Source organism: Amblyomma maculatum, chromosome 2 (genome assembly GCF_055883805.1).
Source record: "Amblyomma maculatum isolate TAMU_Amacu chromosome 2, ASM5588380v1, whole genome shotgun sequence".
Taxonomy (NCBI): Eukaryota; Metazoa; Arthropoda; class Arachnida; order Ixodida; family Ixodidae; genus Amblyomma; species Amblyomma maculatum.
The window spans coordinates 125,701,288-125,773,376 of NC_139345.1; the positions used below are offsets into that span (position 1 = coordinate 125,701,288).

The 72,089-nt window shown below is 43.4% G+C and overlaps 1 protein-coding gene across 1 annotated transcript; it reads left to right on the plus strand.

The window, feature by feature from the left end:
• The first annotated feature begins 6,570 nt into the window (after nucleotides 1-6,570).
• Nucleotides 6,571-23,209, plus strand: LOC146199787 (uncharacterized). The gene is made up of 2 exons (XM_084592198.1): nucleotides 6,571-7,160; nucleotides 23,065-23,209. Exons 1-2 carry the CDS (start codon nucleotides 6,571-6,573, stop codon nucleotides 23,207-23,209), a joined length of 735 nt encoding a protein of 244 aa, XP_084448324.1.
• Nucleotides 23,210-72,089: the final 48,880 nt, after the last annotated feature.

The following is a 72,089-nucleotide window of genomic DNA, read 5'->3' on the forward strand; positions in this document are numbered from 1 at the left end:
GCCTGAGTAAACTAGGCGATCACAGAGCGCAAGGTAATCAATTGATTTGTATTCCTAAGATAGCATAAAGTTCAGGTCAATCTTCATCTATTTTGCTCTTATAGATGGAAGGAAGCCACTAGTCAATCGCCCCTACAGAAACGTAGGTTACAGTGCGACACAGCGTAGTCATTAAACAGAAAATATGCGCAAATTTTGTCTTTGCTATCTTGAGCAGTACTAATCTCGCAGTATGTCGCTAAAGTAGTATCTGCTTCATTTACATTCTTTGCAGGGCAGCGACTTCCCTGAGTCATCTTAAACACTGCCGAAACCAAGAGTACAAGCTAGGTTAGCCGCCTTGGTTTTATACTCAGCCCTCTGGTATTATGACTCCAAACCTTGGCAGATTGTAGGCACCATAAAAGGATAGTTGCAAACGTGACCCAACAGGAGAGAAATGAAGACTAATGTCCCCACCGACAAGTTGCGGAGGCGTGAGAGCATTGGGTTTATTATTGCAGTGCTATGTAACTTCAGCTATTCGCAATCATTGGCATCCTTATGCAACATTGAGTAAAACATATAGAAAAACGTAACAGTGCAGAGAACCTTGGCATGGCAGGCAAATGCTATACAGCTAATTAGATCCTTCGGACGCGAAAAAATAGAAGCAAATACCTAAAACTAAAGTCAGCACTCATTTATAGTGCGAACTTCGGGAGAAGCATGTTTTCTAAACATAGAGTTTTGTCTCCCTTAAAGGATTCAGCTGATGCACAGATCATGCCGGCTGAAGAGCGTCAGCCGTCCTAAAACTTTCCCTCTGCCTGGATGGCACCTCTCGCCAGAACGTACTGCAAAAATCGCTACCCCGACAACACCACCAGAGGACCACGTGCACACAATCCCCTGCCTTATGTAGATTGAACGATGTATCACGTTTCGGAGACGGCCGCTAAAGGCGCCTATAAGCGATGTCTTGTCCAGGTACCGAGGGCAGTGTTCCTGTTTGCAAAAGCGAAGGAGCCTAAAGCGTGCAGCTTTCACCTACCCTGCCACCGCCACAACGATGCGAGTTCAAAGACTCATGTTATCCGGGTACGTCCTTGTGCTTGTAGAGCAAACACTGACTAATGCACTTACATGCTTTGTTTACGCGCCCGCAACAGAATTTGCGCGATGTATTCCAACAACTGCCGTGATGTATCCCAAGTAAATCGCTTTGAAATTTCAGTATTTCTATGCACTTACAAACAGGAAATAAACTTCTGCCCTTCCAGTGTCGCTCCAAGGAGAGTGCAACAGCAGCATGACACTCTTGCGTTCGAATTCGCGACGGAAGCACCCTGTAGAAAGAGCATAAAAGAAGGCGAGAAAAATCTTCTCTTCGGCACTTGTTTTCATGTAGCTACCAAGATCGAAACAAAAATGCTATCATTGCTGCAGGGTGAATGTAGGGTTCGTATTCAGCTGGACGTTTGTTTTAGCGAAAACATAGGTGAGCAATTTTGAAGCTAATGCTAAGTATTAACTTGAATAAAAAAAAGCGAGTGAGTCACAGCGATAATGGTACATAACTTTCCATTTGACACTTCGTTCAACATGAACTATTATATGCTCTTGCAGGTTATCAGAGCATACTGCAACTAAACATTTCAGCGTGGTGAGCAGAAAATGCTGAAACAGTTACTGCCCTGAGGGGCGGTGGTAGCTACGGCGTGAGCATGCAGCGGCCCTCACCTTTCCAACGCCAACCGCACTGTTGCAACTTAATGAAGTTATGCAGAGGCCTTGTGAAGAGGGCGACATGTATGCATTAAAATCAGCTCTGTTTATGAGCCCTTGAGGCCAACGTATCCATGCAGCTCACATGCAAACAGGAACTCATGCAAACTAAATATTAGAGTGCAAAATAAGCTTTCAGACCCGGTTGTGCCCCATGTTCAGACACAAAAATTCCCTCGGCTATGTTTGTAAGCATAATGGTAGATGCAATGGAATGGCGTTTGACTGACGCATGAGTCCAGATATCTAATTAAATCTCATTTGATTATATACACGTAGAATTACTCCAAGAAGATGCAACATTCAGCCACCCTTGGACCTGAAATTCTGACTGATCAATATTTGTGCCCCAGCAGGCACGCAAGCTCGAAATGCCTGCTGTCACGAGATTTTAAGTCATCCTCGGAAGGGCTAATTGGGCATGCCTTTTGTGTCATAGCAATAGCATATGTGGCGCAGCACGCTGCAAAAAATGGTTTCGGAAGAGAACAAAACAATCTATAAAAAGAAATATCACGAACATGCATAGCTAAAAGTCGTGACATTGGAGGCCTTACAAGACGTATTGAAAATATTTCACCACGTTACTGCACAGAGAGCATACAACGTTTCCATACCCTCCAGGGTGAATAACCGCAGTAATGGGCATTGTTGTTATTATGTCAGAGGGACCGCTAGTTAATATTTACATAATTGAAATAAAAAAATAACGCACGATCACTCTGTACATTCTTCGGCTTGAGCTTTGTTTCCATAATTGCTACGGAGCTACGGACAGAAATATTTGGAGGTCGCAGCAGTGTGGTTACTTTGTTCACGCATTGCAAATATATCCCATATCATTGTTCAAGTCTCACGGAATATGGGATGCTAATATTTGTGCGAATGGAACCAAACACACATAATAATCTTTCACTGACACGTGTCGACGAGTGGTAGGATGCAAATATTATTTCGGGGAGGAAATCACACTCTTTCAGAAACTGAAGGCATAGAAAGGACGAATGCAGAAGAGGCCCAGGAAAATTTGAACATCCAGTGCGCTGGAAAACCAGTCGAATATAGATTCGTTCAAGGAAACTGGTAAATGATGCGCCTACTTTTTTTTTGTATGGCGGGGGAGGGGTGGGAGGGGGCGGAAAAAAGCAGTTGGTCTAGCAATAGCGCTTTCCACAAAGATATCTACTTGGATTCATCCCTACTTACGATAGTGAATGCACGAGAATATGCCGCTCTTTGTTCCTTCCAGGCAACACACTTCAGAAGCGCTACCACAAGTGTAGCACTCGGGCAGCTATACAGTGGGCGCGGTCTGCAGAGCGTCTCCGAAGTGCGAAAGGGTACGCTTAAAGCACGAGTAACACCGTCAACTACTTGAGCACCTCTTTGTGTTTGTTTCTTTGTATGTCTAACTATCGGTTCCTTATGGACTTTGGCCTCCCCGAGTTCTCATAATTGCCGAAGTTGAGCCCTCGCGATTCCCTCGCCACTAGGTTCATTCTCTCCGCTTACAGAGGAAAGATTAAGACAACCGTAGAAAAATCTCCCGCTCTTTCCGAAACGTCATGTGCATAAATTTTATAGAAAAAGGCCAACTCCTGATATACTCCTGAAAAGTGTTTAAGACTCCTCCCTTAATGAAAAAAAAAAAGTTCCTTAAAGTTCAGACATAATTTCTGTACGTGTTGCGTCCTGAAACAAGGTGTAAATCTATTTTGGCGTTCCGAATTACGGCACAGGACCAGAAAACCACTCTCAGACAAAACATGTCAGCAAGCGCTAGGCTTCTCTGAGTGAAAGAGAGAAATTAAACGTTATTACTCTTCTCTAGAGACACGTATTTCAAGTTGGAGGGCTCGGTGAATCTCGAACTTTTGTGTGATGAAAAATTAGCATTCGTAATATGTCTAACAGGCACTAAAGAATTGCCACAACTTTTGCCTCCCACCAAATGTTTTTTCCAATAGAATGCAACGCAGCATTCTGAGTCTGTTACCTAGGAAACGATGTAGCGCGGACAGAATTTATTATATTGTTCCAGGCGATATACAAGCTAATTTTTCTAATCATTCACAAAACTGTACATTCACTACGAGAATAAATACTCTTTGAGCTCTTTGCAGGATGATTTAGCATATCGCCGGATATCATGTACATTACAGAGCATGGTTTTTACAGTGTAAACTAAAATTACCAATCGGTTTGGAGTTGTACCTTTTAAGGTTCAATATTACATTGCGAAATAAAGGCCGTGGACATGGAAGGCGGAAACCGTTTTAAGACGTTTTAACTTTCAGTGCAATTCGAAATATCGAATGTCGAAGATACGTATTTTAGCGGTCGTTGAGATTGATTTTCGCCATTTAACTTTCAGAAAATGTCGTCTACTGCCCCTTCCGCATTTATTACAGACTCAGGTTGTGCAGATTTGTGTGTAGAAAAAGCTGACACTGTTTTGGAGATGTTACTGAGGTTAATAAGGTCAATATATAATTATCAAACGTGCAAAAGCCAACTCAATATTCTTTCATTTGAGCATTTTTCACGCAACCTAATTCACACTGCAGTGTCAATTAGGAAAACCTGGAAATAGGGCCTTGCTGTGAAGCAGATGTCCTTCAATATCGTGGTACATTTGTGCGCCTCAAAATCATTTAATGAGGTATTGATTACTTTATATTGTTAAATGAATCGTCTGCTCATCGAGCGTCGTGGCGTATATAATGTCCGCCTTGAAATAACACCTACTTACTCTGCGCGCACAAACAACTTGTAGACTCTAAAATTATGGTTAAAATGACGAGTTTCTGCTCAGAAGAGGAATCATCTCTCGGACTGCAGGCCTTGAAGGTAAGTGCCTTATGAAATACGTTTAATGCGAACCGTAGCTCAAATTCTCAACGTTCAGGATGCAGAAGTACTTTCCAGGGGAGCTATTCTCAGATTTTCAAGGGAACTCTGTTAATCTTTCTCGACAAAATTCTGAAAGTACATTTTGTTCTTTAAAGCTGTCGAGAACAAGCTTTTTAATTAATATCTGCAGTGAGCAAAGAATAACAGTTTAATTTTAGTGGCTTGCTTACCACAAAGAATAAAGAATGCACACTGGCACTTTACTATAAGAAAATACATTGGCCTTCTCTCCCTGCCCGGCCGCAGAGCAACACGCAAACATCCGAGCCACTTTTGAGCGTGCTGCTATGCAAGTCATCCCTGAGAGCAGCTCCTAATGCAAGTGTTAAACATCGGACTTACAGTAATCGCCCCCCTTTCTCCTTTCCCCTCGTTCCACCGAGGCCGGTATCAAAGGTGCTGCATTGTCTGGCGTCGTTAATCAGAGAAGAATCACATTTCGGTGCATCAGCTCATTACGGTGCACAATCCCATGGCGCAATCCCACGGTGCGGCGTGTCCGTTATAAGCAGCGCACCCAAAAGTAAACAAGACGATTAGAGCAAAGCTAGAGCGAAGTGTAGGGAGTCTGAGAAGAGCTTAGCGATGGGAGGAAATGTATTAGTCAAGCGTGGCTTCTCGTCCGGGTTGTTGAGTTGGGAGAGCGTTGATGGTCAATAGGCCAGCTATAGGCATGTCTCCAGTACACGTGGAAGGGAAAAAAAATGAGTTGCGAGAGAAGAAAAAAAAATCAAAGAAGGAAGAAGCTCCCTCGTTCGTTGCTGCTGAAACGCAATGACACGTTGGATGCTTGGATATAGAGGAAGGGTCTATCGACATTCGCTTGCCTGGCATTACTGACACGCCCGGGCAGGGAGCCTGAATATTCGTGTTTTCGTATGGTGGAGCGCGAGCGCCTTGCGTTGATATTCTTTCTTCAGCGTCAGTCAGACATGGACGCTATGCATGGGTGGTATCCAAGAGCTGGCTGCTGTAAGCGGAAGGCCTAAAAAAGCGGAATGCATTTCAAGAGATTTTAACCGAACACCTGCGTTCACATTGTGTGTAAAACAAAACGAAGCTGTTTCAATAAAGAAAAGATGCGCACTCGACCCGGAGGTGCGAAGTTTTGTGCGAGGTGCTCTGGGCGGCATGGATAGATTAATGTACTTTCCGGACCTAAAAGGGTACGTAGCTGTTCCGCCTTCATAAAACTGACCCTCTGGTGTCGCGCCTGAAAGAGGCGTCATGTTCAGCGATGCAGCAGCAGTGGCGGTGGCGCAGTTCCACGTTTTCTGCCTAAACCTGTCATCGAATTCTTGCAGAAATTTTCGCACGGTGCCGTCTACAACCTGGTTCATCATATCAGCGCACTGCTGATATCAACTCTGGCCGTCACGTGGGGACCCAAGCGCCGGGACCTTCCTATAAAAGCGGCGACAAGCGACCCCCGTCTTCATTCAGCGATGCAGCAGCAGTGGCGGTGGCGCAGTTCCACGTTCTCTGCCTAAACCTGTCATCGCATTCTTGCAGGTTGGTAATAGACAATTTATTAAGCACATCCTTTTTTCGCGACCGCCCCTGCTGCTGATATAGCTGTTTTGCATTTTTCTGTTATTGCCTATTGAATGCTGGTTTCTGCTCTTGTTTACCATGAAGGACGCATGCTCCTCTTGCAAGGCAAATTTTGCCGATGGTGACACGTTCATGACGTGCGTCGACTGCACTTGTAATTTCCACATTGGAAAATGCAGCGGCGTGACCGAACGATCGTTTAGGATGATGAAAGAAACCACTAGGAAAGCGCTGAAATGCCCAGCTTGCAAGCAAGCAGCTGGACAGACCGATTCAGATAATGTCTTGGAAAATTTTCAAGCAGAACTAGCGGAAATAAACAGAAAATTGTCTGGCATGCTCGTACTGGAGACCAAATTAGACAAGCTAATGAACATGCAGGAAACTGTGTTGAACATCGAGAGGTCAGTACAGCTTCTGTCTGACACTTATGATGACATAAAAGTGAACCTACAACGACAGGACAAAGAAATAGGCGACTTGCGGCGTCGAGTGGAGGCTGTTGAGAGTGGAAGCGGTGAAAGTACTGTCCAAACACTAAAACAAGAATTAAATGAACTCGAACAGTATAGCCGCCACCAGAACATTGAAATCCATGGGCTTGAGCTGAGTGAAAATGAAGACCTCATGGCTGAAATTAACAAGATTGCCCGAAAATTGGAGCTCCCTGATTTATCCGATAGCAACGTTGAACATGTGCATCGTTTGCCCCCCAAAAAGGACAGAAGGCCTGTGGTGATTGTAAGGTTTTCCAACCGAGCCCTCAGGCGCAAATGGTTTGAAGCACGCAAGTGCGCGCAAGAAAAGTTGACCAACATCAGCTTCTATGAAAACTTGACAGCAATGAACAGGCGATTGCTGTGGCTGGCGAAGATAAGGGCAAAGGAATATGACTACAAATTCGTGTGGACTTCTGAGGGTAAAGTGTTTGTAAGAAAACAAGCAAAAGCAAGTGCTATCAGGATTGCAACCGAAAATGACCTGAGCAAAATTCTTTAGGTTAGTGACGACGGCTATTTCGATTTCAAGAAATCAAGATGGCGTACCACACGACTACTTCGTTCAATGATCTGGTGAAAAGTAACAAGTGTTTTCGTGAAAAGGGGCTTTCTTTTTTTCATTTAAATACACAGAGTCTGAGGAACAAACAAGATGACGTTAGTACATACCTCTCACAACTACAGTGTTCCTTTGATTTCTTGGCTTTTTCAGAAACATGGTTCTCAAGTGTCACTGATGTTACGAATTTTTCCGGGTACAGTCACGTTTCTGTTTATCGTGTGCAAAAACGGGGTGGAAGTGTGTCCCTATTTATCCGCGACTGTTTTCACTATGATACCATAGACGACTTTACCTGCATGTGTGACGACCTTGAAACTGTTGCCATCATGTGCAAAAACATTGCCATCGTATGCGTCTACCGACCGCCCCAGGGCACGCTGTCAATTTTTTTAAACTACATTGAATCACTCATGGATTTTGTCAATTCCTGGAAGAGGCATGTAGTGATCATAGGGGACTTTAATATCGATCTTAACTCTAATAACCCTGCTAAAGTTCAACTTCTTGAAATTATGCTTCAAAATGGTTGTGAGAACGTCATTGAACAGCCTACGAGAGTCACATCGAATACAAGTACTCTGATCGACTTATGTTTCACAGATTTTTCTAAATCTGCTAGTTGCTCCGGTGTACTTTGTTCAGGACTGAGCGATCATCTACCAATTTTTGTAGCATTACCGATCGCCACACGTACACAATGCACAAATAATACTATCCGTATCATCAATGACGGCGGAAAAAAGACCTTTCATTCACTTGTTGATAACTTGAACTGGGCGAACGTATATAAGGAACCCAATCCATCTGTATCCTACGATATTTTTATGTCCGAATTACAAATTTGTTACGATGCTGCATTCCCCCTCACAACAATTGTTCGGCACAAGAAAGCAAGGAAAGAATGCATTACGAATGACCTTTTTAAGCGCATAAAACACAAGGATAAGCTGTTCGAACAGTTTCTGCGGACGCGTGATATTGCAAAGCTGCAAGAATTCAAGCGGTTCAGAAACAAACTTAGCTCTGACTTAAAGAAAGCCAAGTGTAGATTCTATCAACATAAGTTCGAAAAGTGCGCAGATAACCCCCGAAAAACATGGAAACAATTCAATGAACTAAACGCCACGCATGTTTCTGGTATACCATTTGAATTAGTTATAAATGGAGCCACTTATTCGGAGCAAAACTTAGTTAACCTTATCAATGATCATCTAGCTAACGCAGGTGCTGGAAACTTTTCATCTCTTTCATTGCCTCACAGCAGTCTGGAGAGATATATAGGACAGGCGCTGCTTGAAAGTGCATTTTTAACGCCCACTTCTGAGGATGAGATAAACCTTATAATAAACTCGTTCGATAACCGATCGGCAGCTGGCCACGACGACATTAAAGCCGCACCTATAAAAGAAACTGCCCACTTAATCTCAAAACCACTCGCTTACATCTGCAACCGCATACTCGCTTCGGGAATCTTTCCTGAGAAAATGAAGATAGCTCGTGTCGTCGTCATTCACAAGGGAGGAAAATACAGTGACCTGAACAACTATAGGCCGATATCAGTTTTGCCTCTTTTTTCGAAAGTGATTGAACGTGTCATACACAAACGCCTCAACAACTTTTTTGTTGCAAAAAACATCATATCAACAAAGCAGTACGGGTTCCAGAAAGGAAGATCAACTGAAATGGCTCTCGTACAAATAAAAAATAAAATAATTAAAAATATTGAGGATAAGCTGTACACCGTTGGAATATTTCTAGATTTTCGCAAAGCCTTCGATTCCATCAAACATCATATTTTGCTAAGAAAACTGGAAATATGTGGAATTAGGGGCATAGCACTTCAACTCATGCGCAGTTACCTTGAGTCGCGTTTTCAGTTCATATGCCTACATGGCTACAAATCAAACCCAAGGACTGTAAAATATGGTGTACCGCAAGGATCTATATTAGGCCCTTTGCTCTTCTTGATCTATATAAACGATATAGTTAACATTCCTCAAACTGATGACATAGTATTATATGCAGACGATACGAATGTATTCTTCTCTGGAACAAATCTTAATGAACTTGAAAACACTGCTAACACGTGGCTATTAAATCTTAGTGTATGGCTAAACTTAAATAGTCTTGAACTCAACGAGAAAAAAACTAAATTTATGCTTTTCTGTGCAAAAAACAAACCAATAGATTACGATTTTAAGCTTCGCTACGGCTCTTGCTACCTTGAACGTGTCAGCTCCCATTCCTTTCTAGGAGTTAAATTCCATCACAACCTAGGCTGGAGCGACCACATAGACCACACCCGTGTCAAGATAGCGAGAGCTATTGGTATGCTTTCCCGGCTTCGAGATCTTATACCTTGCTCGCTGAAAAGACAGCTGTATTTCTCTCTTATCCATTCTCGCATCAGTTATTGTCTTCTTATCTGGGGTACTTGTAACAAAACTGACTTAGAAAAAATATCAGCCCTCCAGTCGCGTGCAGCTCGGTTACTTTTACCTGCAGGAAACAACACAAATAGTTGCTCGGCAAACACACAGTCTCGAATGATCCCTGTGAAAATCATGTATGAACTCAAAATATGTGTGTTTATTTATAACGAAATAAAAACAAATTACATTGATTTTTTTAACACGTACCTAAACAGATCTACTGGTTACAGCTTGCGTCAAACTTCTGTTGTGGTAAATAGACCTCGTACTAACTACGGAACACAATCAATTGAGCATCAGATCATGTTGATGTGTAATTCTCATCCGTTTGTAATAGATGCAGCTAAAAATAGTTCCACGCACAGGGGTTTTAAACGCATCTGTTCGTCTTTCTTTTTGTCTAACGTTGTGTCCTAACAAAATGCTTACTTCTGGTTCCGTTTTATGTAACCCTGCTGGGGGGGGGGGGGGGGGGGGGGTCCTGTGGTGCGGTGGCCTCATAGATTGTTCATAGTAGGATGTCGTGCGGTCTGTGTGGCATATCGTGCGGTCTGTATGATATGCCATACAATTCGTATGATATGCCGTGCGGATGGGGTGGTGTGTCGTGCAGATTGTGCGGTGTTCTGTGGTGGATGGTCTGTGGGGTTGTTGCGTCGTAGGAAAGCTGTATCGGTTCGAACAACCCTAATGTATTGCATTACTGTACCATTTTTGTATATGATTTAGTGTGTATTATTATTTTATTATCTGTATATATTTACAAGAACTGTTTATGATGCGTCTGTTTTGTAAGCGATGGCAAAGACAGCCTTTTGTTGTTGTACAATGCAATACCGCTCCTGCTGCTGTACCCAGGCGAGGACAAGACCCAGTCAGGAGGTTTAGCACCTCCTTTTGTCTTGCCTCGTGGGCAATACCTGTATGTTGCCCGAAGGAGAAATAAACAAAAAAAAAATGTCTTTACCGGTCAGACATTTTGTTGCTCAGAAAGCAATTTATGCATAAACCACACCGCGGTGACTCTCCATGCTATTTTTCAAACATTTACTTTAGCAAAGAAACATTCTGCAACAATGACTCAGCGTGGAGGACTCTCCTTCCTCTCTTCATCTTTTAAACGTTCATTTGTTTTGTATATTGTGACTAAGGAAGAATGCGGGAGGCATTCATACAAAACTTTACTTACCTGTCTCGTGGAAGGTGAAAGTGCACGGTTCATGACGGTCATCATTATAGAGATAGAGCTGAAGTCGCCAACTCCTTTGTTTCAACTGTGCTCAATATGGGTATTGAAAGAAAATCTCACATCACTTTACACGTTCTTTAGTCGATTGTGCGCGTTTATTGTGGGTAGAGCAAAACATATGCACTTGCGGGAGAAGCGAAGTTTTTGTCTACGAAATGCTTGGTGTCCCTTTTTTGTTTTCCCATTGAACAAATACGGTTCCTCATGTCAGCAGCATTACTCTGACTGCAACGACAAAAATAATTGTGCCAGTCACACTGAAGGTACTTTGCAGTATTGTTTTCACAGAAACAGTTTTCTTTAATTTTGTATCTGTCCTATACTGGCTGTAAAATCCATATTCTCCGAGTTCGATTTGCCTAATGTCACCTTGATATACCTTAATCAATGTTTAATGCCTCGCGCGCTGAAGGATTAAGCCCTATCTGCTAAGGATCGTTGTCACTTCATCTATCAAGAGGGGGGGGGGGGGGCTATCATCCCCCAGGCGGAAGCAGCCGTTCCGGTAGATTGGAACCCGCTTAATGATGCCTCAGCTGTAAAACCTTCTCAGCATTAGGATGCTTAGACTTCCGAAGGCAAAACGTCAATAGGCTGCACCTCGGATTCACTTACCGGAAACTAAGTTTCATATTCTTTGCTCTCCATAACTGCAGAGGCTGGAGGTCAAACCGACAAGTCTCTTTGTTTGAGAGATACCATCCATTCATACACCTATTCGACTCCCCAGCGTTGCGTTCAAAAATAAGAATTCAATAAAATCGAATACCCAAATAAATATCTCATGTTTCAATACTGGCCGCAAACTACAAATCCATCTACATTTGTCTATAATAATGTAACCTACCAGCGGAGACATACCTAAATCCCTTATAAATAGGCTTAGTTTTGCTCCGTTATTGTCATGAAAACTCATGGCTGGTGCAATGGTCCTAAATGAAGCGCCAAAATCAGTATCTGCATTGAATATTATAAATAGCCCATTGACATCTCGTGCTGCGTACACTGCATTCATATTAAGACCGCTATTCTTGAACTGAATATTATCAAACCACGACATCTGGATCAGCCATATTATATTCAGATTTAGAAGTCAATCACTCTGTTGCACGGCGTAGTTAGTTTTCTTATGTAATCATATACCATACGAGTTCATTACCTTGGAATGTGAAGATAGGTTGCCCTTCGAAATAAAGACTTTTTGTGATCAACAAGCTAGCTCCGCTATCAAAAACATCAGTAACGAACCATGGGCCTAAAGAGTTATTTAAAGATTAAAAAGCAAAATGGACAATGGCTGGGGTGAAGGCTCGGTGCGCTAATAAATGTTTAGACTAAAGGTCTTGTCGAATTATCTTCTCGTGCACTGAGGTTTCACCGTTAGACCTTGTTCCTTCATTTTTACTTACAGGTATTCTGTGTTCCTGCTTTCTCGTTATGAATCACACTTCATTAAATGTATTTTTACATAAATATGCACACGCTGTTACATTTGTGGACACATTCTCGGAAAAGTAGCTTCAACGCTTATTTGAAGTGCAACACTGATGTCCAATCGCAGTACTTCGAACCAAGCATTAGAGGAGACTTGAAGCCGTCTTGAAAGCATACACTTACTTCTAAGCAACATATAAGCATCGTACTGTGAGTTTCTTAGGTTCTTACACGAAGGTTTTGAGCGGTGTGAAAAGTGCTGCCTCCACTAGTCGCTTGGCAGAACTGCGAAAAAAAAAAAACGAAACATTTCCGTTAGTGCGAATTGCCGAATATTATGGTCTGTATAATTATTGTATAATTAACTTTATCCTCCGTCGCCTCTCTGTTTGAGCAGTGCTGGCTACTATAGAGAAGCGCCACACGTGGCAGAAATCTCTCGCTGCTTATATAAAAACCCACATTCTGGTCACGTCAGTAGCGGATTCGCTCTGTTTTGAAGGGCACGCAATCTTGTTGTGAGCCAAGCATGCAGAATTATTTCAAAAAATATTGCCTATATCAATGTAATCCCCTTTATTAGGATTATACCGCACAGAAACTACCCAACATGTTCAAATCCGCGATGATAGCTTATAGAGTATGAAGCTCACTGAATATAGATCGAACGTTTGCCTACAGTAGCGTCTATTTGGCTGCAGTGAAAAATCTTTACTCAATTTTACACCTAGATAAAAACACTATCGACATCCCCTCAGAATCCGCGCAGAGGCTAGTATTAACTAAAACGGTTTTAATTATTTGAGCTGTTTCCTAGTTTCTCGATTTCAGCCATGACCTATTTACATTTTCAATTCTGCACGTAGCTTTGGAACTCTACTTTACTCTGGCGAACAGGGCCAGTTTTAGGGATTGTTTGCCGACATGTCTTGGCCCCAGCAGTTGCTTGCCAGAGTAGCCAATGACTTTACTGTCGCGCCACAGCAGGTATTCAATAGGCGTTCATTCTGAGGCTAGGTGTTCTGATGTAAAACTCTTGCGTTGTGTTCTTTTTCTTTTGTCCTGGTGTAACTGAGGAGAGGAGCTGCTTTTCCCAGGAAATTACGTGTGCCCAATACAAGACACAGTCCTTACACTGTCAATGTAACAGCAAGCTTATGCCATTGCATTATGCCAATAGTAAAGTGAATGTCTCAATGCTCACTCTAAGCGTTAAAAGAGTGCAATACGTATTTCTTGTAGTTTTCAAAAACTACGATTCACTCATTTTACCATATGTATGTCGTGCTGAAAGTTTCATAACTTATAACGCATGGAGTGCCTATGAGAGCAAATCAACGAAAAAACAATTTCGGATGTTTACCCCTTCTTGACCCGCCCAGTCCAAAAAACTTCAGAATCTTGTCAAAATACGAAAAAAAAAAAACAATTGTGTAGTTTGGTCATAAATGTCAGATATTTTGGTAGTTCTCTATTTTTGGCTCTGGTAGTTTTTTGATGCCTTTAGTAGATCTGTAGTAATTTTTGTTGTAAGTACTGGAAATTGTGATGTTACTACAGAAAGCGCGGTTGTCACAACACTTTTCCTGTCAGAAACAGCACAGAAATTCTGTCGCAAAGAGAACATTTTCTGTAGTTTTTTTCCGACTAGGTAGTGATAACGAGCTACAGTACCCTCTAGTTTAGCGCAATGATTACCACGATTCGCTACTGAACCCGAGTACCCGGGTTAGAACCCGAACGATCAAAATTTCCTCGGTACTTTTTCAGTGTAAAAACCCCGCACGAGGACTTGCTACTTGTCTGACAAAAAAAAAAAAAAAAGCTAAGTCCTAATTTGACTATGCAATCCCTTGAAAGTCATCCTATCCCCAATAAGACGACATAGGAGAACAGTACAAGATGCAGTATCGCGAAGAAAATGTCCCCAAGTATGAGAAAACGATGTTCCTTCAAGGTCATTCGCCGACACTCAGAATCACAGCACTGACAGCCAGCTTCCACTCTCATCTATCTGGGCTGAAATATATGAAAATTCTTGCGCTTTGAATTGGAGTGTATTCATGCCCCTCCATGGGTTTTCACTGAAGGGTTTTCACTATGGGATTTAACTATAAGCCTTCTCCAAAATACAAGACATTGTGCCCATTCGAGGACTGCCATGTTGAAACTCCAAGCATAGTTCCGCATCCATTATAAACAGGGGTAAGAGAAGCCACTACACACTCACCAAACGCATGTATGGTAACGTTGTTACGAACATCTTTACTTGCCTTGCAAGCAGCTAGAATTCCTTTGATACAGATGCTTGCGAACCACCGCTTCATATTGACATAGGTTGGCTGAATGCTGGAAGTGTGGGTTCTGGAAGTGTGTGTTGTACGTGGATTGATAACAGTTACCATGAGCCCAAGCGCTTCATTGCCACAACTCAGGACGGCTAGTTTCTCTTATTCTTTCGTTATGCTGTTCGTCTAGGAGAGCCTTTACAGTAGCTCGACGTATTGGTCCCATAATCCATTCCACGGCGCTTGTGTGGCTGATATACGATACCCATGATGTACATATGCAGTGTTATTATGAATAGCCGAGAGAAGTGCCCATCTTCCAATTTGTTAAAAATGCGAACAAACTTCAACATATTATTTAATGAACGCTATAGTATTCATTACCTTTCATGTATTTACTGCTTTATTTTTTATTTATGGGCATGCGCTGGTCGGCTGAGGAAGATGTCTGCAACAAAATAAAATCGGTAATTAAAATAGTTAGTTATGAGCCTTTGTAAAGGTAAAATCAGCGAAACATGCAAATCGAGCCGACAAAAAGGACAATGATGATTCCCAGCTCGTTTGTTAAATATTACTCTTATATAACATATCAAACGAGAGACTGTTAGATTAAAGGTTTTTAAGAAAGCATTTTCGCACAACCTCAACCTGGCAAAAGGTCTTCAGCCTCTATGTTTCCGTGTTGAATTGTGTGCATTTAGGGCAAATTTCAAACCCCACATCAATACCCATTTTCACCAAAGAGAGTATAGACTGTTCAAGAAAAACCCGTTTGTTCAAGCACAGGTTTGAAATTCGAGGCGAATTCGAGTAGCGTGAGCTCGAGTCTACGCATATTTCCTAGCTTACCTTGCAGCGCAATCTGCTGCGCAGCCTCCATTTTATTCGCATTAATACAAAGCTGATCTTTCCTACTGTGCGGTAAATGGAGTCTTAAAAGTGAGGCAAGCAGACAACATTAGAGTTCTAGGTGTGATTGGCCCATAGATTAATGCACCCGCAGTATTTCATTGGTATATAGTATAATATATATTCCCTATATCGCAGCAAATCAAGCCTTTTGCAAATACACATATTTGAGAAAATTTTTGGAACCCTTTAGAAGACGTGTATTCTTTTTGCCTTTTTTCCGTGACGTAGTGACCCCAACCAACATACGTATAAAAATATTCCTGTAGAAGCAATGACATTCACGTAATTGCAATCTGAAAGTAAGAGGAAAGCATGATTTTTTTTTTTTACATATGAATGAAAAACTGCGGTCCTTTGGCAACACGTACACTAAAGCCTGCTTTATCCTATTCTTTTTTTTTTTGTCGAATAATAAATGGAATGTGGCAGTGTTTCAGGTTATGCTCAAAATTAGGTTTTAGCGCCAAGCAAATAATCATTGCGTTTCCTAACTTCTGATTGAGTTGAGATAATTATAGATTTGTTTCTTTTAAAGCATCAGGCATATGATGTGTGTAAGATCTGCTTGAAATTTAGCACGAATCAATAAAAACATTATAACGCGACGATTTTCTTTCATACTGCCTCTCCGGAGAACACAGCACAAGAAACGCTGATTGAAAACGCTACACTATTAAAACGCTATTTAGACATGCACGCTAAAGCTTTTTGTGAATTCACGGCCGATACTAAAGTTAGAGGTGTCACCCTGCACTATATTCTTAATGCACAAAGGAAATATATATTTAGTTAGTTATATTGGGTTTTTAAGCTACTGTGCGGTAGTTGGATAGTTATGGTTGCCGGTGGATTGCGCGGCCCTCTTTGTAGCTTCCTGTGTCCACAAAGGAAATAGTTAAAGCTGTAATATCTGCGTCCTTTTAAAACTTGCTTAAAGAGGCGCAGTCGCCTGGTGCTGATAGCTTTCTTAAGTAACGACTTAGCAAATACTCAATGTTCAACTGCTCTTAGTTCTTACAAAGACTTCAAATTTTGTTTCATTGTGTCGTTTTCTCATCCTTCCGTGTTTAACCACTGTAACGTTGATTAAAGTGCACAGAAAACACCCTCCTTGTCTTTTATGGTCGAAAAAAAAAACCTCAATAAAAGAGCAGCGAAGGCTGGTAAAAGGAAGCCCTTCAGCAAGCGGCATCGACCAATCATTATGCCTTGTGCATAGTCTCCTTGAAACCATCAGCGCCACAGCGCAGTAATGCTAGAAAAAAAGGGCTCACAACAAGCAGGAGGTTAACTGCGGCGTCATGAAAATTCGTTGATGCCCTTGGCTGAAGCACTTATTAGAACGTTTTGTAGATTCTTTTTTGTTTTTGTTACATGGCAATAACACTCCCGTTGCGCATTCTTACACTATCGCCACCGCCTGTTTCCCGCGCAAGACGGCTACCGTGGTAAACACACTCCGTTTGTCGGTGGCATAGCCAGAAATAGGTCTCGGGAGATTTATACGCCAACGCTAAAAAACAAAGCAGACTGGTGGAGGCGCTGATGCACCGATCTGAAAATTTCAGGGAGTTTTCGAACCTCGAACCCCTCCCCTCCCCCCCTCCCTTACCTGGGTACGCCTCACCGCTTACTCATTTCTGCACTCTTGCCGTAGCCTTTTTCTCCCACCTCGTCATCCTACGGCCAGCGATTTCGTTGCTTTCGCCGTACCACCCTACTTCGACTGTTGCTACCACATGGTTCATATTCCTACTCCGTAATTTAACCTTCCTGCTCCAGTGGCAGTCATACGCCGAGTGGTAACCATGACAAGCACCCACCAATTAATTCGACTACTGCTGCACTGGCGCGCATTCCTAGGAAGGGTTCTTAATCGTGCACTGTATTTTTCGCTACATTTCGTGTTACTTTCTCTGTTATTCACAAAGACTATCGAAACTGACAAATTCGTGATGGACATTGGTTCCCTACAAGCAGATTTATTGTACAAGCACTAAGAGCATCTCGTGTGAGCTGGCTCTCTGAAGCCCGCTTGACTCGCCCTAATAAAGTTAAATAAAACACTTTCTAGGAAAGTGTTTGTTATACACCATGCTTTGCCAAGAGAGGAGCCTCTCTGTCCACCTAATTAAAGAATTACATCTTCGCCTCTTGCGTATATTCCCCTTGCTAAACTGTCAATCACTCTGGCTGTGATTTGTACACCATCGTCCTCATCAGCTCGCATCTTTGTGGTTTATTTTGCAAGCTAAAACTGAAACCGATGAGAAAACCGAAGAGCTTGTGCACTTTACTAGTATTTTCCGAACGGTGCAAATTGTCCGCCATGTTTTGAATGAACCAGATTTGCGTTTTTTTTTTTCAGGAAGTTTTGCAGCAGAAGATTGTACTTATAACGTGGGGAGAATTGCGACGTCAGTGTCAAGCTTTACAGAATTGTGCCCTATTTTTGCGCCATTGCGACCAAATCCGTTTCTCAGAATTATTCTCCATAATTGCAGTTTGGTACCTATTGCCCTATTGCAGCAATTATTGCAACTGCGTGGGGCGAAAATTCGGTTTTATATTTCTGTGACTTCTCAAATAACTGCGATAAATCGCATCGTTGCGCAATCCGTCCAGTAACGCATTCCAATCTTTATTAGACAACGATCTGTCAAAGCAAAACGCCTACCGGCTCCCTCTATCTCTTAGAATCGAACTTAGTAAACCTGTTAAATGCCTCCTGCAAAAATTAGGTTGCAGATAGTGTCTATATGACAATCTGAAGGTTCAAACATAAGCCCGAATGGAAGACAAACCATTGTGAAGAGAGAAAATTAAACGTTCGGCTAATAATTAGTGTATTCAATTTTTGCAAGAATGACAAAGGAGCCTTTAAACTTGTTCTTCTCCTTGTATCTTTTCTGTTGTTTGTTTTTAAATTTATCTCGCCAGTAATATTTCAAAAAGAAACAATACTTGCTACATACCTTGACATAATCAAACATTAACTAAGGTGACTTGACTCGAAACAGCTAAGGACTGGCCCGTAAGGTTTCTGGAGATATAAGGAAATGCCATTACTTCTTCTTGTATTCATGTATTGGAGCGGCATTGTTTTCATGTGGCCCGCTCGAGAGGCAGTGTGCTTACACAACTGTTTTAAAGAGAAATGGCCAAAACGTTTTCTTTCCATCACGATCAGTTTGATACGCCTCATTAACATTTTAACTGTGTTGCAAAACCCGGATAACACCCGTGTTTTTATAAACTTCTTACGCGCAAAGAACTGTTGCAATATTCCGTTGTCGCGAAAGCATCAAACCCAGTGTTATAATAATGAAGGAGTCTCTCGTTGAGTAAATATTACAGTACGAAGGGCGAGGTAAATACTGGGGAGGGTTGATGATAAACTTGTCCGAGACATGGATTGCAAAGAAGTCATCAGTCTGTTTGCTGCTTCAATAGCAGCGCCTGACACTGTGCAAGGGAGGGTTAAATGAAGAAAACCCACTCGAAATCTTTTCGATGGCGTTGAGCGTGTTCGCTTTTTTCCTATCATTGTTGACGAGATAAATCTTCCCATAATTGATTTTCTTCTTATCAGCTTTATTCCTCTAAGAAGTCATTTAATGCCACTTTCTATCTTCCAACGAAAAATAGACATCTCTCATTAAAGACTGTGCTTTTTATGTATCTCCCTAGCCCATTTCACCCAGAAATTATGTCAGCGGAGGAGACTGTGGCCCCATCTGTCTTTTGCTCAATCGCCGTGTCAATCTGCAGCCAATAACAAAAAAAAAAGCAGGAACGACGTCATCTAGGACGCACATTAGGGGTCAAAGCGGTGACGGCCTGACTGCCCAACGTGGAAGACAAGATAAAAAGTTCCGGAAGAGGCACTTAAGAGAAGATGAACTAGCTCAGCGGTAATGACGCCTTGAAGGAAGGGATATTGAACTATTGTGGCATGCTGGTGAAGCAAGTAAAGAAGGAGGCTGAAAGCAAACGCAAAATCTGTTTCCTCCGCACTTTTCAATTTGGGAAACTGGCGTTCACAGTGAGCCACATGTAAAAAAAAAAAGCGTGTGCTTTGTTCTGGAAATTAGAATTCTTTTTAGCCTTCATCGATAGCGCCTATTTTGGCATGTTTTTAAGACCGACGGAAATTACACTAACTGTGCAGTTAAACTGAAGTATTGACAGAAGCGGATGACGTGCGCGTTTCTTGTATGAAATATATTGTAGTACTAAAATTCGTGCGTATGCTTAAGTGTTGAATAGGCAGCGTTAGACCTGCCTAGTGAAGATAATTTCTTCTTTAGGACAACAGAGAGTAGCTTTTGTGGAAATGCATGTGTGCTAATAATTATCTACAGCCATTACTTGCAGAAGATCTGAGATGTTAGGTGAGCATTCGTTTTAAGTAAAAAGGTCTTTTTGCACGTTCTATTGTTCAACCACAATTTGAAATCCAAATATTTGTCCGCTAGTCAAGTTCCAAGATTTCCGTCGCTAGAATTTACAGTGTATATATAATAAAAATAAAAAGAACGTAGGTTGGTATGAAAAAAATAACGACGATGTGAGAAAAAAATGAGGGTTCTTTGTTACTCTGAATACGTTTTTACTAAGTTAATAAGTGGTTTAGCGGGTAGATAACTAATTTAGAGAATGCAGTTCCCAGACAAAATAACTACAGAATCATAAAACATTTACGTGTATTCTCCTATTATTATGTTTCGCAAACGTCAAAATTTTTTCTAATCTGTAGTACTTTCCGCTTGTACTACGAACTTTTTCTATAGCACTTTTTTGTAAATCGTAGTGTCTCTGTTACGTTTCTGGTCTAAAAAAAAAACAGATTTTGAGGTCGTTAACAAAATTCTTGCTTCCTCAACCAGTGAACTCTCAAAAGCCTCACAGAAATTTTGTTGGGACAAAATGAAGTGTGCAGTAATATTTCCGACTGCGAGGGTAAACGAGCCTCAAAATATTAGTTATCATTTCGCTCTTCACTCATGTTGAAGCAAATATATAGACCAGCTAAACTCCATTTTCTGATGCATAACAAAATCTAACCTTTAAGAGCGCATCTAGTCATATGAGCTCGATTTGACCGCAAGGCTTTAAGCACTCGCAGCTTCGAATGGATGGCGATATAACTTCTGCCTAGGAATACGTAACCATGTCAAAGTAAACCTTGGTGATGGACAAAGGTATCTATATTCCGTAAATTTCTCCAAACAGCATACCTCGGTCTTTTACTTCCTACATGCATCCTTGTTAACTTTAATCTTTATTTATTTGATTGATTCTTAAAGTTTTCCGGAATGAGAAGCTTCAGTCTATTTTCTGGCATTTTTGGTCGGCATTATTTAAATAGCCCACTATACATGGGACACAATGTTCCAAGGTAGATTTAGCTGGCCTTCTGCCGAATAACCCATCTTCATACATTGCATGGACTCAAGGGCCTTATCATCGCTCTCCCTTGAACTTTATTCGAACAGCTAACCTTTTTTCTTTCATTTAATACCCCCTTTAGTTTTTAGATATCCCATTATGCCCTGAGGCAAAAAACAACGTTATAAAAAAAAAACAATGATAATATTACTTCTTGCTCCGAAGCAGTGCACGTGTTGTGTCTATCTTTTTTATGGCTGTAAAAGGCAAGAGAAATGCAATGACAGCAATATAGCGCGAAGACGATGTGAAGAAAAGTGTACAGAGAGTAGAGCAGTAGAAGTGTCACGAAGCTTTCTGCTGTCCTTAAAGGATACTTTCTGTAAAGGTCACAGTCGGTGAACTTGTGGAGCGCTACTTCCGCTACAGTTCCACACCGTCTAAAAAATATACACTGATTTATTATGTACACCTTTAGGACAGACACACGGCTTCGCACTAAGCTAATCAGTCAACCACGCCAAATTGCAAAAAGTCTCGCGATTTTAGGCTAAGAACACGGTAATATTATGCGTCTTGTTTAGCTTCAAAACAAAAATATATATGTTCCAGGACAAGGTTCCTTTTGGCATGAAGTTTTCGTGGAAAGGCAGTTATGCAGAGCCCAGCTCTGCATAACTCCATAACTCCAGCTCTCCCAATGCAACTGTCATTACAATATTTATGCATATGTTTATGCATTGGGTCTTTAGATGTTGCGCCTGTCACTATCTGAAACAGCCAGGAGAGCTCATTATATACATTTAGTTCATTCTACGGCTTCCTCTTCCCCCGAATTAGCTTCGATATTTTTCTTCTTGTACTCCCTTGAGGACCTTCGACACTGCGGGGAGTAAACAAATAACAACACTAAAAATTTCATATAATGATTTCACTTCACATACAATGTAGTTTTTTAAAAACAGTTTGTTTTCACATTAGAATGGCTAAATTTGATTTTTTTTTTGTTGGTACTTTACTTATACTTTTCCTACTTTACCAATTGTAATACTTCTGTCTAAAATGTATTTTCCTCTTGCATTCCCTCAAAATAAATCCTCAAGAACACTTTAGGTATCGGAATAAAGAAATAATAAATAAAACAACAAGGAAAGCACGAAAGAAGGAAAGAGAGAAACAAAGAAAAGAAAGAATGGACGGACGAAGGATTGAAGGAAGGAAAAAAAAGAAAGGTAATTGCACTTACCCGGCAACCCGGCGTCTGCGGCTCGGGCTCAGTTCATTGTCATGCATATTTCGTTTTTTTTTTTCATGCCTGCTAGTTCTAGATATTCATTTTTAAAGACTATAACAAAAAACGGTAATCGTCGCTTTAGCTGCCGCCACAGGAGCAATAAAACCTTAGAATAAATGAAAATGTGCCCAAATTTTTTTAATGTATGTGCTGCCTTCGTACTATCCGGAAATGCGTAGCAGAGCTGCACTACTGTACATACGCCGGCAAAAAGTGAAATGCTTCCAATCGTAAGCTCTGTTGGCCGATTTCAAGCTTGCGCATAGTTCATGAAGGAGCTCATGCCGACGTTCGCCCGAAAATTAAAGCAAGGCGGAGCCGTGCACATATTGTGCCGAGGAAAAGAGGAGAAAAGTTTGTTTGCCGAAACATGTATTCATCTCACTGTGTCAGCGGATTTTCTTGCTTATTTTAGTGCAATGTATAAATTAGAAAATATTACCAGTACCAAAGGAAAAAAAGTACATATTTCAAACCAATGTCTCAGTAATTTTTTGGAGGTGAATACGGGATGAGAAACCACCTTATCAAAATCAATCAAGCTGCAAGCAACATTATCGAATGCTGCTGGTGAATAACGCCATGTACGTTTCACTAAAGCATGCCAACAAAGCTTCTCTTCATGAATTGGCACTTTAGAAAAAGAAATACGAATTGCGAAAGGAATCGAATCACCACCTTTCTGTTTCCCAGCCGAGAGCGCAAGCCTGTGCTCTAAACCGCGCTACATGCTTGCTTGCTTGGGAAACGTTTTATTTCTTGCAGTCAGAGGACGCGACCCGGCGAAGATGGTGATCGCCGGATTCAGTTGGTCAGCAGCCTCAGTCCGAGCCATCGCAACTCTCAGCCGCCTCCCGAGCACGGCGGCAAGGGAATTTTGGGCCCCGACCGACAACCTAGCAAGGACTAAGGCCCCCAAGCCTTTTCCGAGCGTGTCTATAGTTCTTCGGGCCTAGTGCAAGGGCAAGGAAGGGCATTAAGAGATATATAAATCAAGCATAAAGAAAAGGATAAAATAATTTAGGTAAAAGTTTAAAAAGTTTATTAATTAATGTAAAACACAGAATAAAATATGAAAAAAGAGGAGAAATCAAGACGCGTCTAGTGGCTCAACGTCAGTAGCAAAGCTCGCTCTTTTGCATTTCTCCACTGCAGGTTCTATAGGACTCCCAATTTCTTATCCTTTTGTATGCTGTCGTGGACAAAGTGTGCCCCGCTTTTGCGGCGGCTGTCGCGTGGGGTTCGTTGGCGTGCCTTCAAGTGTGGGATTGCAGATGGCAGGAACGCTAGACAAGATGAGACTTCTGGAAGGAAGGCGCAGTATCTTTCACACTTTCCCCGACAAGTGTGCGTTTGGATGGTACGCCATCGCTCCTGTCGCGTGGCGTTCCTTGGCGCGCGTTCAAGTGTGGGATTGTAGATGGCAGGAACGCTAGAAAAAAATGAGACTTCTCACGCTTTCGCATTTAACTACTTTAGTCGCTAAAGTCCCTCGTAATTTTTTCACTGCCGGTTATCTTCATTATGAGCGGTATATACTTTTATTAAGTGCTCAGCTTGCTGCTAGTGGTGCTTAGGTGAATGGTCGAAAATCACCTCAATCTTGCTGGCGATGCGTCCGCAGAAGTTTTAATAAACAGCTTAGTATGGCATCATCAGTTTAGGAGGATATTTGAACAGGGAGCGAATAGTTACAACGGAAGCGCGCAGCCTCAAACTTAGGGTTTACAGGGTTTAGCTTACAGCAGCACATTAGGCTATGCGGCTATGAGTGGACGGTTAAAGAACATTTAGTCCTCCCAAGAATCCTCCCATATGCTGACATCGGAATATATTCGGGTGAATTGTTTGCCTATATGTCACCATCAACTGCCGCAATTTGACGAACCGGGAAGAGAATTTCTAATGATAAAAAAGAAAGTCTAACATAGACTAAATGTATTTTCTACTGTTCCCAATGCTAATGCATCGTGCCCCATGATTCCTTCAAAAACGTGCCGTCTTATGGTCGTGTAAGAAACACTTTAGAAACGTTTTACCATAGCGAGGCTCCTTCTTGATGCAGTACTGCTACTTTTCCGCCTAAATATTGTAGGAGAAACTAATTTTAGAAAACGGTCCTAGCATCCGAGTTCATACGCAAGACCTCGTCGCTTTTCAAAATTATAATCTTCTCCTCATCCACTGAAAAAAAAAAAAAAACGACCAATGTGAGAAGCCCTAGATATCAACAACCAGTTGACGTAAAACTGTGGGCAGAGAACACGGTAACAACCACCTGCTGGTGTAGACCGAACTTTACAGTGGTGCGCTTGTGGCTGATAATTTTTGGCAGCGTTAAATAATGTTAGTTTAGTGTGATACTAATTCCGCTAATATGCATTTAGAAAACAGGTCTTGTGTTTTCTATTACCTGCGAGACACCCAGGGAAACATACTTTCGTCCCCTTTTTTCTCGCAAGCAAAAACCTTCAAAATTTGTCAGTTTTCTAACATGGGAAGAGAATCATGAAACATCATATAGCACATACCATCCTACAATTTTGGGACAGTTGAATATGCATATGTACTGTCAAGGGTCATCGCTTAGTAGCCTCTTTTTTGAGCCAGAGTTTAATATCACGCAGTCTAAAGCTACGCCGAGCTCCTGTTCTCTTGTTTTCAGAAATGCAAAGATGGCTTTAAGAAATTGTGAAGGGAGAACAAAGCCAAAATCATCATCGCTTTGAGTCGATCGTGTACCAAGACAGACTCGCGGAACAGCAGAACAAGTCACGGTAATTCCAAACGTATTCATGGCCCAACTGGCACATTACGCCAGCGCGTCCAGTCCCTTTATTCGCTGCAGCTAAAAACATTTAGACCACAGAAGACTGATACTTCATTTATTCATTTCTATGCCTGCCGTGCTAACGTGTTGTCGAGTTCCAGTAATATAATTTTCCTTTTGTTTCTTCCTGGATTCCCTCGAGCGGCGGCGGAAACACCTCATTATTTTAATGAAATATAGTCTGCCATCCAATTACGCGTTTCAGGGCAAGAATAAAGGGAGCGTGGTCTATATGAATATTCAGATGTAGTTGGTGAAACAAAAGTGAAATATCGCGGTGATTCGTACTTTCTTACTCGAGACAATTTGACAGCTGAGCCTTTTTAGTTTTGTAGATTTAGACTGAATGGGAGGAAAGGTAAATACTAGGTTTCTTGTGCTCTTTTCTTGTTAAATTTATTCAACCCATCATGCAAGTATTCGAGCCAAGAACTCATTATCATATTTTCCTTCTATTTTGGTATTTTTGATTCTTGTATGTCGTCTATTTACGTAGAGACTTCATGTGAATAATTCAGAGATAAAATATTGAGTTTTGTGTTGGCATTGTGCTTTCAGAAATTTTAATTAGAGCATGCTTAAATTCGCAGGATAGCATGTGGCTCTTAGATCCGCGCCGCTGTTATAAAAAAAAGATCAGTAGCATGCATTTTTGCACGCAGACGCCTTTAAATGTATTGAAAGGGTGTATCTAGGGTACGATATCGGATTTGAGGCTTACGGTCGAGAACGTTGGCCTCCATAAAGCCACTAAAATGTTTAATGGTGGCAGCTTCCTCCTCTCTCTGCAGGAGGTCGTAAATTCCCCACTACTCGGCTAAAAGGAAGACCCTCCATACTGAGCCTGCACGAGTGCATGTACAGTCATGAGCAATATGAGCTAGATGAAAGTTTGAGCATTCATTAATTGCTTACTCTATAATTTTCTTCGCAATAACCGATTATTTAGTTTTTTACAGAGGTTATCTTTGGCTGCATAATATCCGTAGGTCGCCACGTTATTTATTAGATGAATACCGAGAATGTTCGCAATTTTCTGCAAAATGTTTGTTCTTTCTTATATTGCTCATGACTGTACATCCGATGTCGAAATGTTCGCGCACAGAGGATGTGCTTCTGATCTACACAGTGGGGTTTCCTCATGATCCTTGGAAATCCTAACTGTGCAAAGGAGCAGACCAATAATATTTTCTCTATTATTTTTATTGTGCTTGGCGCATTATAGCCGCCGTTGTTTCTGCGTCATAAAATCTCATATATCTAACTATTATTTTCAACTTTGTGAATACAATTGCAGCCTCACGATGTGGGACAATATTAAACTATTTGAGCTGCGAAATTTTAGCAAGTGGTGTGCATATGTGCTATTACCTTCGGATGAACGTATTTCTGCAACGTTTTTGCAAATACAATTCTTCAGAAAACACCTTCATCAAGAGTAGCTGGTTGGAATGTTCTTCGGGAATTTTGATGGCCACTTAGGACTGCTAATTTGTATGAAGGCAAATAGCAAGACAGTCTTTTAATTGAATTTCGTTTTTTTTTTTTATTTACCAGTTTTATATACATGATTTTGTCGTTTTCTTGTTTTTATTTTCCAGTAGTATTGTAAGGCATTTGCAACATTGATTCACTTTGTTCACACGGCGTACAAACGTGCGTTGAGTACGAAGTCGACAGCGTAAGTGTCTGCCTTGTAATGTAGAGGTCATAGTTACGAATGCCTTCTCTAATCCAAAATCTTTCTTTCAGTGTGACCAATTACCCAAAAAGGTAAATTACGTATGACCAGCAACAGCCTCTAAAGCACATCACATATTATGCCTTATTTATTTGTAAAGAAAGAGTTACGTTTTGATTACTTTTTTGGAGAGGTGGCTGAGAGAGAGCAACACGAAGTGTTTTTGCGGACTTGCAGTCTACGAGGTAAATAACCACCACTCCGGTGCTGACCGCTGCCAGTGTCTTAACTCATGTCTAACACTTCGTGGAGGTCGCAGGTTTTATATTCCATTTTCTCACCTTGGAACTCCGCAGTCATCGGATTCCCACCACAATGATTGACTCCAGCACAAGCACCTCCAGGCCTGAGTGCTCGGCCTCTTCGGTTCGAAGCTGTTGGTTCTTCTCTAGCGGAACCCGCTCGTCTTCAGCGGTACTGACGATAAGCACTTGTCACACTTTCATCATACGAACGCATTAGCACCCACAATAAGGACGATGATATCGAGAACCTAATAAGATAAACTTCTATCCTACGCAAGTAGCCAAGTTATGTTATGCCAATCACGCAACTCACATCCTAACTTGGGTCTCCTTCAAAGGCCGCTTAGTGGATGTCTTCGGCCACGCTTTGCGGAGAACACTGTTCGCGCTAAAGGGCGCAGAAGCTAGGAGAAACTTTTGCAGCTACATCGGATACGTTTTAGACTTACGCCATCGTGTCATCGCGTCGATGGCTGAAAGAAACAAGTACATCCACGAAGGTGCATTCGAAGTTCTTCTGATTAAAGATCCCCAAACTGTTGCTGATTTTGTAACTATGTGTCAAAATAACGAAAACTTTCTTCGTCAACGCGTCGTCACTCGTCAACCCTAAAACATGATCGCAACTTTGTCTGATGTCACCATCAGTTCACTTCTATTCAACACATCAAAAACTTCGTGCAGAAGAAGTTGGTCGGCAATTGTCACACCTTATAAACATCCTGCAGTTCACCTCAAGCCTGGCTCTGACGATACGTCCGGTTATTCACAAACAAGTTGCCGAAGCACTTCCACCCGCTCAACCACCAACTCTTTATGCTGCTCCGCTCACATCTCCGTTCCGGAGAAATTGTGTTTTTTATCTTCTGATTTTATTGCAAACTGTTCTCCGATTGCAATAACAACCATTCTGAAGTCGCTTTCAAAATTGCAGACCTCAAATTGTTTTGTGATTTTACACGTGAATTTGAAGCAGATGTCGATAGTGATTAGACGAGGCCACAAACGTATCCCAAAAATATGTATGTCAAATGAAATTGGTTGTTTCACAACACACTGTTCTTCTAACGTAAGAATTCATTTTAAGCACTCACCCTATAATCTGTTTATCGACGTCCACGTTTTGTTTTCGCTCCGTACATCCATCCATGCACCCCTCCTGCAGAAGCCGTAGAACTACAAAATTCGGCAATAATATACACCGAATAATTCCCAGGGAATAATGGCAGAGTGACAGATATTTATTTCAATGGTGAACAAGGCCTCAGAGTGACAAAGAAATCTTAATCGGGGTTAGCAAAGTCTAAATCAGTACTACTCTTCTGCGCTGCAGCATTCCTCCCGCGACTTCATTTCAACGGTAGGCATTACATTTATTAAATAAATCTAAACTTTGTTGGGTCTTTCTTTCAATAAATAAGTTATCTTTGATCATTCCTTTGTTCATTTAGGCAATCATTCATTCCTTTGTTCATTTAGGCAATCATTCGTTCCATGGATGCATTTACATCTAGTGTTTTCCCTAGTAAAATATCTCGTATCGTGCCAAACGGGTTCGATAACATTGAAGATGAAATCAAGTGGCAATGAGATTGGAATTGGATTCTATATTTGTCGAAAGCGTAAAGAAACCAGGCACGTGGTTTAAAGTATTCCCGACGAAACTACCGTTCTGTGCTAGAAGCAGTTCAACCGACCGCTTTGAAGATGTAGAAAAGGCTTATTAAACGGATCACATCTCGTTTAAAAGCGCGATTATGTCTGGATGTGAAGGCGAATATCTAGCCTCTGAAATTGCTGAATTTATTTAAATGACTTGCCTTTGTTTCTGACTAATACTAAGTGTATACTTTATGCGGATCATACAACGATATTCACTCAGGATAGTAATCTCACACACCTAATAAACAAATTAAACCAGACTTACAGAATATTGTTTTATGGCGCCAAAATAACATGCTACAACTTAACCCTGCAAAAACCACCTTCATGATATTCCGCACTCATCAAAAGCAAATTTTCACGAACCCACACATTTGTCTGGGACATCTTTGCCTCCGAATCCTTTACATTTCTCGGCATCACGCTCGACTGTCACCTAAAGTTGAATTGACACACCATATCTGTCAGTAAAAAAAATTCATTTGGAATAAGGGTGTTAATAAAAACTAGACATATTTTTCAACGCCAAGTTCTCTTACCCTGCAAAAACCACCTTCATGATATTCCGCACTCATCAAAAGCAAATTTTCACGAACCCACACATTTGTCTGGGACATCTTTGCCTCCGAATCCGTTACATTTCTCGGCATCACGCTCGACTGTCACCTAAAGTTGAATTGACACACCATATCTGACAGTAAAAAAAATTCATTTGGAATAAGGGTGTTAATAAAAACTAGCCATTTTTTTCAACGCCATGTTCTCTTATCCCTATACTATGCCTTCATTAACAGTCATCTTAATTATTGCATATCATCATAGGGTAATACCTATTCATGCATTTATCATGTATTTCTGATCTTCAAAACCAAGCGCTTCGAATTATATCATTAAGCCTATACACAGCCTCTGCTTCACGCCTTTATTCTGACCTAAACATTCTTCCCTTGAAATGCCTGTTTAATCTTAGGTTAAGTCTTCTAATTTACCACGCTCGCAATGATAACTGTCTTCTCTGTTTCTCTGAATTTTTCCTCGCTAATAGTAATAACACTCGATTATCTGAACAAAGTAATATGCTACTACCAAAAGTAAACACAAATTACGAAAAACAAACTACTTTTTTCTCCGCCATAAAACCTTGGAAATCATTACCGCTAGCAGTTCAATCAGCCCGTTTGCTACCCGCTTTCTACACTCTACTAAAAAAAAAACATCTCTCATCAAATAATTCAGCTTCATACCTTGCCTAAGGTGCCTTTATCGCATTTTCTGTTCCCCACTCCAACAGCAAACGGTCAAAGTGTTTGTCATTGTGAACATTCTTATCTGTATCCGCTTCTGTTCTTATTATCTTTGCATCCATCCGTTGCCCATTCTATGTCTGATATCTTGTGTGTTATTCATAATGTTCATGCGCTTTGCCTGATATATGCCTTTGCTTGCTTTTTTCTTTTTCTTTTTTTTTTGTTTGAAAACTTACGCCCGCTTACTATTGTGTAACTTATTCATTGCTGAAATTTTAATAATAGGTTTCAATTTGATTACATCTTTTTCTAGATTCTCTGCCACACTTGTGTATTTATACTCATGTATTCCTAATGGGACGTCCCCAGACAGTCGTACTTCGGGACCTCCTACTGTACAAACTTTTTTATGCACTTATGATTTAAAATGTTTGGGCGTGTTGGTTCATTGCCCTGTTCCCTCCTCGTCCTTTGTGATTTTGAGCGTTTCGCTGTATTGACTTATGATTGATTTGTATTTCGTTTTAATAAACCTTCAAACCTTCAAACCGGTCCTTTATTATCCCGTATAAATTTCATACCGCTGTAACCCATCCTATATGAAACTTAAGCATGTTTGTATCGGACAGGCAATGTGTGTTATGAATCAATGCGGATAGTCTGGTCCGGTATGGAGCTAATACAGGACAGACCATTTCCAGTATATATCTCAAACAGATCTTAGTCCAGTATGTTATGAAACCGAGCGGACCACCCCCTGTCCAACGAGCACCGCGCTTCACGAATGGTGCCCAGTGGGAGCAGCAGCAACCCGCTACCTTCTATCGGCCCTCTTTCCCTTAACGCCACGCACGGAATGACTCCCCTGTCTCCGATCGCAGCACCACTCCCCCACCGCAGCGACAACCCCGTTCGCCATACCCACGTCGCCGCTTTGTTTCTCCACCGCTGGGAAACTAGGTGGTGCGACCGATGGACGTAAGGTCGCCGGACGGCCAATTTCACGCATACCTCTGCCTATCGTCATGCTGAAGAACAAAGTGTCAGCGTGTGCAGACAATGTTAAAGCGCATGCTTTGGTTGACGCTGGTGCCGCTGCGTCAGTTATGAGCTTTTCATTTAAGAACCGCCTTCGACAGAAAGTTATGTTTGTGTGGGACAAAAACACTATTTTTTGTGGAGTTGGGGGCGAAACTTTAGTACCGGTTGACCTGTGCTTAGTTTCAGTTGTAATTGGTGACGAGTGCTGTAGGACAGAATTCGTTCCAAGAGCACAATGAGAGGCTCCATAAAGTTCTTGAATGCACTGGCAAAGCGGGCCTCATTTTGAATTCGAAGGAGTGTCATTTTGGAGAGCGACAAACTTTAGTTCTCTGGTTTCTCGTCAACGAGGATGGTATCAGGCCGGATCCGCACACGATTGCTGCAGTACGCGACTTCCAAACTCCACGCACCCTGAAACGTCTTCAGAGCTTTCTTGGTCTCTCTTCTTATTTTAGTCGCATCATGGCTGGTTTTGCGGAACTTGCCCACCCCCTTAAGTTTCTACTGCACAAGGATTCGCAATTTGTGTGGACCCCTGAGTGCGAATCCTTTTTGAATCCGCTCAAGTCTTCTCTAACTTCAGCATCACTGCTGCAACCCTTCAACCCTTCTACTGTGACGGAGGTTCACACTGACGCCAGTGGCGTCGGTCTTGGGGCGGTGGTTGTGCAGCTGCATAGTGGGGCTGAACACGTTGCATATGCCAGCCGCACGTTGACAAAATGTGAACGGAACTACACAGTTACCGAATCGGAGAGCCTCGCAGTTGTGTTCGCTGGGCACACGTTTCGACCATACATATATGGACGCCACTTCACCATAGTTACTGACCACCATTCGCTATGCTGGCTCATGGGGCTTCGCGATCCATCTGGTCGTCTGGCGCGCTGGTCATTACGCCTACAAGAATACAACTTTGGTGTCGCGTACAAGAGTGGACGACATCACATTGATGAGACTGCTTGTCATGGCACTCATAGCTGACTTCTGTTAACGATGAAGACGGCTTCGACGGGTGTTTAGCCGCAATCGCGTCGACGTTTCCTAATATGGCGACCGTTAGGCGAGAACAAGGCAACTGCCGGTCACTACAGCCTCTTATACAAGAGGCAGAAGGAAGAGCAGAATCAACGCAGTTTACTATCGAAGATGGCGTTTTGTTCAAGAACTACTCAGTTGACGGTGCTGCCCTCCTTTTGGTCCTCCCAAAAAGTCTCTGTGCACAAGTTTTGCATGCAATGCACGATGATATAACCTCTGGACAAGGCTTCTGCCGTACCCTGCACCGAATTCGCCAGCGTTTTGATTGGCCACAAATTTATAAGACCACCGAGCTATACGTTGCGACGTGTGAAAAATGCCAACGACTTAAGACACGCACCACCACGCTGGCCGGACATTTACAATCCGTCAAACCACCTACCTCACCTTTTGAAAAGATTGGAATTGACCTGCTCGGTCCTTTTCCAAAGACTGTAGAAGGCTGCCGCTGGGTTATCGTATGCGTTGACTATCTTACCAGATACGCGGAGACCGCTGCTCTCGCTACCGCAAAGGCTGCTGATGTTTCTTCGTTTCGCCATGGCGCACCCCATGTTATTATAAGTGGTCGTGGTCGGCAGTTCACTGCTGATGTCTTGGAAGAAATGCTACGACTTTGTGGTGCCAACTACCATCACTCGACACCGTACCATCCGCAGACCAACGGTCTCACCGAGCGCACCAACTGCACCTTGACAAACATGCTGTCCATGTACGTCTCGTCTGACCATCGCAACTGGGATTCAGTGCTACCGTATGTGACGTACGCTTATAATACTGCAAATCATGAAGTTACCGGCTGTTAGGGAGTTTTAGAATAGGGGAACCCAAGGCTTGGCGCCCCCAAGAAAATAGCATGCCGTGGCGCAACGTTCGAGCCGAGCGGCGAGTTTTAGAATAGGGTTTTACCGACGCAGCGGAGCGGGGCTTGCATTTGTCGATTGCAGCGCCGAGACGGTAAACCGTGAAAAGCATATAAAAATATCAATGCCAACAATGCCATTTTATTAAAAAGAAACTGCTGTGATTGTACAAAGCTATCTTAAAAATACCAGTTATATAAACTCTTTTCTTCAGACAAGATGAAATCGGCCACTCTTTACCAATCCAGGCTGAGCCGGGAAACCTCATTTGAACCTTCCGCGCTTTCCGACGCCCGGTCCCCATGGCAACCAAACGAGGCGAACTCGCTAAACCTAGCGGTTCGGTAAATCCGGAAATCAGAAAATATGGGGCGTCTTATCTCTTAAATTTGGTGGTGCGGGCATTATGAGACAAAGCACAAGCTTCGTTGGCCTTTCGTTTGCCTTGAACGCCTGACACAATGGAGCGGGAACGACGAATGTGTCCCGAAGACGAGCGGCCGCCGCTTAGCCGGACGCCGCCATTTTCCCCGACCTTATCCGGCGATAGGGTCCACGCTATTTCACCGAGATAGGGTGACCGTCGTCCGCTGACCCAAAACCCCAAGGCCCGCTTGGGTTCCGCGCATGCGCACTCGCGCCCCGCTATTACCCTTTCCCCCTATTCTAAAACTCCCTATTCTCCTTTCTATTTACTATATGCAAGAACTCCTCACTTTTTCTTAGACATCATCTTCCCATTTTCCTCCAACTACGATGCATCAGTTTCCCAGATACTATGCCGTGCCGAAGAAGCCCGTCGTATAGCCCGCTTACGCACACTGGCTTCGCAAAGCCGCTCGAAAGAACACTATGATCTGTATCATCGTGCAGTTGCTACTCCCCTGGAGACTACGTCTGGCTTTGGACGCCTATTCGCAAGCGAGGATTATATGAGAAGTTTCTATGCAAGTACGATGGCACCTTCATCGAGTTGGACCAAATGAATTACGTGAATTACGTCATCGCCAAAGTCACGACGGATAACTGCCGATCCCGCAAGACACAAGTTGCTCACGTGGCTCGCCTGAAGCGCTGCCATCTTCGATCTGCCTAATTTCTCGAGGACGAGAATCGTTTGCCCGAGGGGAATTGTTACGCCGCGTAGAGGCGCACTGAGAAGCAGCAGAAGCGGAAGAAGCGGAGGAAGCGAGGAGCGCGCCGACTGATCCGGGTTTTCTGAGCCGTGTGCGTCCATCCTTCATACGAAGTTCACCTGTAATAAAATAATTTCATGCGTTATAATATTATACGTTACAACTTTTTTTTGTATATGTGGAGCCCGCGTTGTTGCACAAATACCTAGTAAGTAGGAAGCCGCGGATGTGTGTGCTGGCAAGTACATACGCGCATCGCGTTGTTTTTGTGCATGTAACATTCGCTGCAGCTTGTACGATCTTGCGGTGCAAATTGATAACTGCGACTGAAGATTTGCACACTTTATAAGCAAAAGTGCAAGCAAGAACTTAGCATTTCATTAGCGAGGATAAAAATACGCCCTACAATAAATGAAACGCATTGCTGACCATCGAAATATGTACAGATTAGCTGAATATCGGGCGTCACTTGCTTGAGTGTTTACGAATGCAAAACACTTGGCCTGAAGTGAATTCATTGGCGTCGCTCCTCCGCTGGCAGCAGGTGAAGCTAAAACAAGCAGTATTATAAGCGTTCTCTGTTAGTAGCAAAAGTTACATGCATTCGAAGACGATGACAAAACACATCAGCACTAGTAAATTGCGACATTATGTTCTTGCATGCAAAAAACCGATGCATTGTAAAGATGTGGGGAGCGGATAAACCGTCCATAAAACCGTCGGATAAAATTACGATGAAAAATTCTACACACCACAACATTGTGGTACAAAAAACCAACGTTCACTAAATAAACAGAAATCTAACCATCAAAACCTTATCCCGTTGTGGTCAAGTGGTTAGAGTGTTTGCCTGTTGATCGTGAAGGAAGAAATTTCGAATCGCGGCTTGTAAGTTGTCAATTTGTTGCTTGCAGAGTTTTTTTTTTCTTTTCAAATGTAGTGTTATTTTATCGCTCGGCGTGCTTTTTCCAGCCTGGCGTCGAGCTTCGTTTTTTTTTTTTCAGAAACGAGAGCCACGTTTCATACAGGAATTTTCGGAATCAGCTCCGCTCGGTTTCATGCCGGTTGAGGCTGTATCAGTTAACCAGGAACCGGACAAACCCGGCAATTTAAATGCCTTGAGGTTATATTTTCTTCCAGTATGTCATGGGATTATCATATCAATTATATCTTGAAAACAATAGCTGAAATCACTGATGTTATAGGCCATTTAAAATACATACTTCCGACAACTACTAAAATGCTGTTATACAATTCAATATTCAACTCTCACTTAAACTACTGCCAGTTAGTGTTGGGTACTACAACATTCACTAATCTTCAACGTAATAATTTAGTGCAAAAAAGATATCAAAATGACATGCACGTGCTGCTTTTTTTTTGTCATTCCACAGTGATTAAAGAACTTATTCTTTATAAATATCGACTTAGTGTCACTTTTTAAACACAAGTCTGGAATAATGTAACAAATCTTATGGATTTAGCCGATTTAAGGAAAAAAATCAGTATCCAACAAGACGTGGCGAAGAATGGTCAGTGCCAACACCTCGACTTCAATACACTCTTCCATCTCTTATAAATAGGTATATCCACATTTACTTCGATTTGGTTTCTTTTTCACATTTATAACCATAAAATTTGTTTTTTGAATAACGTGATTTAAGTTTAATTATGTACACATATTGCTGTTTCATGTATTCTCTGGTGTTTCCTGGATGAGCTTGTATTTAAAACTGTATGAAATTTTGTGTTGCCTCCCTGCCCATCATTGGGATTGTAGGCACGTCAAGCTGCCCAAGGGCAGCTTTTTTCAACGATTCCTCCCGCTGTAGTGTTAGATGGAAATAAACTTTGATTTGATTTGATTTCTGGAACTGATACCTGGCGGAGTAGTTCCGATTCTGAACAGAAACCTGGCCGGTCGATGGAGCTCACTTAGAAGGGCTTCTTGTCTTATTACAGTGTTCTTGTAACGTATGTTGTTGTTGTGTCGTCGGGTTGCTTCTTGTTTTTGCGAAAAACTGTCCCTTATTCTGCGTTATCTTACTATACTGACTATTAAGGGCGACTAATAAGCTGTGATGTTTTGGTCCACAGGAAGCCAAGGCGACTGATAAATATATATGCGTCCAATAGTGCCGCTGGGCGTGTTGATGTGTGTGAAGGTATAGCTACTCTTCTAGATTGTGATAGAAATGTGCTAATGGGAGCCTTTAATTGTTTATGTCACCTGAATAATTGTGCTGTTTCTAGTGCCCACAGCAACAGAAGTGAAGTGTGGTTGCATATTAAGGATGACACAGGCCTCATTGATAAAGGAGCCTCATATCTTGCCACTACACTACTCACGCGTATCCAGGGGAGGTCCCACGCTCACCTAGACAAGATTTATGTTTCTTACTCGCTGGTTTCTCGCAATCTGTTGATTGAAACTGTTCTGGTCTCATTTTCAAATTATTTTATGGTGGTTGCTCGACTCGGGAGAACTTATAACTCAAACTTTAAGCCGAAGTGGGAGCTTTGGAAATGACCAGGAGTTTGCCGTTCGAATACGCTCACAATTGTTATGTTTTACAGGGGCCCTACCCCTGTTTGCTGCTTGGGAGCTGCTTAAACTGAAGGTGCGAGTGATAGTTATTAAAATTTGGTTGGATAGATCTTTTTACAGGAAGTTTAAAGAGAGGGCACTGCATAAGAGTTTCTGTAAGCTCTATGAATAGGAATTTGAGACACCAGGAATATATTTAGATGAAATCGCTAGTGTAAAGTCCGACTTACAAAAACAGGACGCGGAACGGTACAGGAGTGCCCGAGTTCGATCTCTCCCGAATTGTACTTTGCACAGCGAAAGTCCTACACGACAAGCTCTACGTGACGAACATCGTATCGTTACTGCCAAGCTAATACCGGAAATGATGTCTAATAGCATCCTACTAATCAAAACCTGTGATGTGATCTCTGTGTTTGTGAGCTTTTACACAGCACTCTTCGGTGACGTTCCTGCTACTCCCAATTCAGACCTACTAGCTAGCTTCACAGCTCTTATAACTCCTTTATCAGATTAGGAATATACTGTTATGAATGACCCTGCCACGTTAGAAGAAATAGAGCAAGCAATTGACCAATTACATCAATTCAAAACGCCTGGCCCTGACGGCATTTCAGGAGAGTTTTACAAAGCTTTTAAATCTTTCTTGACCCCTGTCCTGCTTCAGATTTTCACTTTAAGTTTAGATATAGGGGTCCTTTCTCGATCGTTTACTAGGAACCACACAGTATTATTTAGAAAGAGCACAGATAAAGAAAAATTGCGTTGAGTGGATGGCTATAGACCAAATACGTTGACAAATATAGACTACAAAATGTTTGCGAACGTTCTATGAAGTTGTCTACACCATGCGCTGGTGGTTCTCATTGGCCCTTATCAGATGTGTTGCTTGAGGGGCCGCTCCTCACAAAATAACATACATATTGCACGTATCATTCTAGAATCTTTCTCTGGCTCTTAGGAGCAGCTTGCTCTACTTCAAAATGATCTTGAGAAAGCATTTGATCGTGTCCGGCAATCTTTTCTGTTTTCTTTCTTGAGCATGCCAATGTTGGATCAACCATACTTAAAAGGGTGCAGGTTTGTCATGACAACTGTTCCACCCGCTTGGTTGTTAATGGTCACCTCTCAGAACCTGTGCCAATTCGATCATCCGTGAAGCAGTGTCCTATGTCACCACTACTCTTTTCCCTCTAGTTAGAGCCACTTTGTTTGAGTGTACTCAATATATTATTAGCAGTGGTTATGTTGCCTTAAATAATGAAATTAAAATGCTCGCTACGCTAATGATTTGGCATTCTGCATCGATAAACCCAGTGTAGACAATACTATAGCTAATATTGTGCAGTTTGGCATTGTCTCTGGCGCTCAAATGAGTAGCTCTCAATGTTCGGGCATGCGATTCGGTTCAAGGAGATCAATGCCGACTCAATATGCTGGAATTGCATGGTCTCGGGCCCACCCGAAATACCTAGGAGTTCCCCTTCAAGCATTCAGATCAAGTGGACCCTACTGGAGGGAGCGGGTCTCGGCGCTTCAAAGCTGCACCCAGACTTTTGTTCCACACCGACTATCAATTTTTGTTCGAGCGCAGGCCTGCAAAATGTTTCTGGCGACAAAAATTTGTTATATTTTGCAAGCCCTTCACTGCGCAAGGCCCTACGTCCAAAGATTTCACCGAACGTTTGCGACATTCTTGTATGGCCCTCCAGTTTTGAGCCGATGCGGTGCGACAGCCTATTCAGGTCTGTTTGTGCTAGCGGTCTAGGTTTAACACATCTTCTTCTTCGTCTTCTTCCTTGATATTTGGCACATACCCACGAAGGGGGATTGGTCAGGGTTCAGTGTGGACTGCCAAATTTCCTACACAAACTGAATTAGTGTATTAAAGTAATTGACAACTAAACAAAAACATAAGTTTTAAGATCACAAAAGTTATTGAATGAAAAAATATGAAGCAAAAATTTGGAGTTTTGTAAATTTGGAATGCAATTAGCAAGGGAATCTGTCCGTAGCTGTGATGTAGTTATGTAAGTACTGACAAATTTGAGGCAACGCAAATCCTTTCGCACTCGCACCGAAGGAGAGTAGAAGCGGGACCGAAAACGTAAATCCCAAGCGTGCAACTGGAGTTTCTAAATGCACCCTCCCCTGATGTGAAAACCTTCGGCAAGCGAGAAGGAAGTGATCAATATTTTCAATTTCACCGCAAGCCTCACAAAGGTTTGTGGGGCTGCTCCCGAATCTACATAAATAAAGATTTAGGCGAGGAATCCTGCATCTCAGGAGAGTCATCGTTACCTCACACTGCCGTGATTTACATGCTCGAACTTTCCATGAGTATATGAGATGCTGGTATTCGGCTATAGATAGCAAAGAATCATTGCATGTAGCGGCTAGGTAGGCTAGCTCATCGCGGTTCCATTCCGGACTTTCCTGTGCAGTGCAGAAGTTTTCTGTAATAGCCCACCTTCCTGTAACCCAGATCATGTACAATAAAACTATATGCGATTTCCCATATGAATTTTATATAAAATTTTTAGGAAGGGTTTGCTGAGGTAGGACGGCTGGTTGCGTGAACCAGCACTGAGATTTCACCGACAGCCTGTAGCCAATGCTTTATTACCAGTGCCTTCCACGGGATCATCACCACCCACGTGACATTGCAGCCTGCCGAAACCACAAGTCTGAAGCCATCCGAACGCGCTCAGAGTTCCCAACTCAGTTGACTCTTCGGTTCTCCCAACCTGAAGACCGGGTGCTGCGCTGCAATGAGCTGCACTGATTGAAATGAACGGGAGAACAATCTGAAAGTGGGTGGTGTGGTGCAATGGACGCCTTAATGACATTACGCTTTTCTCGCCGCAGAAAGAAGTAATTTTCACAAATGCATACTAGATCTTCATTTCTCAACGAACGAATTATTGAGGAAGCAAAACTAGAGCACATTTTGCAATGCTAACGTTAATTTCTCAGTTTCAAGCTCAATGCTGCAACCACATGCAGGTCACTTCATATCACCTCATCATTTTTTTTTTCTCTTCAAATGTCGGAATTTAAAAATATTTTTCAGATTCATTTTCACGAAATATTGTTATAAATTTACCCAAATCTTTTCGGGTATGTACAACGCACGTATATCTCATTGAAAACAAGAGAAGAGATCAAGGACCAAAGCTAAGCAAAATGAGTACAAGTTTGGCTGTGCTAAACGTAGCAAGCTTTACATGCTAAAGGTCGGCAACTTCTCTCTTCTCCATGTAATCCGACCAGCAGACTTAGCTTATCTACATACAATAGTCAACTTTGTCTGCCTGAGAATGATTTTACTATCGTAGGCACAAATGTGAGAGGCCTCCAAAATATAGGAAATCATTAAAGCTAGCAGCCTCATCAGGAATCGAATTCCTTGAAACATTTGTCATAACAACAAAGCTGCAAACGCCTGTATGCACACGTTTTTAGTTCCGTGCTAAGAGTGCTGTTTCCTGACGGGGCCTCATTGACGCTGTTTGGAGACACATTTAAGATTGCCTCTAGTGAGGGGAACTTCATTCATGCGGAATGGTTGGCGCTGACGATATCTTGGGGCACTCTAACTTTTTGTAGCTTTTTATCGGCCATGTGTCTGTTAGAACTCGAGGAAACGTTGAAGTCAAGGTATTGCGTGGAAGATACATATCTGGTGGGATACCTCAATAGACTCACTTTGCGTCCTGCAATCGCTTCTGTCGAAGACTACATTCTCTCCTACCATCGTATGGTGTTGGAAGCGCAAAAACCGGTCCCACCCGTGAAGAGATAGTGGATTACCATTTATCAACGTCAAATTTAGGCCACGTCTCTTTCCAACTTCCTAACTACTCCTTTGCTGCTTGTTTGATTTCAATCTTCATCTGTTCCCTTGGCAACTAGAGTTGGAACCATCACTCCCAGCAAAATATTCTTTGTCACCGTAACTGATCAGAGAGTCTTACATTATATTGAGTCAGTCTTAAATTTAGTGTGAGGCGCTGAAGGGTAGTGTTGCGCGTTCGGGATTAAATAGCACGCAAACCCTCGACTTTTTCTTCCCCGAAGCCTTTCTCTTGTTCGGGCCTGGCAGATGCTTTACCAGTATGCGTACAGGTGCTCTCTGGTGCGACCGTAGCCTTGGTGGCATGCATAAAGGTACTTCATCTCAGTTGGTCATCTTTATGGTAAAACGTAAGGGCGTTTATTAAAACGTTCTCATAAAGTCGTAAGCTACAGTTATAGCCCCTTTTAACCAAACCCAACGAATGTTCATGCATGGCTTTTGGGCAGCGGGTCTTACTCGAGCTCCAAGCGTACTGGAGGGCAGGACTTCAAGTCACCTTCTCATCTCAATAGGTGAAAAACACTCAACAGTGGGTTGGGCCTCTCCCGTGCGGACCTCTATCACCGAATGTGAACTGATTTTTTTAGCTTCCTTCGAGTCTAAACCCTGCTTTGTGTCAGGCCAGGAAAACGTTTCAGTTCAGCGGTCACTCTATTCTGTAGCATTGAACCAGCACCATCTTTTCGCTTTATATCCTGACGTACCAAGCACAGGGGACTATGCTTTGGATAAGAAGCCGTTTAAAACCGACATGAACGTGGTCCACCCCTACAGTGAAGCTGATCTTGGCAAAGTAAGATCACTGGCTCGCTAGCGTACGACTCCTTAAGTTATCATATAATGCGACCGATACTTTAATTGCTAGCACAAGTGGTGAATTCCATCTTATTTCAGTCTGCTTCGCATACTTTTATCCTGAGTTTGGACGCGAACTTCAAGATTGCCGTTTGACGGAACTGAGGGACACTCCTCGGTTCTGTGAAACTGAACCACGGCAGTGGCGAAAATAAACGACCAGTTGCTCACACCCCGTCAGTGTGCCTACTCCTGCGTGAAGCTCCTGAATAATAATAATAATAATAATAATAATAATAATAATAATAATAATAATAATAATAATAATAATAATAATAATAATAATAATAATAATAATAATAATAATAATAATAATAATAATAATGCTGAAGTGTGCCGTTTCTGTAACATTCAATAAGTTCTATGTAGCTCTTGACAGAAGACAGCGGTATACAGTATACGACGCAACTCTCCCTCGGGACGAACCTGCTCAATAGCTAGACGCTGCATCCCTGCTTGTGCTTTCCCTGCATCCTATATTTTCATTTCCTTTCATTTCTTTATTTGCCCAGAAACATCCTGGGCGGATCCCGCGACTAAAAGCTGTTATGACAGCTTGACGAGGCCATGGAATTCCCTATCGCTTGGCAGGTGGATGTACAACTACTAATGAACAACAGCAAAGCAGAAGCAAAAATATGGCATTTGAGAGCCATTATTTGAAAGTACAAACAACAGTGCAAAAGAAATGAAATGGCATACCAGTGCATATAGAAAAAAGAAAAGAAAAAAAAAGATAAAGTCACAACAACGAACAGTTTGGCAGATGAAAGTATTTACAATGTATGAGACAAATATAAAATAGTGTAAATACGCCAGTTACACACGCCAGTCAATTTTTTGGAGGCAGGGATGACTACCAGGACGTCAGCTTTCCTAGGCACGTTTTTTAAGCGGGGAGACATTTGGCAGTAATTTGGAATGACAACGGACCCTCTATCTTGCGCGTTTTCAGTGCAGCGATGCTCCTCTACATCCTTAGCATCATTGACAAGGTCCACTAAAATAATGATGACCACCTCACAGAGAAATCCTGCACTGATCAGTGTTTGCAGCCAGACATTCATGCTGTGCCATTTCATGTAGGCGAGATTTGTCAAGAGCGGCATGCAGGCAGTTTTTAGCAATACCTTTTGAACCTTGAAACGAACATTCTGGTGGTTTAAAACACCGTTTTATAGCGAGGCCGGTACCTCCAGCGCGGTTTGATTTCGTGAAGAGCAACACATGCATCAAAGAACTTCAAGCAGCCTTGCACTGGCACCCCATATTTTAAGTCAACCCGAAAGCTCATTCGCCGAAGATTTATAAACCCCGGTTCAGCATTGTCGTACATCCCCCTCATGCGTGAGTCTGTCATAACATACGGCCTTACGATCGCCGGACATTAGGATGCATCAAACTTATTCTGGCTACAGAACGGATGCTAAAATAAAATAAAGAATATTAAAGAACCTTACTGCGGTACAGGACTTCATCAGGTGAGCACGGAATGCGAACACACTAGTCATTGAATGCAGGAAATGAACCAACACTTTGGCGAAATGTTTCTCAATTCTCACACACTTTTACTTCCCGCACTATACTAGGAACCATCTGAAGAAAACTGTCTTAAGGAGATAGAAAAAGTAAAATTTATCGCTACAGAAATTCAAGAAAAAAGAATGTAATGTAATTACGTGCAGCACATAATAATGGACGATGGGGCAATTTATCTAATTCTCAATAAAGCGAAAAATGGTAAAAAAAATAAGAAAATTCTGCTTGTTTCTGCAAACACGACATAGATTACATCGGGTATTGAAATGCGGTTTATTGTATTGGAGCTCTTATCAGCACAAATTCACTGCTCCTTTTTTATTTTCTGTTGGTTTTGATTCGAATTGCAGTTTAGACAAATAACGAAACTATTATGTAAACCCTTGATAACCAGACAGTCAGGAAACACTATCAAGGAACACTTCTCATGCGTAGAGTACTCATGCAAGATACTCTGGACGAGGAAAAAAAACCCGTGCGGCAGCGTCGCTTCAGATAACATCACCCCACCTCGGTCTTTTGTGCTTGTTTCTTCTGCGCGTCCCCTGTCATTTGAACGCGCTATTTTTTTTCTAGCCCTGCTTTTTCCCGAATGGCAAAGCAATGTTAGCAATTAGAAGCGGCGGTCCTGTGTATTTTCCTGTCCGGTCTTGTTCCGTGAGGCAGGAAACAGCGACATCCTTCTCGACGACTCGCTTCAGCTCCCTAAGGTCGTTTTTAGACTTTTCTTCTTCACGAGCGCAGGGGAAATTTTGCTCCTTTCGTTCCTGCTTCTTCTAGCTGCAGCTCCTGTTGAAAGTTGAAATCGAAGGAAGAAGCTCGAGGGAAAGCGCGCAAAGAAAAATTATTCTCATGCCGTTCAAGAAGCGTAGTTTTGTCGCAAGCTAAGAGTTCAGATTTGAAAATCCATTAAGAAAGAGTAAACTCTGGTCTTGTCATTTTCGAGCTCTCATTGTGTTCATTTGGTGTCAGCTCGCACGTGACCTAGTATTTTTCGTCGTAGCGTTCAAAATACACTAGTCTGGATGATTGCAGCGGATGGACGAACGCTCAATTCTTCTTTGGCAATGTTAGTTTATAACTTTTCATGCCGTGAAAGAAAAAGCTGAACAAAACTAAATTTTAGGGCTGAGTAGAATGCCTTTTAGTTTTCCGTTAGTACTAATTTGAACAATGCGCATGCCGATGGTCTGTGCGCTTTGATCTCCACGTGATCTACTCCCTTTCTGCTCCATTTCTCTGTAACTGCGCATAGGAGCAACAAACCAGTGAATTGAGAAACTGTGAGCCAATGTTAGCGTTTTGAAGCGTATATAATTCCGCAGGGCATAACGAAAGTGTACAATTCAACCTGCACTGAGTCGCTTTGAAGTACGCTGCGTTTTCGGCCCGTATGAATGCACAGTCAGCGAAATTATTCCATACCATTACACTCGGGCAAGGGGTCCTACTTTGCGTTCTTCCTACGCCATGTTTTATTCAGTGTAAAGCTCCCAATGCTCAGGTTTTGCCGATCAGCACAGTTCTCTATTTTCAACATTTTCTGGTGCTGAATCTAGGAACATTTATTCCAGTTCATTGATTCTTCTCATTCATAGATAAATCACGGTGGGGTTTTTCAAGCACTTGGACGCTGAAGGCCGCCCTGAATTTCATAAAGCGCATGCACATATGTATTCTGGCATAAGAAGCGTGGACGTGAAAGCAACAATTGAAGTGCTCTTTGACGGAAGCAAATGAAGCGTTGTCCGATGATTTCTTTCCGTGCCATGCTGCTTTTTTTAGTATTTGCACCCGAAAATAGAATGTTCCCCTGCGCATTGGGTCAATTGGCTCGTTCAGCACGAGTGGCCCGCAGAGCTTTACGCTTTATAAAACTTGTTCACTTGCAAAGTGGATTCTCAAGTGGCTTCTTTTTCTTCCTCTCACTACTTGGTCCTTCAAAAAAGTCGCGTAGAAGAAAAAGAGAACGTGGGAGGCTAGAGTTATTGGAGCAACTACTGCATGCCGAAACGAGCCTAAACAGGAAGCCTAAATAAGAACAGTCTAACGCATTATGCATGTCTCCCTGGAATCTGTTTCCTGCACTGACAGCAGAAAGAAAAAAAATAGTTGTGGTTTATCTCTAGTTAACCTTAGTTGAAATGCGAAAGCAACGACGGAAGCTTCTATTTCCTGCTATATTATTCGCCTATCACGCCCTATCAGTGAAAGGTGCTACATTATTGGAAACACTTAAGCTCACCCTCTAAGGCTATGACGCGAGAACGTAAGCTACCAGCCCACATATAAAGCCACGCTTCAGCCAAGTGGTATGGACGTGCCTGCATGTCGTATGGGTAACGAGAATGCAAATGGTACTGGCAGGTTGATTCTGATATCACCCTCCCATTAGAAAGGGTCTAGCCGAGTTGGCAGCTCCTGCCCGTGGAATAGGGTAACGTGAATTCAAATGTCATGGCGGCTGATTTTTTTATGAGGAGACCGTAGCTACGCCTCTTCACTGCGTATCTCCGGCCACCCGAGCTCTAGCTTTGGCTGCCGCAGTATTGCATTCGCAATAATAAAGCTGCCTGGCAGGCTGCTCAGCTGTGCTTGAAGACATTTACGGCGGGTTCTTTCACTGTGATTGAGAAACTCGCAGTCCTAAATAAATCTCCCGTTTATAATTTACACAGACATAATCGTGGATCCCGTAACTTGGTGTTCAAGGGTAAATAAAACTAAAGTGCCTACTTTGAGCCGAATATCAGAAATTTGGGTTCCTATATTTGATGTGTAATTTCAGCGTATCTCCGTTTCGCAACGCATAGTGATTATTATGGAAAATGCTTGATACTACCCAAAAATGTATGGACAAGCCTTTACTCACTGAATCTGGTTGAAAAGGACTAAATGTTTCAAAACGATCAGAAACGGCCTGAGGATGTTTTTTGCATTATCTTTAAATTACATATTGACAGGTGAGAATAAAAATACGCTAGACGACACGAGTTATACAACACTAGTTTATGCGCTGTAAAGCTGAGAGTTAAAAAGGATAATTATACAGCGGCTTTCTTGCGTGGTATTAAGCAGATAACAGCTTGGACAGCAAGTCACCTGAATGGCAACTACAGAAAGAGCCAGTTATTAACAGAAATTTGAGAAAGAACGATATTTCGCCTGTATTCCTACATTAACTGAAAATAGAAACATCTTCGGAAACGTAACGCTCTTGAGCTGCATGATAGCTTCCCAATTGCTATATGTTCAGAAATAATTTACAGATATTGTTTATATACCCATAACAGCAGAAACTCTTAGAAACTACTAACGTGTAAACCAAGTTGTCTCTTGGCGTTTGAAAAAATAATTACACCTTACATTCAATGAAAACCTAGACATCGGTGTCCTGGATACACATTAGAGTGAGTGGTGGATATTCGAATGTAAAATTGTTCATTTTTGCAGGAAAAAAAAGTACATGGTGGTAATGATATCAACGTTTTTTTGATGTTCGGAACTCTGTAGCTTGTTGCTAACATGTACCTCGATAAGAAAAGCAACCATGTGACAAAAAGGTTCATATTTTGCAAACTTTTCCTTTAATTATCTTGAATATAGCATCGACTGTAGAAACCCCAGTGTCTTGTGCCTTTGAATTCTCTGTTAAAAAAAAAAAAAACACTTCAGTGAAGCTCAAGCTACGCATTTAGGAGTAGACATCAGTAGCGGTTAGTTTGTACAGCATACTCAAGAAGTACTCAATCTTTATTTTTCGTTCCGCACTGGCACCAAGCGGCATCTACGATCAGTTGAAACTTTTCGCTTTATTCACAGGCGCAGGGACCGAGAAGGTCGAGGCGTCCACTGTTTGGTGAGAGTGGTTCTGCGTCTTTTGCTTCCTCAGAGACAATATTCCGTTAATTTCCACTGCGTCTAGGCGCTCACGCGGCATGCTCTAATTTTATTAAAAGCGATGTCTTAACGGATCATAAAGTCCCTTGCACTGTGGCCAACATCTCTCGTTTTCGTAAAATGATCTATTCTTTGTTTGCATATTTGAAATATTCTTGAGCGCATTTGTACGCGCCCCAAGTGCCTTTTCAAGGTCAAAAGTTACAGCGCATTCAGTTCGCTCACATTCACATTCACTCTTAAGGACTTAAATTTGCTGCAGTTACATGAGTGGCAGACTGAACTTAGAAACTTGATGTTGTCGCATGAGGACACCAGCAAGTTTTCCCGCTATGGAGGGATATATGGTTCATTGGTCAACATGTCTAGTGTAGAGCACACTAGGAGAGGCAGTTTCTGGCTGCCCAAGTGACGCCAAGCGATGTCCTTGTTTGAGATAGATTGCATCTGAGTATGTGCCATCACATTGATCCCATTATCCGTGCTTTATCACCGCGTGGGATCACAGCCGCCATGTCCAACAAACGGCGGTGAAGACACTGCATGCTGCGAAAGAAAAGTTGTGATAACACGTCTTGCTGCACCAGTGATGATACCAGGCTTAAAGAAATTCTTTCTGCGCGCTTGCCATAACGACTTGAAACAATGTTCATTTTGCATAGTTTGAGAGGGAGGGCTTTTGCGCTAGCACTTGTTAATAAGAGATACTATATCGTGTTCCATTTTAGATGAAAAGGCAAGAATGGTAAAACCAGTGCCGAGATTTCTCATGCCTACATCCACGGTTGTAAGGAGAAACGTGACTGTCTATTTTCGGAAAGTTGTGGTCTCCTTTTCGATATTGAACGCGGACTTGCGATTTTAATATTTAACCTCAGTAACAAATAATTTACACAGGAATGGTTAACACCATGCTGCTCATACAGTGTTCATTTGCAAGGTGTGGCGCACTCTGGGGGCTCATGAAAACAGGTCCTGCATTATTTCGGATGCTTGCCAGCAAGGTCAGTTTTTATAACTCTTTTCTTTCAACAGCGAGCTTACACGCATCATTTTAGACATGAACTGCACAGAACGGAATCATTCGAACATGGACGAGTGAGTGCTTGTTGCATGAAATCCCCCAAAATACTGAACATGTCTTCGTGTATGGGTAGAAGGACCTCTTTTACTGCCATGTTTATATCTGAAGAGAAAAATTAACTACCAAAAACTCGCAGTTTAAAAGCAATCAAGATAAACTATTTTATACGCTCATAGCCATGAGTCTGCACACCTAGTGGAAGATAAGAATCTCTGTTCGTCAATGTGCATTCGGCGCGCGATGATTTTTTAAATATTGTTTGGTTAATTAGCTAAGTTATCGAGTCCAATTGTATGGGCGTACTTAACGTCTTGATGCTACCGATGAAGTTTGATTATTACTAACTGATTCTCGCATGGCGCTCATATATTCAGGCGAAAGCTTGTAATGGCTCCAGACTCACCAGCTAGTTCATCTGTGCATCCGCAGGAAGTGTCCGACTTCTTCGCCAGATCCCGAGGGACACCGCGAGATTCCACTTATCAATCTTTCTGATGGCATCATCAGAAAAATTGAAATCCAGTCTCCATCGGTAATAGAACCTCGAGTCCTCGAATTCCGTGTCGAGCACTTTAATCAACTACGCTGCGCCCAGGACTGGGAAATCTATATTATAGATATTCTTGTCTAAATTGAGAATGAGATAGTAGCGGCATTTCGCGAGTGACACCATACTAGGCCGTTCCTTTCTCGTAAAGCAATCATGCAACACTGGTGAACTTTGATGCCTTCAACGAAACACTGGTAGTGTTCGACAAAGGGCGCGCGATGTATCATTTGCAGCAACGCTCAGGCTTTCGCATTTCTCCACTGCAGATTCTTCAGTGCTTTCGAAATTATTTCGCGTGTGTGTCTATATGTAGTCGTGTGTAATTGTCTGAGCAGGAAACAAAGAAAAAACTAACGTGCTTTACGGGCAGCGTTCCCGTCAGGCAAATCGGTAATCATGCGCCAGACAACGTTATTCGAAATTTCTTCTAAGCTCAGTTACTTCACATTTGGTACATTAAAGTTTCGAAGTATTTTGGCGCAAAAGCAAAGTCAGTGACAGGTTTCTGGATTTTCTTGTCTCTTTGCTTCCATCGGGAATTTCGCTTAGATTGTTCAAATGCATACACGGACGCCAATGACACCTGTTTTCTGTGGCACGCGGTACCTTCGATGCCATTGCGTTAATAAAAGAATTGTAGCAATAATTATATCGAAATTCAACGTTTTGTATCTCATAACGGCTGCGATATCTTGTTTTTATCATATTTTCTACTGAAATATTTATGAAGCCTTTGGTACCAGTTGTACGCCAGGCATTTTAACTATTAAACTGTACCGAAACGTAACCTTGAAGAGTTAGAAAAGGGAAGACTATTATGGTACTTTAAAGTTGTCCCAAATTGTTGTAAATGACATGTACAAAATATATATTTGCGAGCTGAACCAGCCGATTTTTAAGGAAAATGCTGTTCATTGCTCCGTGTGCGCATATGCGTAAGGTTTATGATACAGAAAAAAAGTAAAAATTCTGTTGCTACTCTTTTTGTTGCACCAGAGGTAACCTTGGGCGTCTTAGTTATAACGACTCCGTCGGCATGAACAAGAACCTTCAATAAAATGACGGCTCTGAAATAAATGACACACCGGATGGTTCAATAATTAGCACCTCTAACAGTGGGGAGAGTTCTTGAATAAAAGGAAAAAGGCAATGTAAACTACCATACCAAATTATCTGGGTCCTGAAGGATATCGAGGCCTGCCAAGGCTATTCACGGCTAGAAAGATCCCTGGGAAATACTTCCAGGGAAGCAGTAGCAAAAACAGTCTTAACTCTGTAGCCAATTTTTTTATCTATAGAAACCGATTATCGAACTCATGCACTGTCCCTACTTTCGTTGTTTTATGCAAGTGCTGTATGCTCGCTTACACGTATGTCACTGCATTGCTGGAACTGTTCTTCAGGGGTTACCCTTTTTTTTTCAATGCCACACCTTCCCTTTATGCTGTTTGTTTTCAAGCACGAAAATAATATTACAATCCGCTCACTCCATTTTGCAGAAGGGTATTTATGGTTGACTAAGTCACGCGCCTTCAGAAAGGTACCAAATTCTTCCGAGGCTTGAGCAGACGTTTAAAGCATTTGTTCGCATGCGCCGACATATATAGGCGTTCTTAAGGGGGCGATGACAGGGTCGTTCAAAGTAGTACCGCTTTATACTTCTATGAATAATATACAGTTCTATGATTCAAGTCGCAAAGTGTGAGTGTCTAGAGAGTATTCAAACGAGAGTCATCATATTCATCAGCCTGACTATACCCACTGCAGGGCGAAGGCCTCTCCCATATTTCGCCAATTAACCCGGTTCTGTGCTGGATGCATCCACTTGACCCCTGCGAACTTCTTAACCTCATCCACCCACCTAACTTTCTGCCGCCCCCTGCTACGCTTTCTTTCCCTTAGAATCCAGTTTGTTACCCTAAGCGACCATCGGTTATCCTCTCTTCACACTAGATGTCTTCTTCTTAATTTCCACTAGAATGTCGGTAACTTGAGTTATTTCTCTGACCCACTCTGCACGCTTCCTATCTCCTAATGTTATCTCTGCCATTTTTTCGTTCCATAGCCCTCTGGGTTGTCCTCAACTAAAGTAGAACTCTCTTGGTTAGCTTCACGTTTCAGCCCCATAGGTGAGTGCAGGTAAGATGTATACTTTCCTCTTGAGCGATACCGGTAAGCTGCTAGTCATAATTTGGAGTGCTTGCCAAATACGCTCCATCCCAATCTTATTCTTGTTATTTTCTTTTCGGGGTCCGGATCTGCGGTTACTACCTGTACTAAGTAGACATTCGCCTACTTCTTCAAGTACTTCGCTACCTAATGTAAACTGCTGTTATTTCCCGAGGCTGTTGAACATTACCTTAGTCTTCTGCATATTGATTTTCAAATGAGTGTATTCATTGGCAACTCAAACCCACATCAAGTGCATCTTGTCACTGGGTACAGTTACGAACAAAATTGTGCCCCCTGATTCATTCATCCCGCAAACCCATACGACACCACTGCTTGAAATTTGAAAGCAAAATGCGGACTGCCGATCCTATCTTTTTTACGCTACATTGTAATCCTTGCTCTTTTAGGAGCCTTAATATTCTTCTAATCAAGCATCCTCTAGCACAGCTTTAATATGCTTGTCTAATTGCACAAGTTACGTATTTCAATGTGCGAGCCCATCATCGCACACGTCTACGTGTCCTACTTTGCTCTTTTCAGAAGCAGTCACAGAATGAAACGGCAAATTCTATTGCACCGCCAACATCGTTTCTTCATATTCTTTCTTCTTAATATGCTTTCGAAGAACACGTAACCGATTATCTTCAATGGTATAAGTTTACATCTCTGTAAGTTTGTATTTTTATTGCTTTCCACCCCTTATTTAACAACTCCTACAATGGGGGCATTTAGAAAAATATAGTTAAAATTGGGATAAAATGAGATTTTGATCTTCGTGCTTTACATCTTACTGCTAAAGTTTTGATGGTTTCTTTCCTGCAACTTTCTTTCCTTCTGTTATGAAGGCAAGAAAACTTTTGGTCAGTATCGGTGTATTTTCGCAACACGGTGCCTTGCAGATGAATTTCTCAAAATGCGTGGTGGATCACGGTTCAGATTGAAGTATATTACATTTCTAGCCTTGCCTTTCAGACTCCTATATGTTCACTTCCTCTTTTTCGTTTGCAGACGAAATATTCCTGATCTGCAGATTCCTTCGTAGGGCCAACCTGCTACTAACACTTTGCTGTTACGTGCAGAGCCTATGACCACTGCCGGTGCGCTACCAGCCCTGCTTTATGGGTCTGGCTGGAAGACGCTGATTAGCTTACCGGTTGTCCAAGACCGGTCTCTAATTTTCAATGTTTTTGTGAAATTTTAGTGCATTAAGAGTTTTTGCGCATTGTGTCCTCGAAGTGCGAAGATTTGGGGATGTGCGGCCACCGGCGGAAGAACGTCAAGCGACATCCTAGGCGCTGTGCGCCGTATCCACGCCGACACGAAGCCCCATCACCAGCCGCAGTCCATGCTGCACTGATGGCAGCAGAGCCATCGGCTACTCTAGCGGGTCCTGTAGTGGTGGCGACAGATCAGGGTTCTGCGAACAAGAGACCATGTGAAGAACAAGCCGGCGATGCGCCTTTGGGTGACCACGCAGATGACATGGACCAGGTATCCTTTACGATTGTGTTCTAAAAGAAAACGAGAGGTGCTGGTGTTCCGGTTGTCTTCAGGCCCACCGAGATAGAAGGCAATTTATGGAAACTCAACCCTGGCATCGTGGCTTCGGCAGTTGTAGCGTTGGCTCAAAAAACGTTCTCAACCATCGTTCTAACAAGGACGGGAGCTTGATGGTTACAGTATCGCCATTGCCTGCTGCCAACAGTTTGCTCACTCTAACTAAGCTGGCTGGAGTGGCAGTAGAGGCCTCGATACGGTACTCTTACACAGCCAGTTACAGAAATATTCAAGACGTGTCTGTGACCTACTGAAATGAAGATCTGCATGAGTTTCTGAGTGACCAAGGTGTTCTTTCAGCTAGGAGGCTAACAACTCACATTCGCGAGAATGGTAGTAGGTTCAAAGAGGTACGCCGTCACTCCGTTATTTTAGAATTATCAAAGATGCACCACTGCCTAATATAGTCACGCTTGTGTTCTGTAGTTACCCTGTAACAGGGCCCGTCAAAGGAGCGACACAATGCTATAAATTCCAGAGGCATGGTCACATATCGAAACATTCTGCCGCCCCCGTCGGATGCAAAGTATGTGCCGGCCCCCATTCGCACAGAGTGCACCTCGAGAGCGCAACCTAAATGCACAAAATGCAATCACCCACACCATGCTTTATACGGAGGGTGTGTTAAACCGAAAGCTACTGCACTTGCACGCACAGTGGAGCAAGCACAAAGCAAACCGCCAAAGCGTCATGATCCACCACCTAACCGTGACCTGTTTTTTACAAATACGTTAGACCTACCCAAAATCAGTCACCACAACGCGAAAAACAGCTGATGACACATCCGCGGGTGCAGCCAAAAAGAAGCTTAGGGAGGCCGTTGCCTTTTCTCCTCAGGCTTTTCTCATCAAAGCAGACACTCCGCACAAGACCCGGCAAACAACATCTCTAGCTATCGGTTTAAGGCAATTCAGTGTAATAAGATAAACGAAAGGCAGCAAAGCGGAAGCGCCGAAGAAAAAATAACATGCTTACTGATTGCGATGCTGTTTCGCGCCATCGAGGCTCTTGTCCACGCTAAGCCCTCGTCACGAGGACTTAGAAGTAGAAGCTGTCCTAGCAATGGAACCGTTGCTGTCCGTCTCTTACGCTCCGCAGGGGCGTAATATCACATATCTCTAATGATGGCTTCGACAGGAAAAGCTTTCCTACAGCTGACCGTGCACGACATTTATCGCACATGCACCATTTTCCAGTGGAACGCTCGTGGTTTACGCTCGAAACTCTGATTTTCAGCAGCTTGTGCGAGCGTACCACTTGCCTTTCATAGTTATTACTGAACTGCGTGTGGAGGAAATTCTTAGGCTATACGGATACTATTTTCATCATTCACAACGACCAAATGACGTCATCAGATTGCTTATAGGCCTTTGCAAATATAGTCCATCCTCCTTGGTTGAGCTCCCCCCTCACAATGACAACGAATATGTGTGCGCCGTAACAGTAATCGGGAGACAAGAGTGCACTCTTATTAGAGTAATCTTGAGGCAAGCAGGCCAGTAGACGCTTCGAGGCTTGAAAAACTGATAACAAGGATGCCCATTCTACATATGATTTGCGGAGTCTTCAACGCTCAAAATGAAATTTGGGGAAGCTCACACACATGTACTCGAGGTGCCAAACTTGCAGAACTTATCGCAAAACATTCAATTGAACCGCTAAATGACGGAGGCATGACCTATCTCTAAGGCCTGTCGGCTTCCAGCAGCATTGATGTGACATTTGGGGCATCTTTAGCTGCCCACATCTTTGGCCGGCGCACCGAATTGGAAACACGTGTAAGTGACAATTACCCTCTCCACATATCAGCTTTTCGTGCGCAGATGGCGCGAAAGAAATTTCTTATTAAATATACAGACTGGGATGCATACAAAGAGGCTGCAAGCAGAGGAAATACTGCTGCAACCCGAAATAAGAAACTAATATGGACACTGGCTTATTGCCTGAGAGAAAACACACGAATCACAGCTAAAAGCGATAGCTTTGCCTCAAAGGATGAGACATGTCAAAGGCTGTGTGCTATGACCAGGCGAGCTGAAAGGCGAGGTTTTGCGCCCAAAAACCATTGAAGACAATCGTCCCTGCCGACAGACACAAAGTCACATTCGACGCAACTTGGATAAGCTTAGTCGGTAAAGATTGCGTGACTTTTGTTTCACGCTGGTTATGCGCCACCCAGTTGCCAAAGTGTTGCGGATAGTTCGTAATATGCGCACTCCTCTCTAACATCTTCACGCTTTTTACAGCACTATCTCTGCATGAACAAAAATGCATTAAATAAGTCTCAAAGGATACTGCAGACTACTGTCAGCGGGGTCAAGGCCTTCCGCACACTCCACAGATGATCTGTAAGGCATCCCTCTGGCGGCCGTGCCAGCGGTGGACCTACCATTCACAATTGAAGAACTACCAACCGCTATCGCGGAAGGAAACAGGCAGACTTCTGCGGGGTCACGATTAAGTGACATATAACGCAATCACAAAGCTGCATCACAATCCCACCTTCGACTGCTGGAATATTAAAATTCTTCGTGGATGTATGGTGAGGTTCCCACGTAATGGAACATGGCGGAAATTGTGCAAGTTTTAAAACCATCTAAGCAGCCAACAAATTATGCATCCGTCCGACCAATTGCCCTATTCAGCTGTGCAGGTAAGTTTATAGAGCAAATTATCTCTGAACGCGCCACCTGTTCCCTTTAGAGTTGGAATGAGTATCCTCAAGAGATGAAGGGGTTTAGCCCTAATGAATCTTCGACTTATAATGTCATTCCCCTTGTCTCATCATTTGAAGAGAACGATCACTCTGGGTACATTCCGACAGCCGTTTTCTCTGACATCAAAACCGCTTTTGACTTTGTTTTTCCACATGCAATTCTGGCAGGTTTGGACAGCATTGGCCTCCACGAAAAGCTTTACAGCCGGATTGGACACTGTTTACAAGAATTTTTATGAACATTCCAGATATTACAACTCTCTTTCAAGCGTTCTGCTGTGTTCTGCGCTCTGTACATCTCAATATACCTGGCTCCTCGGGGTCTTCACCTGTCATTATAAAAAAGTGTTGCTATAGCGTTCAAAGGAAGAAGAATGACTCTATACTCACCCCTTCTTGGGGGACGGTCACTATTGTATGTGCTATCCCACCAATTCCTAGTTTTATTATTGAAAGTAATCTCTCTAGGTCACCTCAGATTAAAACCTCCACGAGAGGATCGCTGCAGCATCGCAGGTTTTCAGATTCATGGTGGGAGCGTGATGACACAGCAACTGCGGGTCGATAGTTCTGCTCGAAAATCCTGCGTTGAAGGAGGGTTATTTTACTTTTTACTGGTGCTTCAAAGATTAACGCCTACAAGCAAGAAGAGTTTGAAAACGCACGAAAAAACTGATTGCGGATAGGCCTTGGAGTCTAAAAGGGATCCTCGGCATCAGGAATACTTGCAGAATCAGCATGTCTCCGGCTAAATGTTATTGCCTCCCAAAACACTATGTGTACCCAACTCCGACATATCCTCCAAGGGAAGAACTTCTCACACCATGTCCACCTAACTCACGCAACTTCGGTTTTGGTCAAGCTGTACAGTTTCTGCCCCTCCTCACTATTATTCAGCTACGAAATCTACTACCTCTCATCTTTCCACCATGGACACTATAGTCTCTAAAAGTGAATATGTCTCTTCCTGGCTTGAATGGGAAGAGCTGCATGCCACAGGCAGCACTTCTGCAAGCCGCTCGCGCGTATTTAGCCGAACAATATGCGCCGTACACCCACATATTCACCGACGGTTAAACTACTTAAGATACTTCTTCCTGTGCCCTTTATGTGCCCTCAACAAACCATGTCCTGTCTTACCGGTTGCAGTGGCAGACATCTACTACATCTGAGCTCCATGGCATTAAAAAAGCTGTTTTCTATATCCTGCGTCAAACTCACGGACGATGAGATATCTTAACTGATTCCAGAGCATCGCTGCCAATATTGAATAACATGCTGAAGAAAACCAATCATTAGCCTGTTTCCCTTGACATCGGGTATCTACATCATTTGACTATTGCCTCAGGCTACTGCGTAGCATTTCAGTGAATACCAGCTTACTGTGGCATTAAAGCCAATGAAAAAGCAGATGTAGCGGCTTGTAAAGGCCACTAACATCAAAAATACAAACATACAACAAAGATTCGGACCTTCTTCGCGACATCTGTTGGATCCCAAATGGCTAAAACATTTCCTTCCGAATCAAAATATCGACTTTGGAGGTTGTCACAACCACTACCAATGTTTTTACTCAATTGACCCACATGGAATATCAAGACTCCCTGCTAAAGTTCCTTGTCAACTTGGAACTCTTTAGCACCGATTTCGCCTGAACTGTGCATATACAAATGGTTTGCGATACTGTTTCGGTCAAATGTACAGCCCGTATTGTGACAATTATGGCTTGATATAAACTGTGGAACATATCCCACTTGAGTACCCTGCGTACGCTGATGAGCGTGCGTACTATGAACATGGCATAGAGAATATCTCCCCAGTGCCTTTAACAATGTTCCGTTGTTTAGCTGAACTCCCTTAACCTGTCCTAGGCAACAGAGACTCGCAATGAACTTTTTATTTACATATTTCAAAGAAATTAGACTTCTTGACAAATTCTAAATTCCTCTCGCACGTTACCGTCGGGCATTTTCCCGCTATGAACTATATAAGCATATTTGTCGGATTATGCATTTCATCATTTTATATAATATAGTTACCCCACGATGCACCTTACAACGCATTTATGGCCGCATTTTATCTCCCCCTTTATTTTTTTCATTTTCCTCACCTTTTTTTTCAATCGTTTCCTCCTCTATTCCCCTTCCTATGCCGAGTAGCATGCCAGCGAAATTTAAACGCCGGATAAATTCTCTGTTTTTCATTAAAGGGTCTTTCTTTCTCTCTCCTGTTTATGCCGTACTTGAGAGTAAATTCTCTCAATCTGTACATATTACTCTATTTGCGCTGCACTCACTGCCGTTTTGCATCGTTGCATATTCTTTCAAATATGAAATCATCTTGACTATTAAAGTGTGGTGTATTCCTGTACCACCATCAATATATAAATCTTTTAAAGACTAATTCTGATAACTGCTGCATATTCATTAAAACTCGGCATTATTCAGCAGCCATTTTGTAACTGCAAGAAAGGAAACATGTAAATACTAAATTGAATCCAGTGCAAAGCCCTGACTAATGAACTTATAATCAGGGCGTGCAGACACCACAGAATTTTGTTTCTGAAATTCTGACAGTAGTAGTGTATTCTACCTTCATGACGTGAGTGAGGTCTTCTATCATCAGGTGGCCAAACCGCCCCTAAATTATGTTTATATGTATTTTCCTGCATTATCAAGATTTTCACTTCCTGTCGCTTTGCCGAATAACAACCAAAAGTATTGCACTCAGTAGAGAGTGATCAGTCATTGAAGATTCTAGTATTATAGAGTAAAATATGTGTTAAAAGATGACGTGAACTGAAGAAATTCATTTAGCTGAGATAGTTATGTGAATTTTAACGACTGAATCTGATCGGGTTTATTAATGAAAGAAAAATTCAGATGAGGTGACAGTGAAAAAATTTACTTTTGTGGCCGTTTGCAATATAGGCTCACTCATGGCAAGCAGCTAAAGTTGTCATTTTAAATGGCTTCTTAAAACGGCTTACTTGTTTAGGGAAATGGCTTGCATGTTTTTAATCGGTCGATGTAATATCACCTGAAGTCCCAAGGGTACACTTGGGTTTAGAAATCTAAACTTAAGCTGTCAGTTACAGGGAATGTAAGAAGAACGAGGCAAACGATGCCGTTGGGTGAGCGGTGGTTCAAGACGATTGGCGGCGACGAGGTATATCGGGAGCGTCAGTAGATGGATGGACATCCTGTCATCACGAAGGCAGTACGGTAGGGTGGTACCTGTTTGGGTGCTGCTTGCGATGGGGTGAGGCTGAAAAGCTGCTGGAGGCTGCAGGCGACACTTATACTACGAGAGAGGCAGACGCCCGAATTTTCGAGATTTAACATGTATACTACTTTCAGAATAAAGTAACGGCAGCGTGGTCACGCCTGGATTTGAAGAAAAGCATTGTAGTATTCGTTAAGAGAATTATAAATGAGGCGTGCTTCGTCATAAACGTATCACGTCAAGGAGACTACAGATTTCAATAGGGCGAGCGTTTGAAAGCTTCAAGACATTTATACTTAGTGTAACGCTTCCCTTAGATGCAATGTGAATTACACGGCACTCGTGCGCTTGTTGAATGAATAATCAGCCCGACTATTGAAACATAGATAGTAGAGACGCCTGGGAAGCTTGGCTGCGGAGTGGAATTACCGCCATCCAGCAGCTAGCAATCCGCCTGGCGGCTGAGGCTGTGAAGAAACAATGTAACTTCATTAATCCTTCGTCCGGTGAGTATTTCCTGACCCGCATCTTCGGCCTGCGTTCCGGGGCTGGGAAATAGGAGGCCCCTTCTCGGTGGATCAATAAAATTTTCATGCATCCATACCACTGCAAGACGTAGGCCTGTCCCATATTACAGCAATTAACCCGCTCCACTAATAGCTGCATCCACGCGACCCCTGCAGAATTCTCAACGTCATCCGCCCCCTGCCTAACTTCTCTTTCCTTGCGATCCAAGTTATTACCCTGAGTGATTACCGGTCATCCTCCCTTCGCATTACATGTATTCCTATGTCCATTTCTTCTGGCTCATTTCGGCTAGAATATCATTATCAGGTTATTGTTGTGATCAGTTAGTAGGCCTTGTATCTCTTCACGTTACACCTGCCACTTTTAGTTCCATAGTTCCCTGCGGTGCCCTCTACTAATTAACTGGAACCCTTTTCTTTAGCCTCCACATTTCCGCCCAATAGGTACCTAGTACCGGTATGAGGCAACTCATATACATCCCTGTTGAACGATACCGGTAGGCTACAAGTCATTATCGGCGAGGACTTGAAAAATGCGCTCCTTTACAGTTCTATTCCCCTAGGTATTTCTTTGTCATGTCCCAGATCTGCGGTCACTACCAGTCATATCTAGAGATATTCGCCAATTTCTTCCAGACATTGTTAACTGCTGTTCCTTGCCGACGCTTCTGAACATTACTATAGTCTTCTACAAAATAATTTAGTAGGCCTATATATCATTCTGATCTTCCGCCCTAGGCATTTATTCATTATTTGCAATTCGTTCCATAACTATTTTTCAACGAATCGCCAATTACGGTGGTAGTCTTCATAAACCTTTATCTCTAACTGCCGCTATTCTAAGTCTGTGAATACTCCCACTAAGCACGCTGTGAATAATACTGGGCATATGGTGTCTCCTTGCTTAACACCTTTCTTTATGGGAATTTTATTACTTCCTTTATGGACAACTATGGTTGCTGTGCAGCAAATCTTCAAGTACGAGTGAATACGTTTCCGGATTCGCAGGCCAGTAATCTGCTATCAGCATACTTATGCCAAGCTGGAACTATTCTGACAAGAAATTAAAAAGCAAGAACGAGCGACGGCCAGAGTAATATGAGTCAGAATGTGGATGGAGAGGATAGCTTCCTAGGATTAATCTTAATGCCGAATCCAGATTCTTCCCGGCTAGCGTAAATGTGAGCAAGATGGCTGCCGACATTCCCTCGTTGCGTGGCTGAATTCCTTCTCACGAGAGAATGCGTAACGCCAGGAATCTAATACCAGTGCAGTCACCAGTCACCGGGGAGCGCGTGGCGGGTACGGCGTCTTAGCGTCAAGTAATTCAACATCAGACAGGCCTCTCGGTGCCTGCTGGCCGGCTCCACTGTGTCCCACCTCGAGATGGCGGGAACATGCCTGGAATTAAGCTGCATTCGCACTTTGCGCCATACGTGTCACCCGCCACCACCCAGAGGCGCAAAATGGTATGAGGAGAGGGGCGCGCTAGGGATGTGATCTAACTCCGAGTAAATAAGGCTTCATATGTCGAAGGAGCAAGAGCGGGCTCATGGGGCCTTTGATGAAGGGGTTATATGCTTAGAACCCTGCAAGACACGCAACCTCCGTCTGTGATTGCGCGCGGCTGAGTGGCATAAAGATTCTTTCCGTGCCGGTAGATGGAGCTGTTCTACAAACTCGTATATGTGACAGTAATGTCAAGTACGGATTCAAGCAGGCAATCAGAGGAATCTGTGCTGCCGAGTCCGAAAATCAATACCATGACTGCGAACCATGTACCAGGTACCCGTACGCAAACAACAGTAATTCATTTCAGCCCCATGACTAACAGGAACAATATCATTGGTGCGAAAAATTCGCGAGGCATATATCATTTCATCAGTCCAAAAATTTAACTCTAAATCCCCCGCACTAACCAATAAATCCAAAGCGTTCGGCGCAGAACCAAATTTCTCATCCTGATTATCGTTCTGGTTTACCAAAAAGAGCGCATTCGAAATGTTTCGCACAAGCAAGGAGGCAAACTAAAATTGCGCGTTTTTATCTGCTAGTGACCCAGAGCTCTAAACATTTAATGAAACCAATAATGAGCATATATTGTAAACTTCCCGAGAGGTAGCACGCTGTTTACGCTTCATTATCATAATCAGCCTGAATGGTTCATGACTGTACCTGACTAAGTATTGACACTAGCTACTTACCCTTTCTTTTTACGAATAAATACGAAGTGAGATTATGATTATTGTTAGCTATTGGATATGTGAAATCATGCTCTAAATTTTCGAGCACCGCCAATTGTCTTGGCGGCTAGGCGTAAAATATTAACAATTTATTTACCCTCAAACTTTGTTTAATGCACCGATACGAAATTATTTTCCTTAACTTCTCATCATAGTTAATAGCCTCAATGTTTGTTTTTTATTTAGCACATCTTATAAGCTTATTAATTTACTATATATAATCAGTGTTGTTCCTCGTCACAATGCATGCGGTACGCTCTGCCATGTAGCGATTCTTAGACTCTCACTGTCCTAAGTACTTCTAATGAATTTCATTCAGGCCTGGAAAGATTGCCCGTTGAAAATTTTGGCACTGGGAGCGCTTATATTAAGGAAAATGAATAATATTGCCAGGGGGCGCTCGGAGCGAAAGACGTTGAAGTGGCGTTCGGAGAAAAAGGACGAAGTGAATCGGCTCCGGACTAGAAGGACGTACCTAAAGCTTGGACCTTGTAATTCCACCTGCACCGGCTCTGATAACCTAGCCCTAGTCGCCAATATCGTGACAAATTTGGTGGAGGTCAGGTCTGATATCCCGTACCCCTCCGCTAAGCAGGAGTGCTGGTCATATATTCGAGGAAATGCCTGTTCACCGCACCAGCCACAGGCAACGAGGCCTACCACCTGAGTTTTCCCCATCGGCTATGACTACCGGCAGCCACGACGTCGTCGCAATGCCTGGAGCGGCGCCTACTTACGTGACGTTTCAGAACCCCCGCGTCCCAAAGACCTTTCACGGGGACACCTATGAAGACGTCGACGACTGGTTGCAGCACTACGAAAGGGTAGCTACCTTCAACCTCTGGGATGACGCCGCCCGGCTTCACAACGTCTACTTCAGCCTTGAAGATGGCGCTCGGACATGGTTCGAGAACCATGAAGACCAGCTGTCTTCCTGGAGTGAGTTCAAGCGTCATCTTGCGGCTGCTTACGGTAGCTCAGATCGCCGCGAACGGGCCGAACGCGCTCTCTAATCTCGGGTTCAAATGCCTAACGAAACCGTCGCGGCATATATCGAAGACATGACACGCCTCTTCAAGCTGGCAGACCCTACAAAGTCCGAGGACAAAAAGCTGCGCTACCTCATGCTTGGCGCTAAATTGCAGCTTTTTGCTGGCCTGGTGCGCAGCCCACCGAAAACTGTCGCAGAATTCCTTGCGGAAACATCCACGATAGAAAAAGTGCTTCAGCAGCGAGCTTCGGCACAGAATCGTACCGTCCACGCCACCTCCGTCTCTGCCGAGTTACCATCGCAGGGCATGGACGCACCGGCGCTACGTGAGCTCGTACGTTCGATTGTGCGCGACGAACTCAGACTGCTGTATGGCGCACATCAACCAGCTTCGACCTCCATTGCGAGCGTTGTCCGCGACGAAGTGCAGCAAGCGCTCCGGCCTCCGTTTCCAAGCGGTGAACCTCACCCTGCTCCTCCTCTTACGCCACCTGAGTGCCAGCGTCCAACATACGCCGAGGTGCTACAATACTCGCCACCCCAGTCGCCGACCCTCATTCCTGCTAACGTAGCTGCACCAACAACACCGGCCCCCGTGATCCAGTACGTAACGGATTCCCGACAGTCTAGACGGAAAGCAGACAAGTGGCGTACCCCCGACCGACGGCCTTTATGCTTTCACTGCGGCGAACCGGGACATGTCTATCGGCGCTGTCCCTACCGTCGACTGGGCCTCGAAGGTTTTTCCGCCGATTCTCCGCGGCCTTGCTACGGCGAACGGCCCCGAGCCGTTGAAGATTTCCTCAATGACCAGTGCCGTGGTGTTCCGTCTCGTCTGCGGCAATCTCGATCACCGTCGCCCAGGGCTCGCCCTTCGACATCTGCTGCGAGGTCCTCATGGGCAGCGCAGGGCCGATTGCCCAGCCCCCCGCGGGAAAACTGAAACCAGCGACCTTCGGGGGTAGGCTCGCTGGACATCGCTGCGCGGGAGACCCCCCATCGACGCGGGCACGGAAACTCTACGAATCGACATTGGAAAAGTCCGCGCTTGCCGATTATAACGCTACCTCGACGCCACCACGACGCACCCGCAACGACGACGAATTGCCGGTGGAACCGACAACGCACCAACACACCCGCAACAACGACGAATTGCTGGTGAAACAGACGACGCAACAATGCACCCGCAACAACGACGAAATGCCGGTGGAACAGATGACGCGACAACGCACCCGCAACGACGAAGAATTGCCGGTGGAACGGACACCGCAACAACGCGCCTGCAACAACGACGAATTGCAGGTGAAGCATACCGCGTACACCGACGCAGAGCACTCAAACACTCAGAAGCCTGATATTCGCGAGAAGCTGTCGTTGGACATACCAGTAATACTGGATGGTCGCCATGTTCGAGCTTTGTTGGATACTGGCGCTGATTATTCTATTTTGAGCAGCCAGTTTGCCGCGATTCTCAAGAAGGTTTTGACTCCGTGGGCTGGCACACACGTTCGCACTGCGGGTGGTCATCTGGTTACTCCTCTAGGCATGTGCACGGCCAGGGTTCAAATTCAAGAGTCGACATTTGTGGTAAGCTGCCTCGTTCTGAAAAGCTGCTCACGTGACCTAATTCTGGGCGTAGATTTTCTTCGTGAATATGGCGCAATTATCGACCTCCTGGATTTTAAGGTCTCGTTTTCAACTGAGAAAGCAGTGGCCCTCCGCACTACACAGCGACCACTCAATGTGCTTCGAGTTTATGCGGACAGTGTCACGCTGCCACCCCGAACCAGCACCTTCGTTAATGTCAAATGCAATGCACTTCAGGATGGTGATGCAATAGCCGAAACTAACCTCTCGTTACTGTTGACGCAGCGAGTCTGCGTGGCTCGCAGTTTGGTCCATCTTAACTGTGGTCAGTCCAAGGTACTTGTTACCAATTTTTCGCACGAGTATCGACACCTTTTTCGCAATACTTCCGTAGCTTTTGCGGAACGCATATCTGAAGTCTCCGAGTGCTTGTCCACAGAAACCGTGCCATCGCCCACATCCCTCGACAACCTCGATATTAGCTCGGAGCTATCGGTGAGCCAGCTTGAACAGCTGTTTTCATTGTTACTCGAATTCAGAGAGTGTTTTGCATCATCGTCAAAAGTGCATCAGACTCCCATTGCCAAGCACCAGATCGTGACGTTCGATGATGTGCGCACAATTCACCAGCACCCCTACCACGTCTCTTCGACCGAGCGCGAAGTTATTAAGTCACAAGTTAAACAAATGCTCGAAGATGATGTTATCCAGCCTTCAAATAGCCCATGGTCCTCCCCAGTCGTTCTAGTTAAAAAGAAAGACGGCACGCTACGTTTTTGCGTCGATTACCGCAAGCGGAACGCCGTAACCAAGAAGGATATTTACCCCTTGCCGCGGATTGACGACTCTCTCGACCACCTTCGGCGTGCGGAGTACTTTTCGTCAATCGATCTGAAAAGCGGCTACTGGCAGATTGAGGTAGATGAGCGAGATCGTGAAAAAACGGCCTTTGTCACACCCGACGGACTTTACGAATTTAAAGTTCTACCTTTCGGACTTTGTTCCGCGCCGGCCACATTTCAGCGGATGATGGACACTATCCTCGCCGGGCTTAAATGGCAGTGTTGCCCAGTCTACCTAGATGACGTGGTGGTCTTCGCAGAATCGTTTTCACAACATCATAAGCACCTGCGGTCAGTACTCGAAGCCCTTCGATCCGCTAAATTGACACTTAAGCCACAGAAATGTCACTTTGGCTACCAAGAGCTTAAATTCCTCGGTCATGTCGTAAGCGCTGCCGGCGTGAAGCCTGACCCTGACAAGCTTACTGCTGTTGCGGAATTTCCGATTCCACGTGCCAAGAAAGCTGTTCGCAGATTTCTCGGCTTGTGCAGTTATTCAGTTCAGTTCAGGCGTTCAGTCGTGTCCGACTCTTCGTGACCCTATGGACCATGTCACGCCACGCTTTCCGGTCTCTCACTATCTTCCTAACATCACATAGCTTCATCTGCAATGCCTCGAGAATGCCATCTAACCATCGCGTTCGCTGCCTACCCCTTCTCCGGCGACCCTCAACCTTTCCCAACATCAAATCTTTCTCCAGCGACTCCTCTCTTCTCATCAGATGACCAAAGTAGCTGAGCTTTAACTTTAGAATTTGACCCTCCAAAGAGCAGTCAGGGTTTATGGTCGACAATATCGACTGATTTGATCTTCTGGCAGTCCAAGGAACTCTTAAGAGTCTTCGCCAGCACCACAATTCAAACGCGTCAATTCTTCGGCGGTCAGCCTTTTTCACAGTCCAACTCTCGCATCCATACATCACAACTGGAAAGACCATAGCACGGGTTATACGGATCTTGGTTGGCAGACTAATGTCTCTGCTCTTTACTAGGCGGTCAAGGCTAACCATTGCTCTCTTTCCCAGAAGCAGGCGTCTCCTAATTTCATGGCTGCAGTCTCCTTCCGAGGTAATCTTGGCGCCCAAGAACAGAAAATCTGTCACAGCTTCCACTTCTTGTCCATTGATGCTCCAGGACTTGATAGGGCAAGACGCCATGATCTTCGTCTTTTTAATGTTCAGTTTAAGCCCAAACTTCTCACTCTCTTCTTGTACGCGCATCAGAAGTCTCTTGAGTTCCACTTCACTTTCTGCCATTAAAGTGGTATCATCCGCATATCTAAGGTTGTTGATACGTTTTCCAGCAATCTTCACTCTGTGCAGTTATTACCGCCGTTTTATCGATAACTTCGTTGATCTTGCTGAACCGCTGACTCGGCTCACCCGGGGAGACACCCCTTTTGTTTGGAGTCACGAGCAAGAAGCTGCTTTTACCGAGTTGCGTCTCCGTCTCCAATCGCCGCCTATTCTAGCCCATTTCGATGAGCACGGTGAGACAGAAATCCACACTGACGCCAGTAACATTGGCCTTGGGGCGGTTCTCGTGCAACGTCAAGAGGGTGTGGAACGAGCCGTCGCCTATGCCAGCCGTGCTTTATCCCGCGCCGAGATGAACTATTCAACTACTGAGAAGGAATGCCTCGCTGTTATTTGGGCTGCTGCAAATTTCGCCCCTACCTTTATGGTCGCCGATTTAAAGTGGTCACTGACCACCATTCCTTGTGTTGGCTGTCCAACCTGCGTGACACATGCGGCCGCCTGGCGCGATGGAGCCTTCGCCTACTGGAGTTCGAGCTCACTATTGTCTGTAAGTTCGGATATAAGCATGAAGACGCTGACACTCTCCCGTGCGCCTGTCGAGCTCGCTCCACCATACACAGATGACGTAGGCAGGTTCCTCGGAGCTGTCGATGCTTCAGACATGTCTCATCAGCAGCGTGCTGATCAGAGTTACGAGCCCTGATCGATTATTTAGAAGGTCAGCCGGCCACAATACCTAAGTGCTTTTCTCGGAGCCTCTCAACTTTCTGCCTGAGACGTGGTGTACTCTATAAGCACAGGTCTAGATCCGATTCGAGAACCTACCTCCTCGTGGTACCCGCAGCACTTCGAGAGGAAATCCTTTCCGCGTGCCGCGATGAACCAACTTCTGGCCACTTGGGCTATACTCGCACACTTGCTAGAATACGAAAGACATTCTACTGGCCTAACCTTGCCACTGTCGTTAAGCGGTATGTTAAGAGCTGTCGGCAATGTCAGCGTCAGAAGGTTCCGCAATCAAAGCCTGCAGGCCTTCTCGTGCCCATAATACCACCACGCGCACCGTTTGATCAAGTCAAGTCGGCATGGACCTTCTCGGTCCTTTCCCTCGATCCTCCGGGGGCAACCGCTGGATAATCATCGCCATAGACTACCTGACTCAATATGCCGAGACCAAAGCGTTACCTAGTGGTACAGCATCGGAGGTTGCCCATTTCTTTGTACACCAGATCATGCTGCGGCACGGTGCTCCGACCTGTATTATTACTGACAGAGGGACTGCCTTTACTTCACAAATGATGGCCGAAATTTTTCATCTCAGCGGTACGGCGCATCGAAAAGCTACTGCTTACCATCCGCAGACAAACGGGCTGACGGAAAGGCTTAATAAGACCATTGCGGACATGCTGGCGATGTATGTCGACGCCCAGCACAAGACTTGGGATGCTATCCTACCATATGTGACATTCGCGTACAATACGGCAGTCCAAGAGACGACACGCTTCACGCCGTTTCGCCTAGTTTACGGCAGGGAGGTTCGGACCATGCTGGACGCAATGCTCCCTTGCGAAACAGATACCGAGCTTTCTACCGACGCCGAACACTTTGCCCAAGATGCTGAGCAAGCACGCCAACTAGCACGCGTCCACATCGCCCAGCAACAGGACAAGGATTCACGCCGGTACAACCTCCGCCACAAACAAGCTTCCTACAACGCCGGGGACCAGGTGTGGGTGTGGACTCCTGTTCGACGTCATGGCCTATCAGAAAAGCTGATTTGCCGTTACTTCGGACCATATAAAGTCTTGCGGCGCCTCAGCGACGTTAACTATGAAGTCCTCCCAGATTGCCCAGAGCAGAGAGGCCGTCGGCTACCTCGTCCAGAGACAGTTCATGTGCTACGCATGAAGCCGTATTTTACGCGGTAACTGAAAGAGGGCATCTGCAAACATTTTTTTTTTCGTTTTCTTTTGTCCACCCGTGTGCACGTGTGCCGTGTGCGTCACGCTTAAGGAGGGAGGAATGCCAGTGGGCGCTCGGAGCGAAAGACGTTGAAGTGGCGTTCGGAGAAAAGGGACGAAGTGAATCGGCTCCGGACTAAAAGGGCGTACCTAAAGCTTGGACCTCGTAATTCCACCTGCACCGGCTCTGATAACCTAGCCCTAGTTGCCAATATCGTGACAATATGCGTATTAAGAGCACCACTGTATCTGTCATAGAAGAGGCAGCGGTAATAAACTATGCAATGTATTGAGAGTAAGTGTAAGCTTTAAAAAGACTAATGTAATACAAAAAAAGTTTCTTTAGTGGTGGAATAGTAAGTCATTGCTATGAAAGCTGGTCATTTTGCTAATCTGTTTTGTTGTGAGTAATAATCGTTTGTTTTTATTCAGAAGTGATAATCACTTCCAAGAGATAGGTTTGAATGCTCTTGGTGAAAGTAGTAAAATAGCGAACACAGGTCGAGATGAATCAATATGACCATGGGACACTGTACCTTTCTCACTACTTACTATTTCTTACTTTACGTGACAATGCCTCATGATTTCATTATAGACTACCTCTAGCAGCTGGCATGATATTATAATGCTCCACCTCAAAGTTAGTATCGCAACAAAGTTTACGCGAGAGAGCGTATACAGCTATAGAAAGCGTATAACGTGTCGCTGTAGCCGTTAGCCAGAATGAAGAAAAACGCATGAGAAAAAAACTGCGCACGTGATCTCTTATCAAAATTGTGGTTTGACCGTTTTTTTTTTGTTTTGTTTTAGCGTTCAAGGTGGAGTCTCACCATTTCGCATCGCACTTAGAAGTCATCTGTGTGTTTGGAGGCGACTTTATGATACGGATTCGAACCGACATCCAGTTGTGTGCGTTTCTTTATAAATGAAGGTGTCCACGAGAAGTGGGACAAATACTTAGCCTTCCTTTCCTCAAAAGCCAAACTAGCTAAAGACCTTTAACCATTTGCCAACCTGGATGCCAACTTCTCATTGTCGAAAATTCGCGGAATGAAAAGATGGTGTTAAAGGAACTATTGCGCCCACTCTTCAGGAGAAGCATAAGCATCCTCGTATCTTTCTTATGTAAAGCTACTGTCCGCCTTCCATTCTATTGTTTTGTTTAAGTTTTCGTAATCCGTAACCTTTCTTTGCATTCCCTATCTCTCATAAGGTATCTAGCTCTTGGCACAAATAGCGTACATTTAAGGTCGGTTTTCCCGTGTTTAGATCAACTTTTTCAGTGGATATCAAGGCTTGAAACGTTGAAATAGTATATGAATTTAATAAAGAACTGGGGGGCACTCACATTTATTTCCTCCTTTAGTGAAAACGCAACAGCAAAGTATTCACTTCTGTCGTACTTTTACTTCAACATGTTGTGTAGCTTTAATGTGATGTTGGAACCTATTATTTGAACCGGCAGCAAGTGCGAGTCTGGGTAGTGTATGCTGCAAGTCAGATATAAGTTTTGCCCAATGGCAGCAGCTCAAAGCGTGGATCACACTGAAACCCTTTGAAAGTATACTGCTTTTTCAAAATACACTGGTTGACGGTTTTGCGTCCCTATAAAGGAGCGGGACCGATTTTTTATGCCACGCATACTTAGTTGACTCGCGCAGCGGATGAGTTTGTCCGTAACGTAAGGCGTAACAGAGCACATAAGTATGTTTCTACCACTTAATGCAGTTGCAAGATAACGGAGCCCGTGAAGATCAAAATTTCCACAGCCGTTAATTAAGTTGTTCTGCAGAGTCAATGGCGTTTTCTGGCGCTAACACCATACAACAAACAAAGCGACACCAGAGGTTTTAGGTGCAATCTTCAAAAAATAGTTTTTTAATGCTTGCTAATGTACTGCACATGTGGCGATGCATGAGCTGAAAAAACCTATTCTGCCAGTTTTTGGAATGTGTAGGCCTATAGTCCATTTTGGGTTACAATATCATAAATACTAATTTTATTTATCGCTTCATAGTTAGGATATATAATTACCTAGTTTCCTGAGTTAACAGTTGTTTTTCAATCATTTTAAAGGAAGGTATATGACATAGTATTTAGGAAATAATTATTTTTAAGAAGTCATTGGCACTCATGCGCACGAGAAGATAACTAGTTAAAGTCGGCTGTAAAGCAACGTCAGTAAAAATAAATCCAACTAGCGTCTACTGCACCGCACAGTCATGAGATGTGCGAGAAAAAGGTGGGTCACACCATTGGTGCTTACGCAAACAACAATGTTGTCGTAAATATTTTTCGCATGTTTGTCATCCGCCTTCTTAATCTCTCAGAGGAAGCAGATAGCCTGGAGGTCACTGTTTGTATGTCATGCAGTGCTGTTAGTGCTGTTATCCGCGTCTTATAAGAAGACTGCATAAGCCATGTATTTTTGAAAATGCCTAATATCCGGCATCTTAGGTATGATGGAAGAAGAGTTCAAAAAGAAACTTCAGATTTTCCGAATTTAGGCCAAGGCTGTGTTTTCCGAAGTCATGTAAAGTACACACTAGTATTGTTAGCTCTGCCTTCTTGAGTCACTAGTCTTCAGCTCTGCCTTTTTGAGTCTTCACTAACTGATTAGCTTTTTAAACATTACTCTAAAAGCTGAGATGTGAATAGGTAAGTGTAGAGTACGTTGAAAATAATCTTACCCTGATGCTTCTGATCAGGCAGCTTTATCATAGCCACTTTTAACCCGCAGATTTCAAAGACTGCAACGTATTAATAATGGAAGTTCACAGTGCGCTCCGAGCGCTCCGTGCGCCCGCGTGCGCCGCGATTACAGCGCTCGCATCCACTATTACGTCTAAGTACTTCCAGATTAGGGTATTATGTGATGCCCGCAACACAGCTTTCCTCTCCTGCTGACTCGGACAAACTCCAGCGCTGCAGCCGAACTGCCTAAAAAGCGCGGTTTCAGCAGGCGTTGACGCTCACCTCGCAACCAGCACCAAAGTTAAGCTCTGCTGTGAGGAGGCCAGAGCAACGACATGAAACCACTTCAGCAAGTTGCGAATGAGAGCACTGTAATCGCTGCGCATTTGGGGTAATCGGAACGTGTTTTTAGGGGATATATTTATAATCTCGGCGACCTTACGTTTTGCTGAATAAAAAGGGCAACGCTCAACTTAACTTCACCAAACCACTTAGGCGGATCATTTTCGTGATTCTTGCGACTATTTTTTTTTCTTTCTTTCTTTCTTTCATTTATCTTTATTTGAAATAATTAAATACAAATTGGCTCAGGAAACAATAGCGAAAGGCTCGGAATGAGCGTGACTAGGCTATGCCGCCCTGATATTCATTCACACGTGCCTGTAAAGTCATATTCGATAAGCCAACTAAATTTCGACCAATAACTCAGATAGGCGGAACAAAAAAAAAAGGACAAGAGTTAGATAGATAGATGGATTTATTGAAAGGAAAAGCAGAGAGGTTGGCCGGAATACAAATCTGGCCTGCTACTCTGCACTGGGGAAGGGGAAGGGGAGAAGAAAGAAGATCATGATGGGTGACGATGTGGGAGAAGGCATATGAAATATATATTCAGTCACTGTAGCTTGCCTCCCAAGCGCGAATCAAGCCCGCTGGCGCACAAAAAACGGCAAAGAGCACGCATTGCCTTTACACCCTTCCACTTGCCTTACCAAGCGCCCAGCAGCAGTTCCTCCGACAAAGGCCTCTTGTCGAAACGCTTCAAAGAAGCGTCTAGCACACTTCTTTCGTCCGCATACACAGGGCACACCAATAATATATGGTCCACAGTATCTGGGATGCCACAAGTTGAACATTCCGGCGAGTCCACCTGTCCAAAAATGCAAGTACTTGCGCGTGAAAGCCACGTTTAAACGAAGTCTATATAGCAAGCATGCCTGATGACGGAGAATATCACGCGTAACATAAAATTTCAATATTCGATCGAGCCTTTTTAGACGAATGTGTCGGGCGTCTGGCTGGGCCCAGTAAACTGCTGTAGCATCCTTCATACACTCGTAAGAAGGCATGTCGTATCCGCTCTTGAAAAAGACACAGCTGTTTGGAGGCCATTGCTGAGTGCGCTTTTCGCTTCAACATCGGCCTGGTTATTCCCATAGAGCCCGCAGTGGGCAGGAATACATTGAAACATTATCACGTGACCTTGGAGCTGGGCAGGTGTGAGGAGCTCCATAATGTTTAGTGCCAGGGACTGGTAGGCAGTGTGGCGTAAGTTGTTTTCCAAAATTTGCAATGCAGTCTTTGAGTCCGTGAATGTATGCCATTTTTGAGGCTGTTCCCCACTTATGTAGCGAATAGATTCCCGAATCAACGCTGCTGAACCGAATATGGAGCGAAAGCATTAGCTGCGGGTGACCGAGCGTTCTTTTTTTTTTCGCGGCTGTTCAAGGTCCTTCGTGACTGCCCTCACGGACTATGCCACGGGCCAACACCAGGCGTGGTATTGCTTTCGCAATAAAAATCAGACCAATTAATATCTATATGACACCTAGAACATTTACTTTATTTAAAGTGGGAAGAATTCTTATTTAC

Excerpts from the sequence above, each read along its gene's own strand:
- LOC146199787 (XM_084592198.1), top strand. The coding sequence starts at position 6,571 with ATGCTCGTACTGGAGACCAAATTAGACAAGCTAATGAACATGCAGGAA. Across the intron at positions 7,161-23,064 it reads TGGACTTCTGAGGGTAAAGT|TCAGAGGACGCGACCCGGCG; the intron begins GTTTGTAAGAAA and ends TATTTCTTGCAG.